This window comes from Chlorocebus sabaeus, chromosome 20 (assembly GCF_047675955.1).
Source record: "Chlorocebus sabaeus isolate Y175 chromosome 20, mChlSab1.0.hap1, whole genome shotgun sequence".
Classification (NCBI taxonomy): domain Eukaryota; kingdom Metazoa; phylum Chordata; class Mammalia; order Primates; family Cercopithecidae; genus Chlorocebus; species Chlorocebus sabaeus.
The window spans coordinates 124,836,631-124,892,179 of record NC_132923.1 but is presented as its reverse complement, the minus strand read 5'-3'; the positions used below and the strand labels follow the sequence as shown (position 1 = coordinate 124,892,179).

The following is a 55,549-nucleotide window of genomic DNA, read 5'->3' as shown; positions in this document are numbered from 1 at the left end:
CCAATATGGTGAAACCCCGTATCTACTAAAAATACAAAAACTAGCCGGGGGTGGTGGCGCATGCCTGTAATCCCTGCTCCTCAGGAGGCTGAGGTAGGAGAACTGCTTGTACCCGGGAGGCGGAGGTTGCAAGGTTGCAGTGAGCCGAGATCATGCCACTGCACTCCAGCCTGGGCGACAGAGCGAGACTCCGTCTCAAAAAAAAAAAAAAAAAAGAGAGAGAGAGAAGAAGAGGAAGAAGAAAGAAACGAAAAGGGAGGAGGAGGGGAAGGGGAGTCATCAGAGGCCAGGAGTGGTGGCTCACATCTGTAATTCCAGCACTTTCGGAGGCCGAGAGGTCAGGAGTTCGAAACCAGCCTGACCAACATGGTGAAAACCTGTCTCTACTAAAAATACAAAAATTAGGCTGGGCGCGGTGGCTCACGCCTGTAATCCCAGCACTTTGGGAGGCCGAGGCGGGAGAATCACGAGGTCAGGAGATCGAGACCATCCTGGCTAACACAATGAAATCCTGTCTCTACTAAAAATATAAAAAATTAGTCAGTCACGCCTGTAATCCCAGCACTTTGGGAGGCCGAGGTGGGCGGATCACAAGGTCAGGAGATAGAGACCACGGTGAAACCCCATCTCTACTAAAAATACAAAAAATTAGCTGGGCACGGTGGCGGGTGCCTGTAGTCCCTGCTACTCGGGAGGCTGAGGAAGGAGAATGGCGTGAACTCGGGAGGCGGAGCTTGCAGTGAGCCGAGATTGCGCCACCGCACTCCAGCCTGGGCGACAGACCGAGACTCCGTCTCAAAAAAAAAAATTAAAAAAAAAAAAAAATAAATAAATAAAAATGCAAAAATTAGCTGGGTATGGTGGCAGGCACCTGTTATCCCAGCTACTTGAGAAACTGAGGCACGAGAATCGCCTGAACCAGGGAGGCAGAGGTTGCAGTGAACTGAGATCGTGCCACTGCACTCCAGCCTGGGCAACTAAGAGAGACTCAGTCTCAAAAAAAAAAAACCAAAAAACCCCCCAAAAAACCAAACAAACAGCAAAAAAAAAAAAAAACTAACCACCAGAAACCAGACTTCCCAAAAAATATTTTGTTAACAGACCTGTCTAGCTGCATGTACACCATATGCGGACACAAATCCAGCCAAGGGCCGTCAATGTCTCCACCACACCAGATTGTCTTCTTGATGTCAGCCCTAAGTTTTAACTTATTAAATAACGTAAGACACCAAAGTCTTATACTTTGAAAATACCTTTAAATTGTGAATCATCGATGCAAAAGAGAAATTTTGCTTTGTATCCTGGGGAAAAAATTCAGTATAAGCACAGAGGCAGACAATGGGTGATTGTTTCCACTTTGGTTTCAGTACATTCCAAAGCCAGACAGTGCTTCCCAGTTGTTGGAAATTAAACGGTCATTTGAGGTGGCCTCTGGTGGGTTGTGAGCAGACGCAGAAATGTTTGCTGAGGCCAGTGCCCTTTAGAAGGAGCTGTCCAGGTGATCCTACAGTCTGCCTACCATTTTTACTTTATTTATTTTTATTTTTCATTTTTTTGAGACAAGAGTCACACTTTGTCCCCCCAGCTAGAGTGCAGTGGTGCGATCTCAGCTCACTGCAACCTCTGCCTCCTAGGTTCAAGCATTTCTCATGCCTCAGCCTCCCGAGTAGCTGGTATTACAGGCACCTGCCACCACGCCTGGCTACTTTTTGTATTTTTAGTAGAGATGGAGTTTCACAATGTTGGCCAGGCTGGTCTTGAACTCTTTACTTGTGATCCGCCCACTGTGGCCTCCCAAAGTTCCGAGATTACAGGTGTGAGCCACCGCGCCCAGCCCTATTTATTTATTTATTTATTTATTTAGAGGGAGGGTCTCACTCTGTTGCCCAGGCTGGAGTGCAGTGGTGCAATCACAGCTCACTGCAACCTCCATCTCCCAGGCTTACGTGATCCTCCCACCTCAGCCTCCCGAGTAGCTAGAACTATAGGCCCTCACCATTATGCCCAGCTAATTTTTTTTTTTTTTTTGGTATTTTTTGGAGAGGCAGGTTTTTGCCATGTTGCCCAGGCTGGTCTTGAGCTTCTGAACTCAAGCAATCCTCCCACCTTGGCCTCCCAGAGTGCTGGGATTACAGGTGTGGGCCACCACACTCAGCCTTCTTTATTTATTTTTTATCAATTTTTATTTTAGGTTCAAGGGGTACATGTGCAGGTTTATTACAAGGGGATATTGTGTGATGCTGAGGTTTAGGCTTTTTTTTTTTTTTTTTTTTTTTTGAGATGGAGTTTCACTCTTGTTGCCCAGGCTAGAGTGAAATAGCACGATCTCAGTTCACCACAACCTCCGCCTCCCAGGTTCAAGTGATTCTCCTGCCTCAGCCTCCCAAGTAGCTGGGATTACAGGCATGCACCACCACGCCTGGCTAATTTTTTTGTATTTTTAGTAGAGACGGGGTTTCTCCATATTGGTCAGGCTGGTCTCGAACTCCTGACCTCAGATGACCTACCTGCCTCAGCCTTCCAAAGTGCTGGGATTACAGGTGTGAGCCACCGTGCCCAGCCTTGAGGTACTGCACTCCAGCCTGGGTGACAGAGCAAGAGACTGTCTCAAAAAAAAAAAAAAAAAGAGGACATTTTATTATTATTTATTTTTACTATTATTATTACTAGGGAGGCTAAGTGCTAGTGAGAGGTGATCGCCCATCTAGCAGCACAGAATATGGCCATCCTACTGAGGCCCTTGCTCTTCCTGGGGCCAAAAAAGGAAATGAGTAAAAGAAAAGGATGAAAATGAGAAAAGCCCCTCATGGCACCGGGCAGCTGCCCTCCAGGCCAGCTATCCTTTCTACACCTTCCCTAGAAAGCTGAGTCCTGCGCCTTTAATTGTCCGCAGCACGTGCAGCACGTACCAGAAGTAACATCTGGACGGCAGCCACCACTGGTTAAAGAGACAGGTCCTCTTTCTCCATGAAGCTTGGGAAGGGTTCAAGTTTCAGCAATTTGGTGAAGGGAACAGGAAATAGATACCAAAGGAGGGGAGGGCAGGCTTTGCCAGAGTGAATCCTTTCTCCCAGAGAGGCCAGCAGCCTCCAAGATTGATTCCCCCTCCTGACTTAAAATGACTTTGGGCCATGGGACTCCCACTGTCCAAGGGTTTTTTTCTTTTCCTTTTTTTTTTTTTTTTTTTTGAGACGGAGTCTTGCTCTGTCGCCCAGGCTGGAGTGCAGTGGCCGGATCTCAGCTCACTGCAAGCTCTGCCTGCTGGGTTCACGCCATTCTCCTGCCTCAGCCTCCAGAGTAGCTGGGACTACAGGGGCCCGCCACCTCGCCCGGCTAGTTTTTTGTATTTTTTAGTAGAGACGGGGTTTCACCATGTTAGCCAGGATGGTCTTGATCTCCTGATCTCGTGATCCGCCCGTCTCGGCCTCCCAAAGTGCTGGGATTACAGGCTTGAGCCACCGCGCCCAGCCTCTTTTCCTTTTTTTATGAGACAGAACTCAGGCAGAAGTACAGTGGTACAATCACAGCTCACTGCAGCTTCAACCTCTTAGGCTCAGGTGATCCTCCCACTTCAGCCTCCTGAGAAGCTGAGATTACAGGCGTATGTCACCACGCCCTCCTAATTTTTTTTGTGGAGACAGGAGGTGGGTGGGGGTGGGGCAACAGGTCTTACTATGTTGCCCAGGCTGGTCTTGAACTCCTGGTCTCAAACGATCCTCCCACTTCGGCCTCCCAAAGTGTTGGGATTACAGGCGTGAGTCATGGCACCTGGCCTCAAGGTTTTTTTGTTTTTTGTTTTTTTTTCTATTTATAGTACATTACCATTGAGGTTCTCCTTGGACTACAGCAAATGGAGAGTTAGAGCTGGGTTCCAATGCTGCCTCCCTTGCTGTAGTTCTGCATCAGTTGTGTGGCGTCGAGCAGATTGCTTCACTTCTCTGGGTCTGTTTTCTCATTTTGCAGATGGGACAATACTGCTTAATTAGCAAGGCTGCTGTGAGCAGGGAATGAGGGAGAGTTTTGAAAATTGAAACAGGGCCAGGTGCATTGGCTCACATGTGTAATCCCAGCACTTCGGGAGGCTGAGGAAGGAGGATGTCTTAAGCTCAGGAGTTTGAGACCAGTCTGGCCAACATGGTGAAACCCTGCCTCAAAAAAAAAAAAAAAAAAAAAAATTAGCCAGGCAAGGTGCACGCCTGTAGTCCCAGCTACTCAGAAGGCTAAGGTGGGAGAATCACCTGAGCCCAGGAAGTTAAGGCTGCAGTAGGCCATAATCACATCACTGCACTCCAGCCTAGGCAACAAAGTGAGATCCTGTCTCAAAAAAATAAAAAATTGAACCAGCCAATACATGCTCCTTCTCCTTCCTCTGCTCCTCCTGGCATTTCCTCTTCCTCCAGGGTCTGGAGTCTGAGTCTGCATCCTCCTGAATCCAAAACATCCGGTGGATTCTGGCACCAAGTCCTGTCTCCAGATGCTGTAACTCCCAGTCCTGGGTCCCAGCTGGGAGGTAGAGGCCCTGGATTCCGCTCACGTCTCTTCCTTTTACTTGCCTTGTGACCTTGAGCTTGCTGCCCAGTGCTTCTGGATATCGCTTGTACTATCTGTACAATGAGCACATCTCCATACAATGAGATGATTTCCACGGTTCCCAGTGACTGACTCTATCTTTGTTTTTTTAATAGAGATGGGGGAGGGGTCTTGCTATAGTGCCCAGGCTGGTCTGGAACTCCTCGGCCCAAGCAGTCCTCCCACCTTGGCCTCCCAAAGTGCTGGGATTACAGGCATGAGTCTCTGTGCCAGCGTGTACCTATATTCTAAAAACAGCATGTATTGATATTGTTTGAATATTTTTTTTTTCAAGACGTAGTTTTGCTCTTGTTGCCCAGGCTAGAGTGCAGTGCGATGGTGTGATCTCAGCTCACCACAACCTCCGCCTCCCAGGTTCAAGAAATTCTCCTGGCCGAGCGCAGTGGCTCAAGCCTGTAATCCCAGCACTTTGGGAGGCCAAGAGGGGCAGATCACGAGGTCAGGAGATCGAGACCATCCTGGCTAACATGGTGAAACCCCGTCTCTACTAAAAAATAAAAAATAAAAAAAAATCTAGCTGGGGGAGGTGGCGGGCGCCTGTAGTCCCAGCTACTCAGGAGGCTGAGGCAGGAAAATGGCATAAACCTGGGAGGCGGAGCTTGCAGTGAGCTGAGATCTGGCCACTGCACTCCAGCCTGGGTGACAGAGTGAGACTCCGTCTCAAAAAAAAAAAAAAAAGAAATTCTCCTGCCTCAGCCTCCCAAGTAGCTGGGATTACAGGCACACACCACCATGCCCGGAGAATTTTGTATTCTTAGTAGAGACAAGGTTTCTCCATGTTGGTCAGGCTGGTCTCGAACTCCCGACCTCAGGTGATCTGCCTGCCTCCGCCTCCCAAAGTGCTGGTATTACAGGCGTGAGCCACCGTGCCCGGCCGATTTTGTTTGAATATTACAAATAGTATATGTTTATTGAAAAAAAAAGAAAAATATAAATAACAAAATAACTACCTAGAAATAATATAAAACATCAAAAATTATCTATATAAATATGAAATAATCCCACAACCTGGAAATAATCACAGTAAACATTTGGCTATAATTTTCTTCTAGTATTGTCTCTATGCATGTATACATTGATAAGAATATATTTTTGGCCGGGCATGATGGCTCACGCCTATAATCCCAACACTTTGAGAGGCCGAGGCGGGTGGATCACGAGGTCAGGAGTTCAAGACCAGCCTGGCCAAGACGGTGAAACCCCATCTCAACTAAAAATACAAAAATGAGCTGGGCATGGTGGCAGTCACCTGTAATCGCAGCTACTCAGGAGGCTGAGGCAAAGAATTGCTTGAACCCGGGAAGCAGAGGTTGCATGAGCCGAGATCGTGCCACTGCACTCCAGCCTGGGCTACAGAGCGAGACTCCATCTCAAAAAAAAAAAAAAAAAAAAAAAAGAATGTATTTTTACTGAGTGGAACCATACTGTATATTCTGCTTTTCCACTTAACATCATACGGGTAGTGTATTTCCCTGGCTGCAGCATCTGCATGCTGTTTTGTTTTTATTTTTATTTTTTGGTTTGTTTGTATTTTTGAGACAGGGTCTGACTCTCTTGCCCAGGCTGGAGTGCAGTGGTGTGAACATGGCTCACTACAACCTCCACCTCCCGGGCTCAAGTGATCCTCCCCACTCAGCCTCCTGAGTAGCTGGGACTACGGGCACATGCCACCATGCCCAGCTAATTTTTGAATTTTTAGTAGAGAAGGGGGTTTCACCATGTTGCCCAGGCTGGTCTTGAATTCCTGGGCTCAAGCAATCCTCCTGTCTTGGCCTCCCAAAGTACTGGGATTACAGGCATGAACCACTGCACCCAGCCCATCTGAATGCTGTTGATTTAAATCTTTTCCCAGCACTGATGCATAGCCTGCTCTATGTCGTCCACTGACATTCGTGACATTCCTTCTCTCCCACCCCTTTGCCCCCTGCCAGCCTCGGGTTGCACCCGCCACCCACTCCTCTGGAGCCTAATTAGCTGGGGAAAGGGCTCCTGGGTCCCTGTCTGAGGTTTCTTTTTTTTTTTTTAGACAGAATCTCGCTCTATCGCCCAGGCTGGAGTGCAGTGATGCAATCTTGGCTCACTGCAAACTCTGCCTCCTGGGTTCAAGCGATTCTACTGCCTCAGCCTCCTGAGTATCTGGGATTACAGGCACGCACCACCAGTCTGGCTAATTTTTGTATTTTAGTAAAGACAGGGTTTCAACCATGTTGGTCAAACAGGTCTTGAACTCCTGACCTTGTGATCCGCTCGCTTTGGCCTCCCAAAGTGCTGGGATTACAGGCGTGAGCCACCATGCCGGGCCTCTGTCTGAGGTTTCTTCCAAGGAAGGAAGGATTTTTGTTCAGAGGTGGCTGCCCCTGTCTGACATCTGGTCCAGAAGCCCTTACTCTAGAGACCATTGAGTTGTTTGTTGGGCTTTGGGCATCTGTGAAGAGGCCCTAAAAACTTTCATTGATTCGTTTATTCATTTAACAATTAATCTCTGTAGGGTGTGGTGGCTCAGCCTGTAACCCAGCACTTTGGGAGGCAGGAAGATCCCTTGAGTCCAGGAGTTTGAGACCAGCCTGGGTAACATAGGGAGACCCTTGTCTCTACAAAAAGTAGAATAATTGGCCAGGTGCAGTGGTTTATGCCTGTAATCCCAGCACTTTGGGAGGCCAAGGCAGGCAGATCACCTGAGGTCGGGAGTTCAAGACCAGCCTGATCAACATAGAGAAACCCCACCTCTACTAAAAATACAAAATTAGCTGGGCATGGTGGCTCATGCCTGTAATCCCAGCTACTCGGGAGGCTGAAGCAGGAGAATCGCTTGAACCCGGGAGGCAGAGGTTGCCGTGAGCGGAGATCTCGCCATTGCACTCCAGCCTGGGCTAACAAGAGTGAAACTCCGTCTCAAAAAAAAAAAAAGTAGAAAAATTAGCCAGGGATGGTGGCTCAGGCCTGTGATCCCACCTACTCGGGAGGCTGAGATGGGAGGATCACTTGAGCCCGGGAGGTTGAGGCTGCAGTGAGCGGTGATCATGCCACTGCACTCCAGCCTGGGCAACTGAACGCAACTTTGTCTGAAAAAAATGGAAAAAACAAAACAACAACAAAAAAACCTCAGAAGCGAGACTTTCCTTGGCTCAGAGGTTTGCCTCCCAGGGACACAAAGGTAGAGCAAGTGATTGCCTTTTGGGGAGAATGGAGACGGGCTTCCTGCATTTCCAGTGCCTGGGTGGGCCACGTAGGGGTGTCTGTGTCTCTGAACGCATCCCTGCCCACCCTCACCTCTTGGGTTTGGGGAAGGTCTAATGAAATCATGAAAACTGACTTCCTTGGAGCTTGACCTGGGGTTGCTCTAAGTGCGCTACAGGTATCGCCATTAACCCGTGCAAGACCCAATGAACAGACGCTATCATAAGCCCCACTTTTCAGGCGAGCAAACAGGGGCTCACGGTTATCGATGCCATGGAGCGCTGGCCCCGAACCTGGGGTCTAGAAATCGTGGCCTCGCCCTCCTCTCACCGCCCTCTTCCTGGTCGGAGTGAACCCCCCAGAGAAGGGAAGGAGGAGGCAGGGCCTGGCGGAAGTCCCGGGAGCTGCACAGACAGGCGGTGGGAGCTGCCCCGACAGGGAGAGGCCGGGGCTTGGGCACATCTGCAGAAAAACCCTTCCCCCCGGGGCAGGCGGCGGGGAGGGCGTGGAGGGGCGGGGCGTTGCCGCCCCCGGGGCGGGCCCAGTGCGTGGCAGCGGGACCTGCGGCCCCGTCGCGAAGTTTCCAGCCCTGCGAGCGCCGCCGGGTCGGCCGATCCTCCTCATACCTCGACCATGCGGCCCCTGCTGCTCCTGGCCCCGCTGGGCTGGCTGCTGCTGGCTGAAGCGAAGGGCGACGCCAAGCCAGAGGGTGAGGGAGCGAAGGCCGGGGGCGGGAGCGCGGATCCGGGCGGGAGGGCTGGTCCCGGGCTGCCTCTCTGGGAACGACCTGAATGGGAGGCCTGGGCTGGAGAGGGAGTCTGGGTTCCGGCTGCTCGTCCTCTTACTCCCTGGTGACTTGAACAAATCACTTCCCCTCTTGGGGCTGCGGTTCCTCCTTCGGGAAGGAAAGGGTGACAGCTGAGTTCCATTCAGCACAGAAAGGCTCAAATAATAATAGTTCTCATAATAATAACCGGCAATGGCTATTCTGCGGAGTGCTCACTATGGGCAAAGCATCAGTTAGGCATGATTGCTACCCTGGTAAGTGTTTCCTTCTATTATCCCCGTTTTCCAACTGGGCAAACTGAGGCTCCAGAGTTCATTCACTTGCCCAAGATCATATAACTTGTGGGCCTTGGAACCAGGATTTACCCCACCCACCCAGGTGTCTGGTTCCAGAGCCAGGAGGCCTCATGACCATGGGAGTGAGGGGTCTTGAGGGGGACAGGGGAGGGATGGGGGTAGAAGGTGTGGCTCACTTTGTGGAGCAGTTTGTGCTTTCACCCATGTCCCCTGTGGTCTGCTGAGCCCCTGCCAGGGTGGTCTTCCTCTCTGCAGTTTATTTTTTTATTTTATTTAATTAATTTATTTATTTTTGAGACGGAGTCTTGCTCTGTCGCCCAGGCTGGAATGCAGTGTGTGATCTCGGCTTAGTGAAACCTCTGCCTCCCAGGTAGAGGTGAATTTTTTTTTTTTTTTTTTTTTTTTGAGATGGAGTCTTGGTCTGTCACCCAGGCTGGAGTGCAGTGGTGCAATCTCAGCTCACTGCAACCTTTACCTCCCGGGTTCAAGTGTTTCCCCTGCCTCAGCCTCCCAAGTAGCTGGGATTACAGGCACATGCCACCATGCCTAGCTAATTTTTGTATTTTTAGTTGAAATGGGGTTTCACCATGCTGACCAGGCTGATCTTGAACTTCTGACCTCGTGATCCGCCTGCCTTGGCCTCCCAAAGTCTTTGGATTACAGGCGTGAGCCATCACGCCCAGCTGGTTCAAGCAATTCCTGTACCTCAGCCTCCCAGGTAGCTGGGATCACAGACATGTGCCACCACACCGGCTAATTTTTGTATTTTTAGTAGAGATGGGGTTTCACCATGTTGACCAGGCTGGTCTTGAACTCTTGACCTCAGGTGATCTGCTCACCTTGGTCTCCCAACGTGCTGGGATTACAGGTGTGAGTCACCGCGCCTGGCCCTCTCTGCAGTTTATACTTGAGTAAACTGAGGCCCAGACAGATGAAGTGACTGTCCAGGGTGGTCCAGACGGAGGTGGCTGGTCCGAGGTCAGCTGGGCACCGGTCTAGCACTCCTTCTACTTCCTCAAGGCCGATTGGATTGCAGTGTGTGTCCCACTGTCCTGAGTGGGTGCTTCCCTCCTCCCCAGCCCTCCCTGGCATGGGCCATCTGCAGGGCTGTCCCGAGAAGGGCATAGACTGCAGACAGTCCCAGCAAAGCCAAGCAGAACTGGCGGTACCTTCCGTGGTGTTCTCCTCCTTCAGCCTACCCTCTTGGAGAACCTGAAACTGTCCCACTAGAAGGATCCTGGGTTCTGGGACCCTTGGGTCTTTGGGTCAGGGATGGGAACCACCATTTCTTTCTTTTTTTGTTGTTGTTGGTTTTTTTTTGTTTTTTGAGACAGAGTTTCGCTGTGTCCCCCAGGCTAGAGTACAGTGGTGTGACCTCGGCTCACTGCAACCTCTGCCTCCTGGGTTCAAGCAATTATCGTGTGTCAGCCTCCAGACTAGTTTGGGATTACACGCCTGCACCATCATGCCCAGCTAATTTTTGTATTTTTAGAAGAGACGAGGTTTTACCATGTTGGCCAGGCTGGTTTCAAACTCCTGACCTCAAGTGATCCTCCTGCCTCGGCTTCCCAAAGTGCTGGGATTACAGGCGGGAGCCACTGCACCCAGCCAGGAACCACCATTTCTTTCTTTTTTTTTTTTGAGACAGAGTTTCACTCTTATTGCCCAGGCTAGAGTCCAATGGTGCGATCTCGGCTCACTGCAACCTCCGCCTCCCAGGTTCAAGCGATTCTTCTGCCCCAGTCTCCCTAGTGGCTGGTATTACTGGCGGATGCCACAACGCTCAGCTAATTTTTGTATCTTTAGTAGAGACGGGGTTTTACCATGTTGGTCAGGCTGGTTTCAAACTCCTGATCGCAGGTGATCCGCCTGCCTCGGCCTCCCAAAGTGCTGGGATTACAGGCGTGAGCCCACCACGCCCGGCCAGGAACTGCCATTTCTTGAGTACCTCCCTTGGGCCAGGTTGTGCCCAAGGCCCCACGTCTCCCAGTGGTAAAGCCGGCGGTGCTTGCCCTCTGTGAGGTTGGTGTTCTAGCCTGCAAGACCCGGTGATATGGCCGGGCACGGTGGCTCAAGCCTGTAATCCCAGCACTTTGGGAGGCCGAGACGGGCGGATCACGAGGTCAGGAGATCGAGACCATCCTGGCTAACACGGTGAAACCCCGTCTCTACTAAAAAATACAAAAAACTAGCCGGGCGTGGTGGCGGCGCCTGTGGTCCCAGCTACTCGGGAGGCTGAGGCAGGAGAATGGCGTAAACCCGGGAGGCGGAGCTTGCAGTGAGCTGAGATCCGGCCACTGCACTCCAGCCTGGGCGACAGAGCCAGACTCCGTCTCAAAAAAAAAAAAAAAAAAAAAAAAAAAAAAAAAAAAAAAAGACCCGGTGATATGACCTCACGCCTGGAGTTCTAACAAGGATTCCAGGGGTTGAAGTTGGGGAGAGTTCAGCTCAATGCCTAGCCCATGAAAGGCCCTCGGCAAAGGGCATTTTCTCTCCCGGGCCCAGGGCTGCTGGCTTACAGCAGGGCAGTAAGACAGCTCAGAAAGTCCAGTGACGGAAACGCTGACCACTGGGCTGTGCAAAGGGCACTTGGCCTGGGTCCCCTCACTGGCCAGGAGCCCTGTTGTAACCTTGTTTTCTGGGCCTTTGGTCCCCCTGCTTCTGCTGACGTGGGCTGCCTGCATCCCAGGAGAGAAACCTCAGCTGCCCACGATGAAGCCCGGGAAGTTGAATTGTAGAGGGACCAGACTGATGACAGGGCGTTAGGCACCCTGATCCCCAGCAAGTGACAGGAGGAGGGCAGAGCAGATCTGAGGAAGCCTTCATGGAGGGTGCTGCTGTGGGCAGAGGACAGGATCAGTGTGCTGCTGAGGTAACCCAGGTAGAGCACCTGGTAGATAGTAAGCACATCTGTGCTCACTGATGCACGAGAGAGCGGATCCCCAGGCCTGGGGCTAATGTCAGGCCAGTCTGAGTTGCGCCTTTACTTCCCTTCTCCATTTGGATCCTTACCTGTTTTCCTTTTTTTTTCAATTTTTCATTTTCTTTCCTTCTTCTTCTTTTTTTTTTTTTTTGAAACAGAGGCTTACTTTGTTGCCCAGGCTAGAGTGCAGTGACACGATCTCAGCTCACTGCAGCCTCCGCCTCCAGGGTTCAAGCGATTCTCCTGTCTCAGCCTCCCAAGTAGCTGGGATCACAGGCATGCGCCACCCTGCCTGTCTAATTTTTGTATTTTTAGTAGAGACGGGTTTTGCAATGTTGGCCAGGCTGGTCTCAAACTCCTGACCTCAAGCAATCTGCCCACCTCGGCTTCCCAAAGTGCTGGGATTACAGGCGTGAGCCACCACGCCTGGCCAGGATCCCTTTGATGAGTAAGGAATCATCAACCCCATTTTGGAGATGGGAAGACTGAGGCCCTGGAAGGTTAAACATCTGGTCTCTCTTTGCCAGAGCTGGTTGGGGGTGGGGTCGTTGTCTGGAACTCAGATCTACTGTTCATTTCTGCACCTCTGGATGGGAAGGGGGTGCTATTGCCCGGAAATGCTGCCTGGGGGAGCCTGCTCAGCTCCCCCAGACCCAGCTGAGGTGTGACCTTCAGCCAGCTGGACAGGACAGAGTGGATTGCTCATCTTCCCTGCAGGCATTGCCTAAACAGCCCACTGACCAGTGTGTGTGTTTGGTGGGGGGCACCCCAGCAGCCCCCCAGAGAGGCCAGCTCTTCCCTTTCCCTGGTAGGTGGATGGGAGGGTCAGCTACTGAGGTGGATTCAGCCGGAGTAGGGGAGGGGATGTGCTCTGGAGTCTTGGGGAGTGAGGTGGGTGGGGTGCTGTCGGCAGCTTGTCTGTCCCCTCACCCAAAACCCATGGCCTTGGTGCATGGAGAGAAACATGGACTGTTTTCACTTTTAGGGGGCTCCCAATCGGAGGGAGGTATAGAGCACCTCGCCTCAGTAGACACCCTGTGTCTGAGGGAAGAGATATTGTGCCATCCTGTGGGGGCTTCCAGAACAAGATGGGAGACACAAAGAGGCTTCAGCAAAGCAACATCTTCCATCACAGGGAACTGGGGGAATAAAAGGCAACATCCAAACAGGCAGATGTCCCTAGAGCCGAGGCCAGATGTACCACGGCCCTTCCTCCCATTTGCAGAAACTTTTAGCAGATCTCCAGCTCCTGCCTTTCCCTGTAGGCCTTGGTTTGGCCGCGGTGAGGGAAGGACAGCTGCAGAGATCAGAGGCTCAGCTGGGCGTTCAGGTCGTGCCGTTCCCTACTAGAGAACGGAAGGGTCCCGGGAGTCAGGCAGGCTGCACTGGATGGTGTGGGGGTGGGGCCGGGTCTGGGGAGACCTAAGTGGGCAGCTGGCCCGGGGGAGGCCAAGGTTGGCTCCCAGGTGCTGGGCATCCCTAGCTCCTGCCAGACCCTGTTCCTGGCTTCCGTTCAAGCCTGGGTTGGGGATGAAGGATGGGGGAGGGGGAGGGCGGAAGGGCTTCATTCATTCCCGCCTCCCCAGAGAGCAGACTGGGTGTGTCATGACTGTGCTTTGACTCAGGCCACACAGTGGCCACCCACGCCTTGGGCTGGGACTGCTTGGGGAGGAGGGGGCATCTGCTGGCACAGTCAAACCAGGGGTGCCCAGAGGTCCCATTCTTCCAGGAGCTCATCACATAGGCACGCCCCAACCAAGCACTCACCCTCAGTCTCTCCACATATTCTTTTCTTTTTCTTTCTCTTTTTTTTTTTGAAACAGAGTCTCGCTCACCCAGGCTGGAGTGAAATGGCACCATCTCAGCTCACTGCAACCTCCGCCCCTTGGGTTCAGGCAATTCTCCTGCCTTAGCCTCCTGAGTAGCTGGGATTACAGGTGCCTGCCACCATGCCCGGCTAATTTTTGTATTTTCAGTAGAGATGGGGTTTCGCCATGTTGGCCAGGCTGGTCTCAAACTCCTGACCTCAGGTGATCCACCCACCTTGGCCTCCCAAAGTGCTAGGATTACAGGCGTGAGCCACCGCCCACATCATTCTTTTCTTTTCTTTTTTTTTTTTTTTTTGAGATGGAGTCTCGCTCTGTCGCCCAGGCTGGAGTGCAGTGGCCGGATCTCAGCTCACTGCAAGCTCCGCCTCCTGGGTTTACGCCATTCTCCTGCCTCAGCCTCCCGAATAGCTGGGACTACAGGCGCCTGCCACTGCGCCTGGCTAGTTTTTTGTATTTTTTAGTAGAGACGGGGTTTCACCATATTAGCCAGGATGGTCTCGATCTCCTGACCTTGTGATCCGCCCGTCTCGGCCTCCCAAAGTGCTGGGATTACAGGCTTGAGCCACCGCGCCCGGCCCACATCATTCTTTTCTTAAAAGTTTTTCTAAATTTTATTTTTTTGTACAGACAGGGTCTCACTGTTGCCCGGGCTGGTCTTGAACCCTCAGGCTCAAGTGATCATACCCACCTTGGCCTCCCAAAGGCCGGGATTATAGGTGTGAGCCACTGCACCTGGCTAATTCCTGTGGCCCAGTGGCATAATTATAGCTCACTGCAGCCTTCACCTCCTGGGCTTAAGCAATCCTCCTGCCTCAGCTTCCTGAGTAGCTGGGACTACAGGTGCGTGCCACCACGCCTGGCTTATTTTTTTTTTTTTTTTTTTTGAGACGGAGTCTTGCTCTGTCGCCCAAGCTGGAGTGCAGTGGCTGGATCTCAGCTCACTGCAAGCTCCGCCTCCCGGGTTTACGCCATTCTCCTGCCTCAGCCTCCCGAGTAGCTGGGACTACAGGCACCAGCCACCTCGCCCGGCTAGCTTTTTTGTATTTTTTAGTAGAGATGGGGTTTCACCATGTTAGCCAGGATGGTCTCGAACTCCTGACCTCGTGATCCGCCCGTCTCGGCCTCCCAAAGTGCTGGGATTACAGGCTTGAGCCACCGCGCCCGGCCACGCCTGGCTTATTTTTTAATTTTTCATAGAGACAGGGTTTCACTTTGTTGCCCAGATTGGTCTTGAACTCAAGGCCTCAATTAAGCCTCCTGCCTTGGTCTCCCTAAGTGCTGGCATTACAGGCATGAGCCACCCCGCCCTCTGCATCATTCTGGCTCTCAGGAAGGCAGCTCCCCTTTATTCCTGACCCCCAGGGCAGCACCTACCAAGACACAGCTCCCCTTTTTAGGGGAGGCACCCTGTTGCCAGAACCCCCACAACTACCAAGGCAGGCACTGTGCCAAGCGCTTTACGGCATCGGCTCATTGAATCCTCATAAAAGTCTCTGGAGGGAGGTACTATCATCTGTATTATTCCCATTTTACAGATGAGGAATCGGCTCATTGAATCCTCATAAAAGTCTCTGGAGGGAGGTACTATCATCTGTATTATTCCCATTTTACAGATGAGGAAACTGAGGCACAGAGAGGCTAAGTTCCCTGCCCAGCAATCTGTCTTTAGCACCCCCGCTGTTGTCTCTCATTGATTTCTGCTGATCCTGGATCACAGGTTCATCTGGGGAAGTCATTGCTGGACTTTGGGCAGAAGAAGGGGGGGAGGGCTGAAAGCTCTGGGTGCCAGGCCTTGGCCTTAGCCCAAGGCGGCTGGCTGGACCAGACAGAAAGCAGGTGGGAGGGGCCTTGGTGCTTGAAAATGAATCTTCCACATCCATGCCTTAAGGGTTTCTCTGGCCTGGCCTAACAGTGAGCTGGGAAAAGACCTCACCACGTGACTGGAGTTGAGTGCTCCTGCTGCAGAGGCCAGAGGGAAGGCGGCTGGAAGCCCTCGCTTCTGTCTGCAGCCAGGAGTCTCTGTCATTTTAGGATGTTGGGCTCTTGGACAGGGAAATGAAGACAAGAGGACGGGCATTTAGAATGCCAATTCATTCCCATTTCACCTAAAGGTTCTGTGACTTTGGGCCAGGTATTTAGCCTCTCTGTGCCTCAGTTTCCTCACCTGAAGAAGCAGGGATAAAAATATCACCTTCTTCATACAGTGTTGACCGTTAAATAAGATAATGAATATAACATGCCTCATACAGCACACGGTATCTCACAGGGGTTCAGTGGTGGTGGCTCTTCCTGAAATCACCTTCCCATGTTGCTGCTTTTTTTTTTTTTCTTTTGAGACAGAGTTTCACTCTGTCTCCCGGGCTGGAGTGCTGTGGCACGATCTTGGCTCACTGCAACCTCTGCCTCCTGGGTTCAAGTGATTCTCCTGCCTTAGCCTCCCAAGTAGCTGGGATTACAGGCACCACGGTATAACTTGCACCATGTAAAATGCACCACTGCCTGGCTAATTTTTATATTTTTAGTAGAGACGGGGTTTTGCCATGTTGGCCAGGTGGGACTTGAATTCCTGACCTCAGGTGATCTGCCCTCCTTGGCCTCCCAGAGTGCTGGGATTACAGGTGTGAGCCACTGTGTGATGCCTCACGTTGCTGCTTAGGGCCAGAATGTACACTGTGTCTTGGTCATGCCTAGTCCCAGCCATGGTGAGGGAGAGGGAGACCAAGGAAATAAAGATGTGGCCCTGGCCTGGCAGAGGAAGAAGCAGCAGGTTTGTACCAATACGTCAACTACTGGGCAAACCAAGACTGCATGTGCAAAGGAATGACCACATGGGATGAGATGAAGGAGGGCTTCCAGGAGGAGGTAGACTGGAGGCCTCTTTAGGGGAAGGAATGTGTGTTGCCAACAGGTCAAGGGAATGGGGTGCAGGCTGGGTTTACTGAGGCTGTTTCCTTGGGGATGTTAGGACGTCATGCCAGGGTCTCTTGTTGGAGGGCTTATCTTCAGTTCTCTTGTTGTGAACTGCCTCCCAGACAGACCCCTCCATTGCAGCCTAGTGTCAGAGGACCAAGGGGATGGACTGGACCAGTGATTCCCAAATGTGGCTTGATATCAGAAATCACCTGGGAAAGGTAGGAAAAATCCAGACTCCTGGGCCCATCTCAGACCCCTAGCCCCAGGGCCTAGAAGCCTGGATTCCACAACCTCTCTTGTGATGCTGATGTATGGGCAGGTTTGGGACCCTCTGAACTGGACAATCACATGGGTTCCTCAACCAGAGAGGCAGGCTCTGCGTGGCCCAAGGAACCCAGGAGTTTTTTGTTTGTTTTGTTTTTTGTTTTTGTTTTTGTTTTTGAGACAGAGTCTCACTCTGTTGCCCAGGCTGGAGTGTAGTGGCATGCTCTCGGCTCACTGCAACCTCTACCTCCTGGGTTCAAGCAGTTCTCTGCCTCAGCCTCCCGAGTAGCTGGGATTACAGGCTCCCACCACCACCATGCCTAGCTAAGTTTTATATTTTTAGTAGAGATAAGGTTTCACCATCTTGGCCAGGCTGGTCTTGAACTCCTGACCTCGTGATCCACCTGCCTCGGACTCCCAAAGTGCTAGGATTATAGGCGTGAGCCACCGTGCCTGGCTTTTTTTTTTTTTTTTTCTGAGACGGAGTCTCGCTCTGTTATCCAGGCTGGAGTGCGGTGACGTGATCTTGGCTCACTGCAAGCTCCGCCTCCCGGGTTCATGCCATTCTCCTGCCTCAGCCTCCCGAGTGGCTAGGACTATAGGCGCCCACCATTATGCCTGGCTAATTTTTTTTTTTTTTTTTTTTTTGTATTTTTAGTAGAGATGAGGTTTCACTGTGTTAGCTAGGATGATCTCTATCTCCTGACCTCATGATCTACCCGCCTCGGCCTCCCAAAGTGCTGGGATTACAGGCGTGAGCCATCGCGCCCAGCCTTTTTTTTTTTTGAGACAGAATTTTGTTCTTGTCACCCAGGCCAGAGTGTAATGGCACAGTTTCTGCTCACTGCAGCCTCTGCCTCCTGGGTTCAAATGATTCTCTTGCGTCAGCCTCACGAGTAGTTGGGATTACAGGTATGTGCCACTACACCCGGCTAATTTTTATATTCTTAGTAGAGACAGGGTTTCCCCACGTTGACCAGGCTGCTCTCAAACTCCTGACCTCAGGTGATCCGCCTGCCTCAACCTCTCAAAGTGCTGCTATTACAGGCGTGAGCCACTGCACCCAGCCACAGAACCTGGGGATAGTTAAGGCCCCAGTGTGGGCTCTCAGCAGCACTGTTTCCCTGGAAAACAGGGAAGAGACAGGTTATGTGGAGGAAAGTGGGCATGTGGGAAGGGCACAGCTAGACAACTCCCTTACATAGATGGAGGGACAGGGCCCTCTCAACAGATGGCCTGGCCACTGTCCCTGGCTGGGCAGTGCATGCATTTAGGTTGAGAGAGGAGACTCCGGGTTCAGGCTTGTGTCCAAGTCCTGGTGCTGCTGCTTCCTAGCTCCCTTGGGCACATTACTCCCCAGTTCTAGCCTTGGTTTCCTAACTGGAAAGTGGGGGGTATGTGTGAAGTGCTTCGAACAGCGTTGGCTGGGCACGGTGGCTCATGCCTGTAATTCCAGCACTTTGGGAGGCTGGGGCAGGCAGATCACCTGAGGTCAGGAGTTCGAGACCAGCCTGGCCAACATAGTGAAACCCCGTGTCTACTAAATATACAAAAATTAGCAGGGTGTGGCAGCGTGCACCTGTAATCCCAGCTACTTGGGAGACTGAAGTAGGAGAATTGCTTGAACTCGGGAGGCGGAGGTTGCAGTGAGCCAAGATCACACCACTGTGCTCCAGCCCGGGGACAGAGCCAGAATCTGTATCAAAAAAAAAAAAAAAAGTTGGGCACAGTGGCTCATGCCTCTAATCCCAGCACTTTGGGAGGCCGAGGCAGGTTGATCACTTGAGGTCAGAAGGAGTTTGAGACCAGCCTGGTCAACACGGTGAAACCCCATCTCTACTAAAAATACAAAAAATTAACTGGGCATGGTGGCCGGCACCTGTAATCCCAGCTACTTGGGAGGCTGAGGCATGAGAATCGCTTGAACCCAGGAGGTAGAGATTGCAGTGGGCCAAGATCTAGCCACTGCACTCCAGCCTGGGTGACAAAGCGAGACTCTGTCTCAAAGAAAAAAAAAAAAATGTGTCTGGCACACAGAAAATGCTTGATGAAGGTAAGCCATTATTGTTGCTGTTATTGAGAAGCAGGAACTTGAGAAAGGGGCTTTGAGCTACGCCACCCCATCCCCTTCCCCAACCCCTGCTGCTGGAGTTCAAGAGCCTGTTCCGTCAGGAATCCTGAATTGCACACACACACAGGCACACACACACACACACACACAGACACACGCTCACTCACTCGCATGCTCTCACGCTGGCTTTTTCCATCCATGAAATGTGACACTCTTCCTGTCCCCAGCAGCCCCATGTTGACAAGAGGGCCTCAGAGCTGGTGGCTCTGGTTCTCTTTTCCTGGGGGGAGACTTCACCGTCCTAGCAGGAGTTGGGGGGAGCTCTTCCCCAAGTGTAAGCAGCACCCCTTGTTTCTGGATCCCAGGTTCAGGTGGTGAGGCCTCTCATTCCCACACGTGCCTGGTGTATCCACCCCTCCTCCCCCAGGACCCCGGCTGATCCCTGCCAATCTCTTCTGGGCCACCTGGCGGCAGCCCCCTGCCCTGGGGCCAGCTCCCTTCCCCGGCTACCCCGGCTACCCCTGCCCCACCGGCTCTGGCAAGCCAGGCCCCTTTGTTCCTAAAGTCTAGGTTCTTCCTGACTTCCTGAGGTGGTGGGAGGGGAGGGCCTTACCTGCCTGCGGTCAGTCTGGCCACCAGGTGAAAAGTGTAAGCTGCAGACCCTCAGGGAGCTAAAACTCACCCTAAGTGAGCTAAGACAATGATGAGCACCGCGGTGTGGGTCTTGCCTCTGTGGCTCGGAGGCCAGAGAGGAAAGGAGAAATCAGAGAAAGCTTCATAGAGGTGGAAGGGACGTCATTGTCACTGGCCCTGGGACCTGGAGGAAGGTTAGAGAAAGGAGACACATGCTGGGTGTGGTGGCTCATGCCTGTAATCCCAGCACTTTGGGAGGCCAAGGTGGGCAGATCGGTTGAGGCCAGGAGTTCCAGACCGGCCTGAGCAACATGGCAAAACCTCGTCTCCACTAAAAAATTTAGCTGGGCATGGTGGTGTGCACCTGTAGTCCCTCCTAGCTACTCGGGAGGCTGAGGTGGGAGGATCACCTGAGTGCAGGAAGTCGAGGCTGCAGTGAGCCATGATTGTGCCTCTGCACTCCAGCCTGGGCAACGGGAGTGAAATTGGGTTCCCCTGCCCCCCCCAAAAAAAACAAAAAACAAAAACAAGAAAGAGGACACAGAGGGTGCTCGCTTCGGCAGCACATATACTAAGAAAGAGGACACAGAGGGAGCCATGGTAGGATGTGAGGAACCCAGCAAGGAGAGAACCCCCCAGTTGGAGGAGGGCCCCCATGATGGAGAGGGATGAGTATATCACCTGCCAGATCAGAGAGGGCTTTGAATGCCAGGCCAAGGCATTTGCTTCTCATTAATCAGCACCAGTAATCTCTTTTTTTTTTTTTTTTTTTTTAAGACAGAGTCTCACTCTGTCACCCAGGCTGGAGTGTGGTGTTGCAGTCTTGGCTCACTGCAACCTCCACCTTCTGGGTTCAAGCAATTCTCTTGTCTCAGCCTCCCGAGTAGCTGGGACTACAGGCACATGCCACCACGCCCAGCTAATTTTTGTATTTTTAGTAGAAATGGGGTTTCACCATGATGGCCAGGCTGTTCTCGAATTCCTGATTTCAGGTGATCCGCCCTCCTCAGCCTCCCAAAGTGCTGGGATTATGGGCGTGAGCCACTGTGCCCGGCCTTCAGTAATACCTCTTCATGTGTGCCGAGTATCCCAATAAGGATTTTACATGTCTGATCTCATTTAATTACTCCAGCAGCCCTGAGAAGTAGGTACTGTTATTATCCCTGCTTTCCAAGGGGGAAACTGAGCCTCAGAAGGGATAGGGACTTGCCCCAGGTCACATGGCTATGAAGGAGCAGAGCTAGGATTCTAACCAGGCAGGCTAGCTCCAGACTCCTCACTTCTCAGAGAACACAGCTTCAAAGTGTGCTCTGGGAGGGGCTTCCCCAGGGCTCCCTGAGATGCTCTCTGGGGAGTTATTTCCAGAAGGTTCTGTTGCAGAGGCAGGCCACACTGCAGAGCCTGAGAGAGGTTCCTTGTTAAAAATGGAGGAATGGCTGCCCTGGCCAAAGGTCGGGAGTGGAGCAGTGGATTTCAAGTCAGTTTCCACTCTGGGCTGACTCATTGGTTGTAACACCCTCAAGCATGGTGTTGGGAGAATCTAGAACCATGTGATACTCAGCAGGAAAGACTGGGATAGATTAGCAATGTCTGTCCTGGGTTAGACATGGAGAGCAGGGACCTGTGAGCCATGTATTTGCTGTCCCTGGGCTAATGTGTATCATTGGCCAGAGAGATCTTCCTGGTGGTCAACATTCAGAGTAAATTCTTCATTCCATGCCCTCTAAAGCCAGAAACTCAGTCCTATAATTCAGGATGTAGACACCTCTCCTGTCTACAGCACATGCTTCATGACACATTGGTCAGTGTATTTGTCTGTTTCATGTTGCTGTAAAGAAGTACCCATGGCTGGGTAATTTCTCAAGAAAAGAGGTTTATTTGGCTCACAGTTCTGTAGGCTGTACAAGCATACCACCAGCATCTGTTCTGCTTCCAGTGAGGCCTCGGGAAGCTTTGATTCATGGCAGGCATGTCACATGGTGAGAGCTGGAGCAAGAGAGAGGAAGAAGTACAAGGCTCTTTTAAACAACCAGCTCTCCGCTGGGCACAGTGGCTCATGCCTGTAATCCCAGCACTTTGGGAGGCCGAGGCCTGTAGATCATTTGAGGTCAGGAGTTTGAGACCAGCCTGGCCCAACATGGTGAAACCCCACCTCTATTAAAAATACAAAAATTAGCTGGGTGTGGTGGTGAGTGCCTGTAGTCCCAGCTACTCAGGAGGCAGAGGTTGCAGTGAGTTGAGATCGTGCCACTTCACTCCAGCCTGGGTGATAGAGTGAGATACTGTCTCAAAACAAACAAACAAACAAAAAAAACAGCTCTTTTGGCCAGGACGGTGACTCTTGCCTGTAATCCCAGCACTTTGGGAGGCCTAAGCAGATCACCAGAGGTCAGTGGTTCAAGACCAGCCTGGCCAACGTGGTGAAGCACCATCTCTACTAAAAATACAAAAATTAGCCAGGTGTGGTGGCACCTGCCTGTAGTCCCAGCTACTTGGGAGGCTGGGGCAGGAGAATAGCTTGAACCCAGGAGATGGAGGTTGCAGTGAGACAAGATCATGCCACTGCACTCCAGCCTGGGTGACAGAGTGAGACTCTGTCTCAAAAAAATAAAAACCAACCACCTCTCACATGAACTCAGAGCAAGAACTCGCTCATTACCAAGGAGATAGCACCAAGCCATTCATGAGGGATCTGCCCCTGTGACCCAAATACCTCCCACTGGGCCCCACCTTCAACACTGGGGATCACATTTCAATGTGCAATTTGAAGGGGACAAATATCCAACTGTATCAGTCAGTTACTGGGTGGAGGGAGCCCTGGAGGAGACTCAGAAAACTTGGGTTATTTCCTGCTCTATCATCCCTTCCTCCCTGGGCCCTGTTCTGTAATGGGCCCAACAAGACACTTTCTGAAAGAATTTGACAGGTCACTGGGAACAAAGACCTCCCTGTCACCTCCCTCATCCATTCCCATTCACCATACCCTCCCCTGTCTGCAGACAACCTTTTAGTCCTCACGGTGGCCACTAAGGAGACCGAGGGATTCCGTCGCTTCAAGCGCTCAGCTCAGTTCTTCAACTACAAGATCCAGGTAAGGGGTTTCCTGGGCGAGGCAGGGACAGTGAGGGGTAGGCAGGAGGATCAAGGAGTTAGTGTCCTTTCCAAACTACCACAGCTCTTGAGATAGACGTGGGGCCACAAGGGAGGCTTCTGGAAGCCTGAAGGATGAAAATGAGTTAGTCGGGAATGGGAAGACACAGCAGAGGACACAGCATGAGTCTACGGGGTGATGGAGAGGTGGAGAGTTGGCTAGAGAAATGCTCAGATGTTAGTGTGCGGGAGTCTCACCTGAGAGGCTAGTTTAGAGGACAGGGCCTCGGGATCAGCATTTCCACAAGTTTCTCCAGGTAATTTGGGGATGGGCGTGCTCTAGACATCTTCCCTGTATGATAAACACTGCTCTAAAGAAACATGAGTGCCAGGCGTGGTGGCTCAAGCCTGTAATCCCAGCACTTTGGGAGGCCGAGATGGGCGGATCACGAGGTCAGGAGATCGAGACCATCCTGGCTAACACGGTGAAACCCCGTCTCTACTAAAAAATACAAAAAAAAATCGCCGGGCGAGGTGGTGGGCGCCTATAGTCCCAGCTACTCGGGAGGCTGAGGCAGGAGAATGGCGTGAACCCGGGAGGCAGAGCTTGCAGTGAGCTGAGATCCGGCCACTGCACTCCAGCCCGGGTGACAGAGCAAGACTCCGTCTCAAAAAAAAAAAAAAAAAGAAACATGAGTGGTCCGGCGCGGGGGCTCACACCTGTATTCCCAGCACTTTGGGAGGCCGATGATCCACTTTGGATCATCACCTGAGGTCAGGAGTTTGAGACCAGCCTGGCCAACCATGGCGAAACCCCGTCTCTACTAAAAATATCAAAAAAATTAGCTGGGCATGATGGCACACACCTGTAATCCCAGCTGCTTGGGAGGCAGGAGAATCACTTGAACCCGGGAGGTGGAGGTTGCAGTGAGCCGAGATGGTGTCACTGCACTCCAGCCTGGGCAACAGAGTGAAACTGTCACACACACACACACAAAAAGGAAAAAGAAACATGAGCTAATGCCCAGTCGACCACTGGCATAGGCTTGGTGTCCTCTGTGTACAGTCCATGGGGCTGAGCCCTGCAGGGAGACAAGTATCCTGAGTGCTTCCTTATGTCAGGCACAAGGTTGGGCACTGGCAATAGGGTGATGGACAATACAGAACATGTCATTGCTTACACAGAGCTTGCAATCTACTGGCATTAAGTCAGCAAGCAAGTGTATTAGCTCACATGAATGAGGGTTGCAGGAGAGGGTTGCTTCAGGCATGACTGGATCCAGGGATTCAAGCAGCAAAGTGAGGGCCTTGTCTTTCCATCTCTAGGCCCTGTTTGTTTTCATTGTGGTGGCAAGATGACCACCAGCCACAGATTCATGTGCCCCAGTTTCTCAACTTCAGCAGAAGGAGACAGCCTTTCCTTTTTGTGAAAGGTCTGCGGACTTTTCTGTTTTTAATAGAACACTCCCAGGGAAGATGCTGATAGGCCATGCTGGGGTCACATGCTGAAATCTCGGTGTGGGAGGGGTAGGAAGGGTGGGACATTCTGATTGGACAGGCATGGTCACATGACCACCAGGAGCCAGGTAAGCGTCACACAGGTGGAGCATGGTTTCCTTACGGGGGAGGGTCAGAGTTGCTGGACCCACAGAAGCAAAAAATATTTCTTTTTCTCTTTTTTTGAGACAGAGTCTTGCTCTGTCTCCCAGGTTGAAGTGCAATGGCGCGGTTTCTGCTCACTGGAACCCCCACCTCCCGGGTTCAAGCAATTCTCCTGCCTCAGCCTCCCAAGTAGCTGGAATTAGAGGCGTGTGCCACCACACCTGGCTAATTTTTGTGTTTTTAGTAGAGACAGGGTTTCGCCATGTTGGCCAGTCTGGTCTTGAATTCCTGACTTCAGTTGATCCACACGTCTCGGCCTCCCAAACTGCTGGGATTACCAGCATGAGCCACCCCGCCCGGCCCTGTAAAAATATTTCTTTACCAAAAGTCAATGTTAAGGGGTGTTTCACTCCAGGCGCTCGGCCTAGGGGAGGACTGGAATGTGGAGAAGGGGACATCGGCAGGTGGAGGGCAGAAGGTCCGGCTGCTGAAGAAAGCTCTGGAGAAGCACGCAGACAAGGAGGATCTGGTCATTCTCTTCACAGACAGGTAGGTGGGTCAGGGCTTCCTGGCCCGAGCCCCTCAGAGGAAGATAGAATATTCTAAAATGGGCCCCTCCCAGAACATCAGGGAAGAAGGGGGACCACTCTAGCTACGATTGCCTAGTTTTAGGGTGTCCATTCCCGGTCTTAGTGAAGCTCATTCCCAAGCTTGGTGAAAAGATAAAGAGGAGGTGGCCCATGCGTGTGATGGGCCCACTTTAAGTAAGAGAAGAATGACATGCTATGAGGACCATCTCTCTGCCCAGGGTTGGGGTGGGAACATGGCAGGCAGGGCTGCAGACAGAGACAGTTCCATTTCCCAGATGGTGGCCCAGGCTGGCGTGGGCAGAGGGCCACTTGTGGAGTACTTGATCCCTGGTCCCTCCTGTCTATGCCCTCACTGGGCCCCTGCTCACCCCTGCCCTGCTCCGTCTTCTTGCTGCTCTGGCCACAGCTACGACGTGCTGTTTGCATCGGGGCCCCGGGAGCTCCTGAAGAAGTTCCGGCAGGCCAGGAGCCAGGTGGTCTTCTCTGCTGAGGAGCTCATCTACCCAGACCGCAGGCTGGAGGCCAAGTATCCGGTGGTCTCCGATGGCAAGAGGTTCCTGGGCTCTGGAGGTGAGAGGCCTGGGTGCAGGGTGCTTGGCCCAGCAGAGGGGTCGATCCTCTGCCTTTGTGAGGACCCCCCTTGTTTGATGTGCAATGTGGGTGTCTCACAGATCTCCAGTGCAGAATGTCCTGAATAGAGCTCCTGACTTTTCAAACCCAAATGTGTTCCCCTGCAGTTCTCCTCATCTCATTCAACAGACGCGCAGCCCCACGGACAGAACCCAGGAGTCACTCCCGACTCCTCCCTTGTCCTCCTCCAATGCCAGTCTACTTTCCAATGCCAGTCACCTGTCTGCTACTTTTTAAATTTTGAGATGGCATCTCAATCTGTTGCCAAGGCTGGAGTGCAGTGGTGCGATCTTGGCTCACTGCAACCTCCGCCTCTTGGGCTCAAGCAATCCTCCTGCCTCAGCCATCCGAGTAGCTGGGATTACAGGCATGTACCTCTATGCCCAGCTAATTTTTGTATATTTAGTAGAGATGGAGTTTCGCCATGTTGCCCAGGCGGGTCTTGAACTCCTGGCCTTAAGTGATCTTCCTGCTTCAGCCTCCCAAAGTGCTGGGATTACAGGCATGAGTCACCACACCTGGCCACCTGCCTCCTACTTCCTAAAGATCTCTGGAATCTGCTCTCTCCAGCCCACAGTTCACTGCCGCTATTCTTACTGGGCTCCTGGCCCTAGGAAGGAGCCTCCTTATTGGTCTGCCAGTCCCTACCTTCATACCCTTCCAGGCCATTCTCCATCCAGCAGCCAGAGGGGTCTTTAAACGATGCAAATCCAAGGCCAGGCATGGTGGCTCACACCTGTAATCTCAGCGATTTGGGAGGCCAAGGTGGGCGGATCACGAGGTCAGGAGATTGAGACCATCCTGGCTAACATAATGAAAACCTGTCTCTACTAAAAATACAAAAAATTAGCCGGGCGAGGTGGCAGGCGCCTGTAGTCCCAGCTACTCGGGAGGCTGAGGCAGGAGAATGGCATGAACCCGGGAGGCGGAGCTTACAGTGAGCCAAGATGGCGCCACTGCACTCCAGCCTGGGCAACAGAGCGAGACTCCGTCTTATAAATAAATAAATAAATAAATAAGATGTAAATTTACACACATCACTTAATGACTTTCCACTGCATGGAGAATAAAATCCACAGGCCTCTTTTCTTTTTTTTTTTTGAGGCGGAGTTTCGCTCTGTCGCCCAGGCTGGAGTGCAGTGGCCGGATCTCAGCTCACTGCAAGCTCCGCCTCCCAGGTTCATGCCATTCTCCTGCCTCAGCCTCCCGAGTAGCTGGGACTACAGGCGCCCGCCACCTCGCCCGGCTAGATTTTTGTATTTTTTTAGTAGAGACGGGGTTTCACTGGGTTAGCCAGGATGGTCTTGATCTCCTGACCTCGTGATCCGCCCGTCTCGGCCTCCTAAAGTGCTGGGATTACAGGCTTGAGCCACCGCGCCCGGCCCACAGGCCTCTTTTCAACCTCAGATGGGGATCTGCCATCTGCCCTGAACAGACACTTTTTTCCACTGGTCCAGAGTAAGCACAGTCCAGATGGCCTTGCCCTGGCGCAGGCCCAGGAGTAGGGGTGTCCCATTACTCTTGTGGTTTCCTATCGCCAGTCTGTACTCTAGCTAGGAGCCCACGTGGGCTTTCCCACTATGCCAGGCCTCAACCCCCAAGGTGCTGTGTGAGCTTGGCCCAGCCTTGCCCTTCTCTGGGCCAAGTTTCCCAGATAACTGTAAGAAGGGGCACCAGGCCTGTTTCCTCCCAGCCCTGCTCTCCGGGGGCTCCTCGCCCAATCCGTTTCTTCACCACCTATGTGGTGCCCAGCACTGAACAGTACAGGTTAGTGGGCACCATTATTCTTGGGGTCAGTAGGAACCCACTAACAAGTGGCATTCACTGGCAGGCCCATTTCCAACGTGCAGCCCCACCTCCTGTCAATTCAGGACTTCTGAGAGGTGGCAGTGTTTGTGAGCATATGAGTGGAGGTGGATGAGAGGGAAGGGTGGGAGGACGCCCCTGGCTTACAGGCTGGAAGCTAAGGGTTTGTCTTGGTGTCCCCACCCACCAACCTTCAGGCTTCATCGGTTATGCCCCCAACCTCAGCAAACTGGTGGCCGAGTGGGAGGGCCAGGACAGCGACAGCGACCAGCTGTTTTACACCAAGATCTTCTTGGACCCAGAGAAGAGGGTAAGAGGCAGGGGGTGGGCCAAAGGAGAGGGGACTGGGGATCCACTGGCCAGGCTACATGGGAACAGCTCCTCTCAGGCCTGAACCTCTGGGTTGGTGTCTTAGAGGCAGCATTGTTCAGTGGTTCAGAATAAGGACTTCAGGGCCAAGGTGCCTGGGTTCTAATCCCAGCTCACCATTTACTAGCTGTGTGACATCGGGCAACTTCTCTGTGCCTTGTTTTTTCTGTTATAAAATGCAATAATGGGCCAGGCGTGGTGGCTCACACCTGTAATCCCAGCACTTTTGGATCACCTGAGGTCAGGAGTTTGAGACCAGCCTGGCTAACATAATGAAACCCTGTCTCTACTAAAAATAAAAAAATTAGCCGGGCGTGGTGGCAGGTGCCTGTAATCCCAGCTACTCAGGAGAATTGCTTGAACCTGGGAGGTGGAGGTTGCAGTGAGCCGAGATCGTGCCGTTGCACTCCAGCCTGGGCAACAAGAGCAAGACTCTGTCTCAAAAAAAATTCATTAATTAATTTAAAAAATAAAAAAATTAAAATTAAAATAATGCAATAATGATAGTACTTTCTTACAGAGATGTTGTCAGGATTAAATTGATTAATATATGTAGAATATTTTATTTATTTATTTGAGATAGGGTCTCACTGTCACCCAGGCTGATGTGCAGTGGCAGAAACATAGCTCACTGCAGCCTCAACCTCCTGGACTCAAGCAATCCTCCCACCTCAGCCTCCTGAGTAGCTGGGACTATAGGCAAGTGCCCCCTTAAAAATTTTTTTTTTTTTTTTGAGACGGAGTCTTGCTCTGTCGCCCAGGCTGGAATGCAGTGGCGCGATCTCGGCTCACTGCAAGCTCCGCCTCCCGGGTTCACACCATTCTCCTGCCTCAGCCTCCCGAGTAGCTGGGACTACAGGCGCCGCCACCATGCCCGGCTCATTTTTTGTATTTTTAGTAGAGACGGGGTTTCACCGTGTTAGCCAGGACGGTCTCGATCTCCTGACCTCGTGATCCACCCGCCTCGGCCTCCCAAAGTGCTGGGATTACAGGCGTGAGCCACCGCGCCTGGCCAAAAATTTTTTTGTAGAGATGAAGTTTTGCTGTGTTACCCAGGCTGGTCTCAAACTCCTAGGCTCAAGTGATCCTTCTGCCTCAGCCTCCGAAAGTGCTGGAATGACAGGTGTGAGTCACCGGACCCGACCCATGTGTAGAATATTTGGAGTAGTGGCCAGGCGCGGTGGTTCACGCCTGTTGTCCCAGCACTTTGGGAGGCCGAGGCAGGCAGATCACCTGAGGTCAGGAGTTCGAGACCAGCCTGCCCAACATTGCAAAACCCCATCTCTACTAAAAATACAACAACAACAAAAATTAGGCATGGTGGTGCACACCTGTAGTCCCAGCTACTCAGGAGGCTGAGGCAGGAGAATTGCTCGAACCTGGGAGGCGGAGGTTGCAGTGAGCCAAGGTCGTGCCACTGCATTCCAGCCTGGGTGACAAGAGGGAAACTCTGTCTCAAGAAAAAGAATATTTGGAGTAGCTATGTGCTTGGCAGGCGCTGGTTACTCTTACGGCCGTCGTTGTTGTAGGTGAGCCAGCTGCATTCTTAGATTCCTTCCAGTTCAGAGTCCCTGGTTTTCTGTGAATGTAGCCACTAGACTGTAGACTCTAGACCCCAGGAGCTTGGCTGCTGGCCTTCTCTGGGCACCCAACTACCCTGATGTGATATGGCAGAGTAGGTGTGGGGGGAGAGGGCCGAGGCTGGGGGACAGATTCCCCCCACTGGGTGAGACATAGCCCCAGCCTCCCCCAGGGCCTGTCCCTGCTGCAGCCTGGTACCCTCTTTCCTGCAGGAGCAGATCAATATCACCCTGGACCACCGCTGCCGTATCTTCCAGAACCTGGATGGAGCTTTGGGTGAGCAGCCCCCATGGCGAGGGGTGGATCCTGAGAGGGGTGATAGGAGGATTCCTGGCAAAGCCGGAGCCCAAGGAGGAGAACTGGGCTGCTTCTTTCTGGCCATTGTGCTGGGAGGTCACTGGGTTCATCCCTAGGTCCCCAGGGACCACTTGGATGTCCCAGCGCAGAGCCGTGTCTCTCTTGGGGGCCTGGGACAGGTGAGCATTCGGCCTGGGAGGAGTTGGGGGATGTGCACAGCAGGTGCTGGACCCGCCTGCCCTGCATACGAGGTCCTTGCAGGTGGACGTTCCTTCCCTGCTTTCCCGGCCCTCCCACCTTCCAGGCGAAGCAGTCCTAGGCTGGGGGCAGGAACTCAACTGGTGGCATGGGCAACTTGGGAAGCAAAAGGCTACTTGACCCTTGATGCCACAAACATCCCTGGACCTGGCCTCGTGTATGTGGCTGGTGATGACATTGCTTTGCTGTAGGTCTTCCTGAATGATCTCAAGCAAGTCACACCTCCTCCCCACAGGGGACTCAGTTTTCTTATCTTTCCAAAAGGGAAGTGAACAAGATCCACTCATTGCCGACTTTGTGGCTAAATGGCCCTTTTGAGAATCTGATGAAAGCTACGGCTCTGCTCCCAGAAAAATGCAGAAACAGTGTGCCGTTTGCCTGTGGTTTCTGGGGGTTAAGAAGCACTAAGTTGAGATCCAGCAGGTCAGGAGCTATCTGTTTTCCTTTTTTTTTGTCTTAAGATGGCGTCTTGCACTGTCGTCCAGGCTGGAATGCAGTGGCGAATTCTCAGCTCACTGCAACCTCTGCCTCCGAGGTTCAAGCAATTCTCCTGCCTCAGCCTCCCAAGTAGCTGGGATTACAGGCGCATGCCACCATGCCCGACTAATTTTTGTATTTTTTTAGTAGAGACGGGGTTTCACCATATTGGCCAGGCTGGTCTCGAACTCCTGACCTCAGGTGATCTGCCTGCCTTGGCCTCCCAAAGTGCTGAGATTATAGGCGTGAGCCATCGTGCCCAGTCCTATTTTAATTTTTAAAATAGAGACAGGGTCTTGCTATGTTACGCAGGCTTATCTCAAACTCCTGGGCTCAAGTGATCCTCCCACCTGGCCTCCCAAATTACTGGGATTACAGGTATGAGCCAGTGTGCCCAGCTGAAATACCCGTTTTCCTATGTGCAGACTAATAGGGTCAAACATGGGTATTGGGGGCTGGGCACAGTGGCTCATGCCTGTAATCCCAGCACTTTGGGAGGCCAAGGCGGGTGGATCACCAGAGGTCAGGAGTTCGAGACCAGCCTGACCAACATGGCGAAACCCTGTCTCTACTAAAAATTCAAAAATTTGCTGGGCATGGTGGCATGTGCCTGTAATCCCAGCTACTCGGGAGGCTGAGGCAGGAAAATCACTTGAACCTGGGAGGTGGAGGTTGCAGTGAGCCAAGATCACGCCACTACACTCCAGACTGGGCAATAGAATGAGACTCTGTCTCAAAAAAAAAAAAAAATGGGCCGAGTGTGGTGGCTCACGCCTGTAATCCCAGCACTTTGGGAGGCCGAGGCGGGTGGATCACAAGGTCGGGAGATCGAGACCATCCTGGCTAACATAGTGAAACTCCGTCTCTACTAAAAATACAAAAATTAGCTGGGCATAGTGGCGGGTGCCTGTAACCTGTAATCCCAGCTACTCGGGAGGCTGAGGCAGGAGAGTCACTTGAACTTGGGAGGTGGAAGTTGCAGTGAGCCGAGATTGTGCCACTGCGCACTCCAGCCTGGGTGACAGAGCGAGACTCTGTCTCAAAACACACACACACACACACACACACACACACCCCATGGGTATTGGGGCTCTGCTAAAGGGGCTTCCTTCACTGGGATAAGATCTGTCCTGATCATGCCCAGACCTCCCCTTTGTGTGGCTCTGGCATTTTCTCAGTGCTGCTCTGCCTACTCAGAGAAGGCGCTTCCCAGACCCTTTCTCTTGGGGCTTCTCTGAGGTGCCTGGAGCTGGGATGTTCCACGTCTTTGTTCTTCTCCCAGTCCCTGCTTCTGGCTGTAAGTAACCACAACAAGTACAGGGGTTGCCATGGATTCTGTGCTCATCATGGGCCAGGCTTGGTGCCCCATGCTTGCCCAACACAAATCCTCCCCCTCCCCCTGTGAAGAAGGGATTATTCCTGAAACTGAGGCATAGAGAGAAGTGACTTGCCCAAGGATATGATGTACCCACTGCAGAGCTGGGATTTGAGCCCACTGGTTGGACCCTGAGCCTGACTTCTGGGTCTGATGCTGGATGGGGCTGTGCTTTCTGACCCCCAGATGAGGTCGTGCTCAAGTTTGAAATGGGCCACGTGAGAGCGAGGAACCTGGCCTATGACACCCTCCCAGTCCTGATCCATGGCAACGGGCCAACCAAGGTAGGGGGGCCCCAGCCCCTGGGGAGTGTGGGAGGGGGGACAGAGCCCCAATTTCTTTGTCACCGTGACCCCACAGTGTCTCCCTGGGGCCAGGGCCACCTACCTGGGGGCCTGCTATGAACTCACTACTTCAGTCCGCACATCTGAGCTCAGCATGGTGCCTTCTTTTCCTGCTATGGTGGTCAGTGGCACTCCGTCTATTCTCGCTGGGCACAGGACACATAGGAGGCTGCTGTCCCCATCCAGGCCTAGGCTGGGCTACCAGAGCCATCTGTACTCTGTCACCCCAGGGCAGAGTCATTTACGCACTCAGTAAACTTTTATTTCACGTTTGCACTAGACCCAGGAATCTGCATTTTACAAGCTCTCAGGAGAATCACTAGAGTGCCAGGCCCTCCCCCGCCCTCTCTCAGAGTGGCTTGGTGATCTCCTGGGGATGGACATTATCTCCAAGACCCTCTTAGGGAGTGGGAGGAGGCAGGATGCTGCTGACCCACCAGGGGCCCAGGGAAATGTGAGTCAGGGCTGTGGCGGGTGGGGCTGACTGGCTTCTCTGTGACCCCACGTTTCCCCAACAGCTGCAGCTGAACTACCTGGGCAACTACATCCCGCGCTTCTGGACCTTCGAGACGGGCTGCACCGTGTGTGACGAAGGCCTGCGCAGCCTCAAGGGCATTGGGGTGAGGCTGCGCCCAGGCCTGTGCCTGAGGGACACGGGGTGCTCAGTCCCCTGAGATGGCGAGATGGGTGATTCTGGAATAGACTCCATATGGTCTTTGGTGGAAAGTGAAGAGATCATCTCCCTGCCTGGGGTTCTATCCCGATTGCCACCCAAGTGCCTTCTAGAAGCCCTCTCAGTCTGCATGTCTCTAGCTTCCTCCGAAATGTCCAGGTTCTGGTTTCTTCTGCCTGGTCCTTCAGGCTCTCCTTCAGCCCCCTCCCCATCCCATGAACCTCATCCTCATTTATGACTCAACTTGAACACCACGCCAGCCACTATCTCCTGATAGCAGGCCCTCAACCGGGTCCTTGCTCCAGGCCTGGGCTTCTGCTGCTCCCTCCCTAGGGCACCTTCCTGCTGCTTCCCTGCCCTCCTGCACCCCCTGCCTGGAGGTCCTCAGCCCGGGCACCTTTCTTGGGAAGTCTACATGCTTCTGATTCTGGCTCTGGCTTCCTTGGGCCACCCTGGGGTGGAGTGGCAGCGCTGTGGCCGGACACTGCTGGACTCTCATGCCGCCCTCCCTGGTGCAGGATGAAGCTCTGCCCACGGTCCTGGTCGGCATGTTCATTGAACAGCCCACGCCGTTCGTGTCCCTGTTCTTCCAGCGGCTCTTGCAGCTCCACTACCCCCGGAAACACATGCGACTTTTCATCCACAACCACGTGAGTAGCAGGCACTCTTAGGGGTCGTCATGTGGCTTGGGTCCAGGGCCCAACTTCACAACATAGCCTGAGACCTCTGAGGGTCTCACTGAATCTTGCTTATCTGGGCCAAATGACAGTCACCAGTGGACTGTGTCCCCAAATCACTGAGTTGACTTTGGAGTCAGTCTGGGTGAGTTTGAATCCCAGTGCCGCTATTTTTATTGGCTGTGTGACCTTGGGCACATTACTCAACCTCTCTGTGCTTTAGTTTCTCATCTATAAAATAGGGATAATAGTCGGGCGTGGTGGCTCACGCCTGTAATCCCAGCACTTTGGGAGGCCGAGGTGAGTACATCACCTGAGGTCGGGAGTTCGAGACTAGCCTGACCAACATGGTGAAACCCTGCCTCTACTAAAAATACAAAATTAAGCCGATTGTGGTGGCACATGCCTGTAATCCCAGCGACTCAGGAGGCTGAGGCAGGAAAATCGCTTGAACCTGGGAGGTGGAGGTTGTAGTGAGCCGAGATCACGCCATTGCACTCCAGCCTGGGCAACAAGAGCAAAACTCAGTCTCTAAATAAATAAATAAATAAATAAATAAAATAGGGACAATAATTGTCCAATCACACAGAATTGCTGCAAGGGCTAAGCAAATTGACATGTGAAGTCCGTAAAAGGTGCCTGGCGCACAGGACACATAAAGGTGCTTCTAACCGTTGTCATCTTCACTTCCATCCCTGGCCCTGTTAATCCTTCCTAATTGTACCTGGTGGCAGTCAAATTGGTTTTCTTTGTTTTTTTTTTTTTTGAGACAGAGTCTCGCTGTGTCACCCAGGCTGGAGTGCAGTGGTACAATCCCAGCACTTTGGGAGGCCGAGGTGGGCGGATCATGAGGTCAGAGAGGTTGAGTAATGTGCCCAAGGTCACACAGTGGTACGATCTTGGCAACCTCTGCCTCTTGGGTTCAAGCGATTCTCCTGCCTCAGCCTCCCAAGTGACTGGGACTACAGGCACGCGCCATCACAACTGGCTAATTTTTTTTTTTTTTTTTTTTTTTTTGAGACAGAGTCTTGCTCTGTCTCCCAGGCTGGAGTACAATGGCATGATCTTGATTCACTGCAACCTCTGCCTCCTGGGTTCAAGCCATTCTCCTGCCTCAGCCTCCCGAGTAGCTGGGATTACAGGCACCCGCCACCACGCCTGGCTAATTTTTTGTATTTTAGTGGAGATGGGGTTTCACCATGTTGGCCAGGATGGTCTTGATCTCCTGACCTCGTGATCCGCCCACCTCGGCCTCCCAAAGTGCTGGGATTACAGGCGTGAGCCACTGCGCCCAGCCGGACTGTTGTTTTTCCTTTTTTTTTTGAAATGGAGTCTCGGTGTGTGGCCCAGGCTAGAGTGCAGTGGTGCGATCTTGGCTCACTGCAACCTCTGCCTCCCGGGTTCAAGCAGTTCTCTGCCTCAGCCTCCTGAGTAGCTGGGATTACAAGTGCCCACCACCATGCCTGGCTAAATTTTTGTATTTTTAGTAGTGATGGGGTTTCACTATCTTGGCCAGGCTAGTGAACTCCTGACCTTGTGATCCACCCGTCTTGGCCTCCCAAAGTGCTGGGATTACTGGCATGAGCCACTGCACCCAACATGGACTGTTGTTTTTCAAAGCAAAGTCGAGGATCACCTGACACATTTTGTAACAAAGTGGATTCCTGGGCCACAGCCAGTAATCAGCAATGTCGCTGGATATGGGATCCTAAGAGTGGTGGTGGGGCTCTATCCTGATGACAGAGGCCCTTAGAAGGCCTGGCCTGGTCAGGGGAGAATGGGCAAAGGATGGCCAGGGAAGGGTGTTCCTGGCACAGGGCTGGCATGAGCAAAGGAAAGCAGATGGCCGGGATGCCAGAGATGAAGGGGCACAGCCTGGCAGTGACAGCAGGTGCTGCAGTCCCTGGGTAGAAGCTGTGTCCTCCTCCTCACCCCCCCAACCCCTTCCCCATCCTCACCCCCAGGAGCAGCACCACAAGGCTCAGGTGGAAGAGTTCCTGGCAGAGCATGGCAGCGAGTACCAGTCCGTGAAGCTAGTGGGCCCCGAGGTGCGGATGGCGAATGCGGACGCCAGGAACATGGGCGCGTGAGTTGTGGGCCACGGTACTCTCCACTGACAGTGGTGGGTGGGGGAGCTGTGGCTGTGGTAAGGAGCAGCAGGCTGAGTGATAGCAGAAGGCTGTGTGTGCTCTAGCAAGTTCCTGCCCCTCTCTGAGCCTTGGAGTTTCCATCTGTCAAATGGGAAAATAACCTCTGTCCTGACAACCTCCGGGGCTCCTGAGCAGGGCTGAGCCATGTTATTTGGGTTCAGGAAGCAAATCAGAGAAAGAGGAAGGACTGGGGGCAGAAGTAGACAAAGGCTGACAATTAGGGAGGCAACCTCGAATGTTTTGCTTTATTATAAAAAAAAAAAAAAGGCTGGTGGCAGTGGCTCATGCCTGTAATCCCTACACTTTGAGAGGCCAAAGCTGAAGGATCGCTTGAGGCCAGGAGTTCGAGAACAGCTTGGGCAACATAGCGAGACCCTATCTCTTCAAAAATAAAAAAAAATAGCCAAGTGTGGTGGCTTGGACCTGGGGTCCCAGTTACTCAAGAGGCTGAGGCAGGAGGACCTCTTGATCCCAGGAAGTCGAGGTTGCAGTGAGAGCTATGGTTGCACCACAGTGCTCCAGCCTGGGAAACAGAGTGAGACCTTGTCTCATAAAGCAAAACAAAAACAAAGAAAGAAGCAATTTGTGTTGATTGTAGGAGAGTCAGACAGTCCAGATCAAAGGTTGGCAAGCTTCCTGCTAAGGACTAGATCATAAATCTTTGCAAATTGGCTCTGCCGGCTCTGTTACAACCACTCAGCTCTGCCCTAGTAGCACGGAAGCAGCCACAAATAATACGTAAGTGAATGAGTGAGGCTGCGTTCCAGCAAAATTTCATTTATGGACACTGAAATTTGACTTTCATGTCTTTTTTTTTTTCTGAGACTTGTTATCCAGGCTGGAGTGCAGTGACAGGATCATAGTTTACTGTAGCTTCAAACCCCTGGGTTCAAGCGATCCTCCTACCTCAGCCCCCCAAGAAACTGGGACTACAGGCATGTGCCATCACATCCAGTTAATTTTTAAATGTTTATTTATGTATTTAGAGACAGAGTCTCACTCTGTCACTCAGGCTAAAGTGCAGTGGCGTGATCTCCGCTCACTGCAACCTCCCCGTCCCGGGTTCAAGCGATTCTCCTGCCTCAGCCTCCCGAGTAGATGGGATTACAGGTGCATGCCACCACACCTGGCTACTTTTTGTATTTTTAGTAGAGACAGGGTTTCATCATGTTGTCCAGGCCTATCTCGAGTTCCTGACCTTAAGTGATCCACTCGCCTCGGCCTCCCTAAGTGCTGGGATTACAGGTGTGAGCCACTGTGCCTAGCTAATTTATTTTTATTTTTTGTAGAGACAGGATCTTGCTATGTTGCCCAGGCTGGTCTCAAACTCCTGGCTTGAAGTTATCCTCCCGCCTCAGCCTCCCAGAGTGCTGGGATTACAGGCATGAGCCACTGCACCTGGTGATGACCTTCACATAATTTTTACATCTTCTTCTTTTGATTTTTTTTTCTTGAAACCACTTAAAAACATAAAACCAGCCAAGTGCAGTGGGTGACGCCTGTAATCCCAGCACTTTGGGAGGCCGAGGATTGCTTGAACTGGGGAGGTTGAGGCTGCACTGAGCTGTGATTGCGCCACTGCATTCCAGCTTGGGTGACACAGTGAGACCCCCATCTCTAAAAAAGGAAAAAAGGCCGGTGCAATGGCTCATGCCTGTAATCCCAGCACTCTGGGAGGCCAAGGCAGTCAGATCACCTGAGGTCAGAAGTTCGAGACCAGCCTGGCCAACATGGTAAAACCCCGTCTCTACTAAAAATACAAAAATTAGCTGGGCATGGTGGTGCACACCTCTAATCCCAGCTACCTGGGAGGTGGAGGCAGGAGAATCGCTTGAACCCGGGAGGTGGAGGTTCCAGTGAGCTGAGGTTGCGCCATTACATTCCAACCTGGGCAACAGAGGGAGACTCGTTCTCAAAAAAATAAAATAAAATAAGATAAAATAAAAATAAAAAAATAAAAAAAAGGAAAAACATAAAGCTGTTCTTAGCCCATGAGCTGTATAAAACCACCAGGGCCAGAGTTTAACTCACAGACCCTCATTTGCTGAATCCTGCACCAGATAAACAAAAGTAACATAGATTTTTAAGGCTTTTGGTACAAGTTACCGAATTGCATTTCAGAAAGGCAGCCCCAGCTTACTCCCCACCCTGGGCCATGTAGGCACCTGTGGGCTGTGTTCTTCCCAGTACCAGGGTTTTCAGGGCACTTGATACCAGTTGCCAAGCTCTGGGCCTTGGGAGAGAGCCCCGAAGTCCAGGGGTTTGGGACTCAGAGTCGGGAGGGACCTTTGAGGCTGCCGGTGTGACCTCTCTAAAGCCCCTTGGCTGGTATATGGTGAAGCCAGACTCTGATCACAGATGTGAGCAGCCACCAGTGCACCAGGATCAGGTGCACTGACCCTGCATCCTCCTTGCAGAGACCTGTGCCGGCAAGACCGCAGCTGCACCTACTACTTCAGCGTGGATGCTGACGTGGCCCTGACCGAGCCCAACAGTCTGCGGCTGCTGATCCAACAGAACAAGTGAGGCTGCTCCATCTGCGCCCAGCACTGCTCAGGATTGGCCTGGTCCCTGGGTGGGAGCCCTCCTTGTCTTCCTCCTCCTCCTCCTCTTCCTCCTCTTTTTCCTCCTTCTGCTCCTCTTTCTCCTCCTCCTGCTTCTCTTTCTCCTCCTTCTCTTCCTCCTTGTCTTCTTCCTCCTCTTCCTTCTTTTTCCTCTTCCTCCTCCTCCTCTTCCTCCTCTTTTTCCTCCTTCTGCTCCTCTTTCTCCTCCTTATCTTCCTCCTTGTCTTCCTCCTCCTCTTCCTTCTTTTCCTCTTCCTCCTCCTCCTCGTCTTCCTCGTCCTCTTTCTCCTCCTCTTCCTCCTCCTCCTCCTCCTCTTCCTCCTCTTTTTCCTCCTTCTGCTCCTCTTTCTCCTCCTCATCTTCCTCCTTGTCTTCCTCCTCCTCTTCCTCCTTTTCCCTCTTCCTCCTCCTCCTCATCTTCCTCGTCCTCTTTCTCCTCCTCCTTGGCCTCACCCATTACCCGGAGCTGTGGATCCCCAGCCTGATACCCCAGGTTGTGATAGAGAAGGTGTCCTGCCCTGTCTGCTCCTGGCTGCCCCATGGAAGGGAGCAGGTACCAGAAGAGCCAAACTCCCGACACCCCAGCCAAGGCACTGTCTGTCCCAGTGAGGTGCTTGGGGACCCCTGCGTGCAGGTTGAGGGGCACCCTCCTCCCCCTTCCCTCCTCCCCCCATCCTTGGTTAGTGCTGCCTCCCACTCCCAGTGGGCAGCGACCTCCCACTGAGGTGCTCCCTTCCTCAGGAACGTCATCGCCCCACTGATGACCCGGCATGGGAGGCTGTGGTCGAACTTCTGGGGGGCTCTCAGTGCAGATGGCTACTATGCCCGTTCCGAGGACTATGTGGACATTGTGCAGGGGCGGCGCATGTGAGTACCTGCAGGGTGGGGGTGGGTGAGGGACACCTTCATCTGGCTTCTGCCTGGGTTTGTGGGGATCCCTCCCCAATATTCCTGTCCTTGTTACCCTCAGATTCCTGTAGAACCTGAAGCAAGGCAGACTGCAGTTAGACACATAGAAGGACTTCCTGACAAATAGGCCCATGTGTCCAGGGTGGGGGAATCAAATCACCACAGTTGTGCCCTCCCAGCCTGTGCCTTCCCCTTCTCACGGCCCAGACTCCCCAGATCTCAGGCTGTGACTCCCAACCACCAGCCTGTGACTCCCTCCATTTTCCCCACCACCAGCCTCTGACCCCACCCTCTTTCTCTCTCTCCTGCAGTGGTGTCTGGAATGTGCCCTATATTTCAAACATCTACTTGATCAAAGGCAGTGCCCTACGGGGTGAGCTGCAGTCCCCAGATCTCTTCCACCACAGCAAGCTGGACCCTGACATGGCCTTCTGTGCCAACGTCCGGCAGCAGGTCAGCCAGCAGTGGGCGGCACAGGACGCCCTGTGGATGGGGCAGGCGGGAAGGTGGGCCTCCAGCTCTGACCCTCATGGCGGGCCGCCTTGTCACCATAGGCCTGGGAGCTCCTGAGATTCTAGCAGGGCATCTTGGAAGCCACTAGTGCCTGGTGGAGGAATGGGGGCCGTCTGGCACAATGGTCCTCAGGGGTCTGCAGGGACCTTTTAGCAGACCTGGTTTTTACACCATCTATTTTATTTACTTTTTCTTTTTTTTTTTTTTTTGAGACGGAGTCTTGCTCTGTCTCCCAGGCTGGAGTGCAGCGGCGCAATCTCCACTCACCTGAGTTACTGGGACTACAGGCGCCCGCCACCATGCCTGGCTAATTTTTTGTATTTTTAGTAGAGACGGGGTTTCGCCATGTTGGCCAGGATGGTCTCGATCTCCTGACCTCGTGATCCACCCGCCTCGGCCTCCCAAAGTGCTGGGATGACAGGCGTGAGCCACCGCGCCCGGCTTATTTACATTTTTGACATAGCCCAAAGAAAACGAAACTTTCCACTTAAAAGTACTCCAAGTGATGTGCCCGATAGACACCTCACCCTGTCTCTGCCCTGCTCCATATATTTTTGTGGCTTTTTTTTTTTTTAACCTGTAGCAAGATGAAGTTTTCCCCTGTGACCAACATTTCAGGATCAGAGCATGCTCCTTTTCTTTTACGCATTTTTTCTTTCATTCTGTGTTCAGTCCTCTGGGAAGACTTCCCTGATTGCATTCTCAGTGTCAGGCCTGGGCTGGGCCCTGGGGACACAGGGGTGACTGCACTTGGTCTGTGATCTTGTGAACTTCAGTCCGGTGGGCAGAGGAGGCTGCACTGTTGCCCATCTGGGAGTGTGCAGGGGAGGCATGGGGGCAGGGGAGAGGTGGGGGAGTGCCTCTTCCACTGGGCTTGCTTTCCCTAGGATGTGTTCATGTTCCTGACCAACCGGCACACCCTTGGCCACCTGCTCTCCCTGGACAGCTACCGCACCACCCACCTGCACAACGACCTCTGGGAGGTGTTCAGCAACCCTGAGGTGAGGCTGGGGTGGGCACCTGGGGGTTGGGAGCAGAAGGGGCCCAGTGATCCTGCAGTCTGAGGGACTTCCCTCTCAGAGCCTTACAACAGCCAAGACCCCTGTGGGCCACCTGCCACCCTCCCTTCACCCCAGGAGGCTGTAGGGCAGGATTTGGGTAGGGAGAAGAGGGTGTCCAGAGAGCCAACACCATCTGTTGGAGGAGGGACCAGGACTCAGAGGCCTGGGTTTGTGGCCTAGCTCTGCCATCAACTGGGACTTAGTTGAGCCTCTCATCTTTGGGGACCTCAGTTATCTTAGCTCCAGAATGGGTATACTGTCCCAGCCTGTCTTGCCCGTGAGGGTATTGTGATAATCAGAAGGGCAGACAGTTGTGACTGTTTCTAGACATGTACACACGGGCACACACATGTACATACATGTGCAAACACCACCTCCTATGGGCATACCTGTGCACCCAGACAACACACACACACCCAGTGGGTGCAGGTGAACACCTGCCTCCGCCAGGCATGTGCACCTTCACTCCCACTTTGAGGGGTCTGCTTGGAGCATCCCATGCAGTTGAGCCAATGGTGAGGACCCTAGCCTGCTTCCCACTCCCCACAGGACTGGAAGGAGAAGTACATCCACCAGAACTACACCAAGGCCCTGGCGGGGAAGCTGGTGGAGACGGTAAGGGCCATGGACACCCTCTTGGACTGGCCTCCCCTGCTGCAGGGGGAAGGGCACAGAAGGGAAACTGCTTGCCCCAGGGAGTGGGGGACAGCAGGATGGGAGTGGGGAGCGGCGGTATGGGAGTGGGGGAGTGGCGGGATGGGAGTGGGGGGCGGTGGGATGGGAGTAGGGGGTGGTGGGATGGGAGTGGGGGAGTGGCGGGATGGGAGTAGGGGGCGGTGGGATGGGAGTAGGGGGTGGTGGGATGGGAGTGGGGGAGTGGCGGGATGGGAGTGGGAGATGGCGGTATGGGAGTGGGGGAGCGGCGGTATAGGAGTTGGGGACGGCGGTATGGGAGTGGGGGAGTGGTGGGATGGGAGTGGGGGGCGGTGGGATGGGAGTAGGGGGTGGTGGGATGGGAGTGAGGGGTGGCGGGATGGCCCCTCCACCTGTTGGCACTTCCCTTCTGGAGGCTGTGGGGGTCTGCAGGGCCTCTCTCCCTGGCCTAGGCAGGAAGGAGGAAAACATCCCAGATGTGATGGCCACTGTGGCCCATCATGCCTGGACCAGTGCGGGGAGTGGCCACTTCTCTCCACTCACTAATGTCTGCTTCCCCCGAGCCTGGGGCCTCTGCCCCCTCCCTCCCTCCATACCCATGTTTCTCTCCTGGCCTTGGTGCTGGTGACTCTGTGACCTCGGCTGGGAAAGTGTGTCTCTGGGCTCTGCCTCCTTCTCCCTTTAGGGATCCACTCAGTCTCTCCAGGATTGACAAGCCCCTGCTTCCCGGGGACACTCGGAGGGCTCCCTGGCTTGGGTGTGGGGCCTTGAAGAGGGAGGAGGATTCTGTGGTGCCACTGTGGACCCCCTTGACTGAGTCCCTTCCCTCCCCAGCCCTGCCCGGATGTCTACTGGTTCCCCATCTTCACGGAGGCAGCCTGTGATGAACTGGTGGAGGAGATGGAACACTTTGGCCAGTGGTCTCTGGGTGACAACAAGGTGGGGACCCTGACACCTGGGCTGGGGCCACAGGGAGGCCGCCTCTCCATCAGTGCCACTCACTGTCCGGGGTCTTCTCCTGGCAAGCTGGCCTAGCCACCCTCTCTGGGACTCTTGACATAGGGGTGCTGGCATGAGTGTCTGCAGGCTGTTAGCAGTAGAGGGGCTGAGAAACCCGAGATGGAGTTTGGTTCCCAAGCTGCTATTGCCACTGTGAGGCTTTGAGTTGCCTTGACCGTAAGCTACTAGGTTTTCAGTTTGTGGTTTGCTATTTTAATGGCTTAGCTTGGTTCCCTAGACTTCCCCCAGGAGGAACTGGGAAGGAAAGGGCCAAAGTGGGATGAGGGGCATTAGGAAGGGCTGTTGGGTCCAAGTTCATCAGACAGCAGGAGGAGGTGGCCTGATGAGAGCGGGAGGCCCTGTGTTCTCTCCGTGAGAATCCCAATACCTGTTCCTGTTCTGGAAAGTTCAGGCACCATTTTTTTCTTTTTCTTTTTATATATATATATATTTTTTAAATAATAGAGACGGGATCTGGCTATGTCACCCAGGCTGGTTGTGAACCAGGCACAATTTCATTTTATTTATTTACTTACTTACTTAATTTAGACACCTATCACTCTGTCGCCCAGGCTGGAGTGCTGTTGTGCAATCTTGGCTTATGCAACCTCCACCTCGTGGGTTCAAGAGATTCTCATGCCTTAGCTTGCTGAGTAGCTAAGATTATAGACGTGTGCCACCATGCCCAGCTAATCTTGGTATTATTTATTTATTTAGTTGTGTGTGTTTGTGTGTGTAAATTTTTTTTTTTTTTTTTTTTTTTTTTTGAGACAGTGCCTCACTCTGTCACCTGGGCTGGAGTGCAGTGGCGTGATGTCAGCTCACTGCAACCTTTCTTTCCCAAGTTCAAGCACTTTTCTTGCCTTAGCCTCCCCAGTAGCTGGGACTATAGGCATGTGCCACCATCCCTGGCTAATTTTTGTATTTTTAGTAGAGACTGGGTTTCACCATGTTGGCCAGGCTGGTCTCGAACTCCTGGCCTCAAGTAATCTGCCCGCCTCAGCCTCCCAAAGTGCTGGGATTACAGGCATGAGCCACCATGTCTGCCCTAAGGTACCTTTTTTTTTTTTTTTTTTAATGATCCCAGAACATTTATTTCCATAGGATTTTGATAAAAGAGCACAATCTTGAATAAAAATACACCACTGTACTTAAAGGCAACATTACTTGGTAAACAAACTCTGCCCTCACCCCTTTCACAGAAGAGAAACTTCAGAAAGGAATTTTTAGTCTCCTGACAGTTTTACAACATTCGTATCTCCTATGTACTTCAAGCCCCAACCCACCTCTCATTTTTCTTTTTCATTTTTTTGAGATGGAGTCTTGCTCTGTCACCCAGGCTGGAGTGCAGTGGTACCATATCGGCTCACTGCAACCTCCGCCTCCCAGGTTCAAGCGATTCTTTTGCCTCAGCCTCCCAAGTAGCTGGAATTACAGGCACCTGCCACCATGCCCAGCTAATTTTTATATTTTTAGTACAGACGGATTTCACCATGTTGGTCAGGCTGGTCTCGAACTCCTGACCTCATGTTGTGATCCACCCGCCTCAGCCTCCCAAAGAGGTGGGATTACAGGCGTGAGCCATCGCACCCGGCTCCCCACTTCCCATTTTCTTTTTTTTTTTGAGATGGAGTCTTTGCTCTGTCGCCCAGGCTGGAGTGCAGTGGCACGAACTCGGCTCACTACAAGCTCCGCCTCCCGGGTTTACGCCATTCTCCTGCCTCAGCCTCCCGAGTAGCTGGGACTACAGGCGCCCGCCACCTCGCCCGGCTAGTTTTTTGTATTTTTTAGTAGAGACGGGGTTTCACCGGGTTAGCCAGGATGGTCTCGATCTCCTGACCTTGTGATCCGCCCGTCTCGGCCTCCCAAAGTGCTGGGATTACAGGCATGAGCCACCGCGCCCGGCCCCCACTTCCCATTTTCTAAGTTCTTTTTTTGTGTGTGTGAGGTGGAGCCTCACAGTGGTGTGATCTCAGCTCACTGCAACCACTGCCTCCTGAGTTCTGAGTTCAAGCGATTCTCCTGCTTCAGCTTCCCAAGTAGCTGGGACTACAGGTGCTGGCCACCATGCATAATTTTTTTTTTTTTTTTTTTTGAGATGCAGTTTTGCTTGTTATCCAGGTGGGGTGCGATGGCACAATCTCAGCTCACTGCAACCTCCGCCTCTTGGGTTCAAGTGATTCTCCTGCCTCAGCCTCCTGACTACCTGACTAACTGGGTTTACAGGTATCCACCACTACGCCTGGCTAATTTTTGTGTTTTTAGTAGAAACAGGGGTTTCACCATGTTGGTGAGGCTTGTCTCAAACTCCTGACCTCAGGTGCTCCACCCACTTCAACCTCCCAAAGTGCTGGGATTACAGGTGTGAGCCACCATGCCTGGCCTCATTTTCTAAGTTGTTTAACAGAAATGTGTGTTCCCAAGTTTAAGGCACCATTTTTAAAGGCATATGAGGCCCTGGACCTGTGTGCCAACCTCTGACGTGGCAACCGGACTAACCTGAAGTTCTGGTTACCTTCCTAAACCACATACTTTGGTTGCTGAGCTGATCTCCAGAAGCCAGGAACTGGACTAGCCCATGCGTTCTGGGGCCTGGCTGATGCTTGTGCTCCAGTGACAGGGCCAGATATCGGACTCCAGCTGACTCTGGCCCTGTACAAGGGCCTGAACAAGTTTTCGGTGCTCTGTAACAAATGACCATGGCTCAGAATAACACCCATGTGTTATCTCCTGGTTTCTGTGGGTCAGGAATCTGGGCCCAGTTTAGCTGGGTCATTGAGGTGTCACCTGGGGTTGGAGTCCCATCTGAGGCCCAGGGTTCCATTCCAAACTCACTTGGTTGTCGCAGAATTCATTCCCCTGCAGCTGTAGAACTTAACTTGCTTCTTCAAGGCCAGCAAGAGACAGAGTTTCTCTTCAAGATCCTCCTTTAGCCAGGTGCAGGGGTTCATGCCTGTAATCCCAACACTTTGGGAGACTGAGCCAGGAGGATCGCTTGAGTCCTGGGGTTCAAGACCAGCCTGGGCAACATAGTGAGACCTCATCTCTACAAAGAATAAAATTAGGCCGGGCGCGGTGGCTCAAGCCTGTAATCCCAGCACTTTGGGAGGCCGAGACGGGCGGATCACGAGGTCAGGAGATCGAGACCATCCTGGCGAACACGGTGAAACCCGGTCTCTACTAAAAAATACCAAAAAAAAAAAACTAGCCGGGCGAGGTGGCGGGCGCCTGTAGTCCCAGCTACTCGGGAGGCTGAGGCAGGAGAACGGCGTGAACCCGGGAGGTGGAGCTTGCAGTGAGCTGAGATCCGGCCACTGTACTCCAGCCCGGGCGACAGAGCGAGACTCCGTCTCAAAAAAAAAAAACAAAAAACAAAGAATAAAATTAGTGGCTGGGCACGTGGCTCACACCTGTAATCCCAGCACTTTGGGAGACTGAAGTGGGCAGATCACCTGAGGTCAGGAGTTTGAGACCAGCCTGGCCAACATGATGAAACCCCATCTCTACTGAAAAAAAAAAAAAAAGGCCAGGTGTGGTGGCTCACGCCTGTAATCCCAGCACTTTGGGAGGCCAAGGCGGGTAGATCACAAGTTTAAGAGATCGAGACCATACTGGTGAACACGGTGAAACCCTGTTTCTACTAAAAATACAAAAAATTAGCCAGGCGTGGTGGCGGGCACCTGTAGTCCCAGCTACTCGGGAGGCTGAGGCAGGAGAATGGCGTGAACCCAGGAGGCGGAGCTTGCAGTGAGCCAAGATCGCGCCACTGCGCTCCAGCCTGGATGACAGAGCCAGACTCTGTCTCAAAAAAAGAAAAAAAAAAAATTAGTGGGGCTTAGTGGTGCATGCCTGTAATCCCAGCTACTTGGGAGGCTGAGGCAGGAGAATCACTTGAACTCAGGCGGTGGAGGTTGCAGTGAGCTGAGACGGCACCATTGCACTGCAGCCTGGGCAATAGAGTGAGACTCTGTCACACACACACACAAATAAAAATAATAAAAATAAAATTAGTTGAGCGTGGTGGTGTGTGTCTGTAGTCCCAGCTACACAGCAGGGTGAGGTGGGAGGATCACTTAGGCCTGGAAGGTTGAGGCTGCAGTGAGCTGAAGTTGCGCTATTGCACTCTGACCTGTGTGACAGAGGGATACCCTGTCTCAGAAAAAAAAAAGTCTTCTTGTATCTGCAGGAAGGCCCCCCTGACCTACTCTCGTTTGATTAACTCAAATCAATCTCCCGTTTGATTAACTCAAATCAATCTCCCGTTTGATTAACTCGAAGTCAACTGATGAGGGGCCTTAATTGTATCTGCAAAGCCCATTCAGTTTTCTCATATAATATAACATGGTCCCATCACATTCCTGGGTATAGGGGAGGGGAGTAGACAGAGCCTGGGCACCAGGGTGTGGGAGCCTGGGGGCCATCCTAGAATTCTGCCTAAACACTCGCCTTGGTCACCTCCAGGACAGCCGCATCCAGGGTGGCTACGAGAACGTGCCGACTATTGACATCCACATGAACCAGATCGGCTTTGAGCGGGAGTGGCACAAATTCCTGCTGGAGTACATTGCGCCCATGACGGAGAAGCTCTACCCTGGCTACTACACCAGGGTGGGCAAGCCTGGGGCATAGCCAGGATGTGGGGACGGTTGGGTGGGGTGTCAATGGAGTGTCTGGGACTGGTGGGGGTAGAGTGGGAGGTGGAGAAGCTGGAGGGGCTGAGGTGGAGTGGGGGTATGGGGAGCGTGGGAGGTGCAAGGGTGGGGCATGAGGCAGAGGGACTGAGGGGTGGGGATGGGATCGGGAAGAGCAAGGGTGGGGTGGGAAGTGGTGGAGAAGCTGGGGGGGTGGGGAGGAGTAGGGGGCCTGGGAGGGACAGGGGTGAGTGGATCTCAGCTCACTGCAAGCTCCGCCTCCCGGGTTTACACCATTCTCCTGCCTCAGCCTCCCGAGTAGCTGGGACTACAGGCGCCCGCCACCTCGCCCGGCTACTGTTTTGTATTTTTTAGTAGAGACGGGGTTTCACCGTGTTAGCCAGGATGGTCTCGATCTCCTGACCTCATGATCCGCCCGTCTCGGCCTCCCAAAGTGCTGGGATTACAGGCTTGAGCCACCGCGCCCGGCCTTTTTTTTTTTTTTTTTGAGATGGAGTCTTACTCAGCCTCATGAGTAGCTGGGATTACAGGCGTGCGCTACCATGCCCAGCTAATTTTTATAGTTTTTGTAGAGACAGGGTTTCACCTTGTTGGCCAGGCTGGTCTCGAACTCCTGACCTCAAGTAATTCGCCCACCTCTGCCTCCGAAAGTGCTGGGATTACAGGCATGAGCCACCATGCCTGACCAACCTCAGCCCTTTTGAATCTTTCTTCCTTGTCATTAACCCTGCCTCAGTGGCTCCTGTACCAGCCCACCAAAAAAGCACCCCCGCCCGCCGTAGCAGGCCAGCGTGCCCCCTCCCTCCCTAGCCGCAAGCCTGTGCCCCACACTTGGGCCCTGCTTCATCCGAAGCAGCCTTCTTTGGGTGTGAGGAAGAAGTGAGGAAAATAGTGAGGAAAACCCTGAACTCCTGTTACTGACAGCAGTCGTTCATCCCTTGAATGCTTACTGTGATTCCCCGTTACCTGGCTGGCCTTGGTTAATTCTCACAGTTCTTTCCAGTGCTGTCACTCATGTGTCTGTCCACTGCCACCTTGGCTTTCTCCAGTCCTCACTCAGTTCCTTCCTTGGTCCCTGGTTTCTTCAGGTGCCTGGGTCCTGCCTCAGGGAATCCAGCCTGGATAGTTGCCAGAAAGGGTTGTGAGGATTGGATGCCCCCCTTTGTCTTTGTCTTTTCATTCCTTCCTTTCCTTCCTTCCTTTTTTTTTTTTTTTTTTTTTTTTTGAGACGTTGTTTCGCACTTGTCACCCAGGCTAGATTGCAGTGGCGCAATCTTGGCTCACTACAATCTCCGCCTCCCAGGTTCAAGCGATTCTCCTGCCTCAGCCTCCCAAGTAGCTGGTATTACAGATGCCCAGCACCATGCCTGGCTGATTTTTTGTATTTTTAGTAGAGATAGGACAGGTGTGAGCCACCATGTCCGGCCTCCTTCCCTTTCGTTTCTTGTCTTCCCTTTTCCTCCCTCCCTCCCTCCCTTCCTTTCTTCCTTCCTTCCCTTCCCTTCTCTTCCTTCCCTCCCTCTCTCCCCTCTGTCCATACATTTTTGTTGAGAACTTTTTCTGTGCCAGGCAGTTGCAGGCACTGGAGCATACAGCCCCATGCAGACCTGGCTGCTGTACGCTGACCTGCAGCAGGCCAGACTAGGCCTCGTGTGTGCACCCTTCTCTCCTGGCCTTTGTGACCTCCTTGAGTAACACGGCCTCTCTTGTCCCCCTGCCTTGGTACAGGCCCAGTTTGACCTGGCCTTTGTCGTCCGCTACAAGCCTGATGAGCAGCCCTCACTGATGCCGCACCATGATGCCTCCACTTTCACCATCAACATCGCCCTGAACCGAGTCGGGGTAGATTACGAGGTGAGCAGGAGCCAGCCAGGGTCAAGGGGCCAGCAGTGGGGATATTGAGGGCTGGCTGGGGAGAGCCTTCAGGGTGGTTGAGGCAGAGGGGCCCCGGGGAACCAGTGCTGGGGAACCAGTGCCAGGGAACCAGATAAAAAAGGGTACGGGTCTGTGAGAGGGCTTCCTGGAAGGGGTCACAATCTAGTAGGAGGAGGGTCCAGGCTCTTAAGCTACTATTTTAAGAGATTTTTGGGCTGGGCATGGTGGCTCATACCTGTAATCCCAGCAGTTTGGGAGGCCAAGGCAGGCAGATCACTTAGGGCCAGGAGTTTGAGACCAACCTGGCTAACATGGCAAAACCCCATCTCTACTAAAAATACAAAAAATAGCTGCGCGTGGTAGCACACACCTGTAATCTTAGCTACCCAGAAGGCTAGAAGGCTGAGGCATGAAAATCTCTTGAACCCAAGAGGTGGAGGTTGCAGTGAGCCAAGATTGTGCCACTGCACTCCAGCCTGGGCAACAGAGCGAGACTCTGTCTCCAAAAAAATAAAAAGAGGTTTTTTGAACTTAGCCCTGGGCTGGGTGCTATGAAGAATGCCCATAAAAACAGCTATAATCCTTTTTTTTTTTTTTTTTGAGACAGGGTCTTACTCTGTCACCCAGGCTGGAGTGCAGTGGCATGATCACAGTTCACTGCAGCCTCAACCTCCTGTACCCAAGCAATCCTCCCACCACAGCCTCCCAAGTAGTTGGGACCACAGGCCTGTGCCACCATACCCAGCTTATTTTTTTTCTTGTTTGTAGAGATGGGGTTTCACTATGTTGCCCAGGCTGCAGCTATAATTTTTTGAGAGCTTACAACAAACATATCAGGTATCCCTAATCCAAGGATTCTCAACCAGGGGCAACTGTGGCCTCCAAGGGACATTGGCAGTGGCTGGAGACATATTTGGTTTTTACAACTGTGAGGGGCTACTGGCATCTAGTGGGTAGAAGTCAGAGATGCCCGGGACAGGCTTCCATAGCAAAGTGTCTATAGCAGTGAGGTTGGGAAACTTGGTCCTCAGCTCTTATTTGTAATATCTCGTTTAATTCTCACAGCCCTGTTCTGTTTAACCCCCATGTTACAGAAGGGGAAACTGAAGCTCAGGTTGGTCACAGTTAGTAGAGAGTGGAGGTGATGTTTGCCTGACTCCAAAGCTAGAGCCCTTGATCACTTACTCTTTTTTTTTTTTTTTTTGAGACAGAGTCTCACTCTGTTGCCCAGGCTGGAGTGCAGTGGAGCGACCTCAGCTCACTGCCTCCTGGGTTCAAGGAATTCTGCCTCAGCCTCCCGAGTAGCTGGGATTACAGGAGTGCGCTGCTACGCCTAGCTGGTTTTTGTATTTTTAATAGAGACAGGGTTTCACCATGTTGGCCAGGTTGGTCTTGAACTCCTGACCTCAGGCGATCCACCCGCCTCGGCCTCCCAAAGTGCTGGGATTACAGGCGTGACCCACCACGCCCAGCCACTACTCTTTGTTTAGTGTCTTCCTTAGGCAGCGCTTGTGGCTGTCACTCCAGAAGGCATCCCAAGACCGGCAGTGCTGAGGGCCACTTGGCTGTGACATACGGGAGAACAGACGGGCAGGGGGCGGTGGAGAAAGGGCACTGGTGCTTTCTGTCTCCCAGGGCGGGGGCTGTCGGTTCCTGCGCTACAACTGTTCCGTCCGAGCCCCGAGGAAGGGCTGGACCCTCATGCACCCTGGACGACTCACGCATTACCACGAGGGGCTCCCCACCACCAGGGGCACCCGCTACATCGCAGTCTCCTTCGTCGATCCCTAATTGACCAGGCCTGACCCTCTTGGACCTTTCTTCTTTGCTGACAACCACTGCCCAGCAGCCTCTGGGACCTCGGGGTCCCGGGGAACCCAGTCCAGCCTCCTGGCTCTTGACTTCCTATTGCTCTAGGAGCTACCAATCAGAGAGATTCAGAGAGATTCCTGTAGGCCAGAGACGGAACACACCTCCATGGCTGGGGCTCTCCGTGGTGCTCTGGACCCAGCCCCTGGAGACACTGTTCACTTTTACTGCTTTGTAGTGACTCGTCCTCTCCAACGTGTCTTCCTGAAAAACCAAGGCCCCCTTCCTCCACCTCTTCCATGGGGTGAGACGTGAGCAGAACAGGGGCTTCTTCAAGTTGCCCAGAAAGACTCTGTGGGTGAGAAGCCACGGCCAGAGCTTCTCCCAGGCACAGCTGTTGCACCAGGGACTTCTGCTTCAAGTTTTGGGGTAAAGACGCCTGGATCAGACTCCAAGGGCCGCCCTGAGTTTGGGACTTCTGCCTCCGTGGCTGGTCATGAGAGCAAACTGTAGTCCCCTGGAGACAGCGACTCCGGAGAACCTCTTGGGAGACAGAAGAGGCATCTGTGCACAGCTCAATCTTCTACTTGCCTGTGGGGAGGGGAGTGACATGTCCACACACCGTACTGGGTCACCCTGTCCTGGATGCCTGTGAAGAGAGGGACAGACCGTCAGAAACTGGAGAGTTTCTATTAAAGGTCATTTAAACCACTGAAGAGAAGATGCTCAGGGCGAGTGGGTATGCGTGCATCTTGGTGTGAGTGTCTGCAGGGAGAGGTTTTAAGAGCCCTCTTTTTTTTTTTTTTTTTTTTTCTTGAGACGGAGTCTCGTTCTGTCTTCTAGGCTGGAGTGCAATGGTGCGATCCTGGCTTACTGCAACCCCCACCTCCCGGGTTCAAGTAATTCTCCTGCTTCAGCCTCTCAAGTAGCTGGGGTTACAGGCACCCATCACCACGCCCGGCTAATTTTTGTTTTTTTAGTAGAGACGGGGTTTCACTAGGTTGGTCTGGCTGGTCTTGAACTCCTGACCTCAGGTGATCCACCCACCTTGTCCTCCCAAAGTGCTGGGATTACAGGTGTGAGCCACCGCGCCCAGCCAAGAGCCCTCTTTTTAGAGCCTTTAAGAAAGGTCATGCTAGCTTCTCGGCCTCCCAAGTAGCTGGGATTATAGGTATGCCCCACCATGCCCAACACATTTTTGTAATTTCTGTAGAGACGGGATTTCGCGGTGTTGGCCAGGCTGGTCTCAAACTCCTGACCTCAAGTGATCATCAGCCTCGGCCTCCCAAAGTACTGGGATTACAGGTGTGAGCCACCCCACCCGGCCTGAAAGTCTTTTAAAAGCCAGGCACAGTGGCTCATGCCTGTAATCCCAGCACTTTGGGAGGCCAAGGCAGGCGGATTACCTAAGGTCAGGAGTTTGAGACCAGGCTGCCCAACGTGGTGAAATTCTGTCTCTACTAATAATACAAAAAAATTAGCTGGGTGTGGTGGCATGCACCTGTAATCCCAGCTACTCGGGAGGCTGAGGCAGGAGAATCGCTTGAACTTAGGTGGCAGAGGTTGCAATGAACCGAGATCGGGCCACTGCACTCCAGTCTGGGCGACAGAGCAAGACTCCGTCTCAATTAAAAAAAAAAAAAAATTGAGTCTTTTCGTTTTCAAATTTGACTCATCATAAATTCAAACAGCACAAATCTTAATCTTTCTCTCATCCTTTCCCCACAGCTGCTCAGTTCCTGTCTCTGAAAGCCACCATGTCTAATCTGTTTTTTGAATGTTCTTGAGCTGGTTTGTCCGACACAAGCTTGTGTGTGTATTTGTGTATATTAGGGTTGTTTTTGTTTTTGAGATGGAGTCTTGCTCTGTCGCCCAGGCTGGAGTGCAATGTCGCGATCTTGGCTCACTGCAACCTCTGCCGCCGGGGTTCAAGCAATTCTCCTGCCTCAGCCTCATGACTAGCTGGGATTATGGGCACCCGCCACCACACCCAGCTAGTTTTTGTCTTTTTAGTAGAGACGGGGTTTCACCATGTTGTCTTTTTAGTAGGAGTTGGCCAGGGTGGTCTCGAACTCCTGACCACAGATGATCCACCTGCCTCAGCCTCCCAAAGTGCTGGGATTATAGGCGTCAGCCACTGTGCCTGGCCTAGGGTTGTTTTTAACTGTTAACTTTTTTCTGATTACAAATGCATCTTCATCATGAAAAAGTCAAACAAAATAGGTAACATGGGGGGCCGGATGCTGTGGCTTACGCCTGTAATCCCAGTACTTTGGGAGGCAGAGGTGGGTGGCTCACTTGAGGTCAAGAGTTCGAGAGCAGCCTGGCCAACATGGCAAAACCCCCATCTCTACAAAAAATACAAAAATTAGCCAGGTGTGGTGGCAGGTGCCTGTAATCCCAGCTACTTGGGAGGCTGAGCTGGGATAATGACTTGAACCTGGGAGGTGGAGGTTGCAGTGAGCCAAGATTGCACCACAACACTCCAACCTGGGGGACAGAACAAGAACCTGTCACCAAAAAAAAAAAAGTTATATGGACCAGGTGTGGTGGGAGGCCGAGGTGGGAGGATCACTTGAGGCCAGGAATTCTCAACCAGCATGGCCAACATGGCAAAACCCCATCTCTACTAAAAATACAAAAATAAGGTGGGCTTTGTGGCACATGCCTGTAATCCCAACTACTCAGGAGGCTGCAGCAGGAGAATCGCTTGAACCTGGGAGGCAGAGGTTGTAGTGTAGTGAGCTGAGATCACGCCACTGCACTCCAGCCTGGGTGACAGAGCAAGACTCTTGTCTAAAAAAAAAAAACAAGGTAAGGTAAGAAAGAAAGGTCTCCTGGAGTTGTAGATGAATACATCAATGTGCTCTGCACCCATTCCCGATAGCACTTAGCACTGCTAGGTAAGTTTTGTGATCCAGAGGGTTGAAACGAGAATTCAGCCATCTCAATGAGAAACACATGTTGATGGGTTGAAACATATCTACAAACTGCGAGATTTCCTCTACTTGCCGGGCAAGTTTGCAGATGTGTTTCAGAGAGAGCCTAGCTGCTGGGCAGAGTACAAGACTAAATGCCTGGGAATGGATTCAGAGGCTCCTACAGCAGTCCAGGCAAGTGACCAGAGCCTAGACCAATGCTTTCAGGGAAGTTAAGGGAAGAGGAGGGAGTGGGCAGGAGAGATGTTTAGGAGAGAGAATACCCAGGCTTCCACCTGACTTGGGCAAGATTATGTTAAAGAAGGAAAAGGAAAGCTGGGTGTGGTGGCTCACGCCTGTAGTCCCATTACTTTGGGAGGCCGAGGCGGGTGGATCACCTGAGGTCAGGAGTGAGACCAGCCTGGCCAACATGGTGAAACCCCATCTCTACTAAAAATACAAAAATTAGCCAGGCATGGTGGTGCACACCTGTAATCCCAGCTAGTGGGGAGACTGAGGCGGGAGAATTGCCTGAGGTGGAGGTTGCGGTGAGCCAGGATGGTGCCACTGCGCTCCAGTCTGGGCAACAGAGCGAGAGCGTCTGGAAAAAAAAAAAAAAAAGGGAAATGGAATTTATAGTTCCTGCCCTCAGAATGGAAGTGGAATTTAGAGTTCCTTCCTTAGGGAGTCCAGAGATTGTGGAGGAGGAAACAATCCGACCCAGTACAAGGCGCTAGCAACTGAGGCCCCAAGACGTGCCACATCCCAGACAGGGCCCTGTCTGCATCCTGAGGCCAAGTCTGCGTGTGGCCCTACACACAGACCCGCGAGGCACTAGGCTACTCAGAGGGCAGTGTGGGCAGGACAGCTCCCTTTGGCCATCCTCACAGGAGACTGATAAACCATTCAGTTTGATATCAGAGTACTGATTCGCCTCTTGAGGTTATTTGTGGCAATAAATTGAAGTTGTTCTACCGTGGTGATACAGCAGCACCATCCCATAGCATTACAATTTGAGCCACAAACGCAAGCTACTTATGTAATTTTTGAAGGGATGGCCTACCTCGAAAGGCGGTTTTCTCCTTTCTCAGTAAACAGAACATACATTGGGTTTTATACCGAGATGTTCCATTGCCCAGGGACGGGCAGGAGACAGATGCTTTTCTCTATCTCAACTGCGAACAACTGCCAAGAGGCCTTCTTTCCTCTTACACTAGTCCTCCTCAGCACAGACCCTTCACGGGTGTCAGGCTGGGGGATGATCAGGTCTTTCCCATCCAAAGAGGCCATATTTCAGACTATCACATGGGGAGAAACCTTGGACAATACCTAGCTTTCCTAGGCAGAGGTCCCTGCGACCTTTGGCAGTGTGCGTATCCCTGGGTACTTGAGATTAAGAGAATCGTGATGACTTTTAACCAGCAAGCTGCCTTCAGGCACTTGTTTAACAAAGCACACCCTGCATAGCCCAAAATTCTTTAAACCTTGAGTCACCACAGCACATGTCTCTTGCAAGGACAAGGTTGGGGGTAGGGTCACAGATTAACAGCATCTCAAATACAGAACAAAATGGAGTCTCTTATGTCTACTTCTTTCTATATAGACACAGTAACAGGCTGATCTCTCTTTTCCCCACAATTTTACATTTTCTAGTAGCCACATTTTTAAAAGTAAAAAGAAACAGGTGCAATTAATCTTAGTAATGTATTTAACCCAAATGATCCAAAACATTATCACTTCAACATGTAATCAGCATATAAATATTAATGAGCTAATAGCCCTGCACTGTGGCAGGTACCTGTAATTCAGCATTTTGGGAAGCTGAGGCAGGAGATTGCTTGACTCCAGGAGTCCAGGAGTTCAGGAGACCAGCCTGGGTAACAAAGTGAAATGCTTACCCATGTCTACAAAAAATAAATATTAGGCATGGCTGCAGCGTCTGTACTCCCAGCTACTCAGGAGGCTGAGTGAGGTGGGAGGATTACTTGAGCCCAGGAGTTCGAGGCTGCAGTGAGCGGTGATTGCATCACTGCACTACAGCGTGAGTGACAGAGTGAGACTCTGGCTCAAAAATATACATTTTTTTCTTTTTTTGAGACGTAGTCTCTGTTGCCCAGGCTGGAGGGCAGTGGCACGATCTCGGCTCACTGCAACCTCTGCCCGCCGTGTTCAAGCCGTTCTCCTGCCTCTTCC

At 52.4% G+C, this 55,549-nt stretch overlaps 1 protein-coding gene across 2 annotated transcripts; it reads left to right on the top strand.

The window, feature by feature from the left end:
• Nucleotides 1–8,313: 8,313 nt before the first annotated feature.
• On the top strand, nt 8,314–51,149 carry PLOD1 (procollagen-lysine,2-oxoglutarate 5-dioxygenase 1). Of its 2 annotated transcripts, none has more exons than XM_037985032.2 (19): nt 8,314–8,476; nt 22,483–22,574; nt 24,591–24,724; nt 25,172–25,335; nt 27,399–27,511; nt 29,364–29,427; nt 31,745–31,842; nt 32,421–32,522; nt 33,094–33,225; nt 35,217–35,338; nt 37,820–37,924; nt 38,708–38,833; nt 39,187–39,328; nt 40,276–40,389; nt 40,999–41,064; nt 41,938–42,042; nt 46,564–46,710; nt 48,483–48,608; nt 50,265–51,149. In XM_037985032.2, the coding sequence occupies exons 1-19, from the start codon at nt 8,401–8,403 to the stop codon at nt 50,418–50,420; spliced, it is 2,184 nt and encodes a 727-aa protein (XP_037840960.2). In that variant the 5' UTR covers nt 8,314–8,400; the 3' UTR covers nt 50,421–51,149. The 2 variants fall into 2 exon arrangements, with proteins under 2 accessions (XP_037840960.2, XP_037840962.2); XM_037985034.2 differs by lacking the exon at nt 50,265–51,149 and adding an exon at nt 50,120–50,207.
• The last annotated feature ends 4,400 nt before the right edge of the window (nt 51,150–55,549 follow it).

What these genes read in the sequence shown, in the direction of transcription:
- PLOD1 (XM_037985032.2), top strand. Translation starts at nt 8,401, where the DNA reads ATGCGGCCCCTGCTGCTCCTGGCCCCGCTGGGCTGGCTGCTGCTGGCT. An exon ending in GCAGCCTCAAGGGCATTGGG is followed by an intron (nt 32,523 to 33,093) that starts GTGAGGCTGCGC and finishes TCCCTGGTGCAG; the next exon opens with GATGAAGCTCTGCCCACGGT. An exon ending in GAGTCGGGGTAGATTACGAG is followed by an intron (nt 48,609 to 50,264) that starts GTGAGCAGGAGC and finishes TCTGTCTCCCAG; the next exon opens with GGCGGGGGCTGTCGGTTCCT.